Source organism: Ovis aries, chromosome 7, assembly GCF_016772045.2.
Source record: "Ovis aries strain OAR_USU_Benz2616 breed Rambouillet chromosome 7, ARS-UI_Ramb_v3.0, whole genome shotgun sequence".
Lineage (NCBI taxonomy): Eukaryota > Metazoa > Chordata > Mammalia > Artiodactyla > Bovidae > Ovis > Ovis aries.
The window spans coordinates 64,076,242-64,148,330 of NC_056060.1; the positions used below are offsets into that span (position 1 = coordinate 64,076,242).

Below are 72,089 nucleotides of genomic sequence, written 5' to 3' on the forward strand. Positions count from 1 at the left end.
AGTCGTGTCCGACTCTGTGCAATGCCACAGACTGTAGCCCACCAGGCTCCTCAGTCCATGGAATTCTCCAGGCAAGAATACTGGAGTGGGTTGCCATTCCCTTCTCCTGGTGATCTACTGGATAATAAAAAATAATCTACCAAAACAACCCCACAGAAAAGAAACATCACGTGACTTTTGACAAGTCAAGATTTTCCTCTTTCTAGTTTAAAAAACACAAGTTGGTTAAAGCCAATATTAATAAAAATAACCTTGTCTTTCAACTGGCACATAGAAAAGTAGAGAATACTGTTAAGGTTAGAATTGTTCTCCATTCTGCTTTGTGTCTTCTCCCCTCTTCCCTGGTGTGCTAGCAGCCCTAGGCGGAAGCCAGGAGGCCTTCAGTCTAGAGGTCCTAACATGGTCTGAGACCTGGGACAGAGGACTTAATTTCTCTGGGCTACTGTTCTTTATTACTGTTCTTTCTTTCTTTGTTTATTTATAGATGAAGCAATGTATAGGTAGTTGATGAGTGAATTTTTTAAGATTTCCTAACAGATTTAATATTCTGAGTCAATGAATTTCCTTTATTTGCTAATGTAAATCCTGTCAACCAGACAGTTATATCTGTTTGATTTTTATATTCTTACTTCATCTGTGTGTAAAGGAATTAGAAAAAATAAAAAAGTAAACATAATCTTACCACTCAATCATAACTCAATGATAATGATGTTTTTGGTATAATTTTTTCTGTACATTTTCCCCCAACACAACCTGTAGCATACTATCCACACTGTTTTATGATCTTCTTCTTATTTAATAACATACCAAAAATAGCTATAGTGATGACACACTTGCTGTGTATGTGCCCAGTCATGTCTGACTCTTTGCAACAGCATGGACTGTAGCCCTCCAGGTTCCTCTGTCCATGGGTTTCTCCAGGCAAGAATACTGGAGTGGGTTGGCATGCCCTCCTCCAGGGGGTCTCTGACCCAGGGACTGAACCTGAGTCTCCTGTGTCTCCTGCATTGCAGGTAATTCTTCACAACTGAGCCATTGGGAAGCCCCTATAGTGATGACACCTCACATTGTTTTGTACATAGAAATTGAAAAATAGAGAGGTTTTTAATTTTTATTTTCTCAATCTCCTGAAAGGAAACATGAAACCGAACACTCTTGCTTTATTACATTTTTTATTGAGTTATAACTTATAGACAGTAAAATTCACCTCTTTTAGTGCACAGTGCTATGAGTTTTGAAAAAAGCATACAGTCCTATAACAGCCACAGAAATCAAGACATGGAGCATTTCTATCAATTCTAAGACTTCTGCCATGCTCTGTTTTCATCAATTCATTCCTGACCTTCAGATCCTGGCAACCTCTGGTCTTTTTTCCTGTCCTACAGTTTCCCTTTTGCAGAATGTCATGGAATATGTAGTCTGGCTTCTTTCATTCAGCACAATGCATTCAGGACCCATGTATGTTGCTGTGGGTACCAATGATTTGCTGTTTTTGTTGCTGAGTGACGTTCCATTTTTTGGATGCAACACAATTTGGTCATCAATTTAACAGTTGTTGTTGTTCAGTCACTCAGTTGTGTTCCACTCTTTGCAGCCCCATGGATTGCAGCATGCCAGGCTTCCCTGTCCTTCACCATCTCCCGGAGCTTGCTCAAACTCATGTCCATTAAGTCAGTGATGCCATCCAACCATCTCATCTTCTGTCGTCCCCTTCTCCTCTTGTCTTCAATCTTTCCCATCGTCAGGGTCTTTTCTAATGAGTTAGCTCTTCCCATCAGCTGGCCAAAGTATTGGAGCTTCAGCTTCAGCATCAGTCCTTCCAATGAATATTCAGGGTTCATTTCCTTTAGGATGGACTGGTTTGATCTCCTTGCAGTCCAAGGGACTCTCAAGAGTCTTCTCCAACACCGCAGTTCAAAACTGTCAATTCTTTGGTGCTCAGCCTTCTTTATAGTTCAACTCTCACATCTATACATGACTACTGGAAAATCCATAGCTTTGACTACATGGACCTTTGTTGGCAAACCTAAATGTCCATCAAAGATGAGTAGATAAAGAAGATGTGGTACATATATACAGTACACTACTCAGCCACAAGACAGAATGAAATAATGCTGTTGGCAGTAACATAGATGGACCTAGAGATTATCATACTGAATGCAGTAAGTAAAGAAGAAGACAGATACCATATGACATCACTTACGTGTAGGATCTAAAATGTGACAAAAATGAATTTATCTATGAAACAGAAACAGACTTACAGACACCGAGGACAGACTTTGTGGTTGCTGGGAGTGGGTAGGGGGGAAGTATTGGGAGTCTGCAATTAGCAGATGCAGACTATTTATATATAGGATGAGTAAATAACAAGGTCCTCCTTATACTACAGGGAACTATATTCAATTTGTTGTTAATTTTTAGTTGCCAAGTCATGCCCAACTCTTTTGCAACCCCACAGACTGTAGCCTGTCGGGTTCCTTCTGTCCAAGGAATTTTCCAAGCAAGAATACTGTAGTGGGTTGTTATTTCCTTCTCCAGGGGATCTTCCTCACCCAGGGATCAGATCCTCATCTCCTGCATTGGCAGGTGAGTTCTTTACCCTTCAGCCACCAGGGAAGTCCAACTACATTCAATGTCTTATGATAAATCATAATGGAAAAGAATACGCAAAAAGTGTGCACATATATGTAACTGAATCAGTGTGCTATACAGAAGAACTTAACACATCATGAATCAACTATACTTGAATAAAATAAATTTTAAAAATGTACCAATTAAATGATATGATTTTTTCATTTTCTTTTGATGAGCAGCAGTTTTCAATTTTGATAAAGTTTAATTTATCAGCTTTTTCTCTGTGTATAATGCTCTTTATATCATGTTTAAGAAATCATTACCTAACCCAAGGTCACAAGATTTTCTCATATATTTTCTTCCAGAGAATTATAATTTTAGTTTTACATTTATGTCATAGTTCATTTTAGATTAATTTTTATGCTTGTTATGAAGTATGGGATCAAGTTTTACCCTTTTGCATTTAGATGTCCAATTAATCCATTAGTGGAAAATATTTTTTCTTTCTCCATTGAATTTCCTTTGCAACATTACATTTTGGTAAATAATACAAGCCAGTCCTTTACATATATTGCCAACTGGTAGTTCACAGGCTCCTGTGGCTAAATCTGTTTTAGGTGTCACATGTGTGACTGATATGACAAATTTATGCTTAAAGACAGTGCTTTCAGAGCAGGTAGAATTTTAACATTTTTCTGCAGTGTACCAGCAAACAGATTCCATTCTGTTTTGTGAGAAGAGCCACTAAGTCCTGGTCTCCATTTGAACAAAAAATGAAATAAACTTTTTTCATTTACTGTAAAGCTTTTTCATAATTTTAAACCCAAAACTTGAAGAAATTTCTGATTTATAGTTCTTTAACATTTAGCATGCATTTTTGAATAGAAATAGTGCTGGTAAAGGTAGGTTACACACTCAGGCCATCCACAAATATTTGATTTATCCATCACACTGAAGAAATACATTACTAACAAAAAGAAAAACCAGCAAGTAGGTGGAGGCTTGTGCAAATTTTGATGGAAACTTAAATGTTTTGGTATGTTACATGTCAATTATATCTCAAAAAAGTTATTTTTAATTTGAGCTTATTATATTTTAATAACATTGCAAGAAATGTCAGAATAGTACAAAACGAGAAGCTTTACAAGTGCTTATTTTGTTATGAAGACAGTTTGTGCAGAGCTTTGGAAGAGATTTCACCTAGAGAATTTAGGTATTATAAACACTCGTTTTTTAGCTTAAATAGTACAACTTTCCTTTTTTTTAAAAAATCATACAATGGTATGATTATTTTATGCATTACTGATGATGGCATAGGGAATGAGTGATATTCATTAAATACCCACTATGGGCAGAGAGGTATTAGTGCTTTTCTGTAGTTTATTTTAATTACTCTTATTCCTAGAACACCTCTTTAAAGTAGGTAATTCCTCTCCATTTTATAGATTTGAAATCTGAGATATAGAGAGGTTATGTAATTTGCTCAAGATCTCAGCATTAATAAGTGATGGACCTGAAATTCAAGCCCAGTTCTGTTTCACTCCAAAGCCCACTATTCACTGGTGATTAGGCTGACTTTTCAGCTGGTAAAATAAATGATGAGTTGGGGAGAGATCTTCCTTCAGAGACAGAAAGGAAGAGAAGAAAGGAAGTTAAAGCGGGCGAATGTATAGGAGTGAAAACGATCATTTAAGGTAGAGTTGGATGGCCTGTGAATGATGACTTAAAAGAGGTGATTATGTTCTGCCAAAAAATCCTAGAAGAGGAAAGTAAAAAAGGGTGCAGAAAAGGGACCTTAAATAAACGAGTTCCTTTTTATGACCACTAGGTGACACCATTGACAGAAAACACCTAGGTTGCTGTCAGGAGATGGTGTGGTGGTGATGGTGGCTGTGGTGGGGAGGTAGGGGAGTCGGGGGAGAAAGATGCTGAGGAAGGTTATAGGAGGAGGTGGCAGCTCCTCTTCAAAATGAACGTGTGAAGCAGTCAGAAGTCATGTCAATTACGTGCCTTTTTGAGAAAGGAGTACAGCATATGGCCTGTTCATGTGTCACTTTTGATCTAATTGAGAATCATTGATGTTTTTCGGCAAACACCGAGTAGGGAGGTAGTGTTTAAGTACTGGGATTAAGAGCACAGACTCTGGACCTTGGCTTTATAGGTCTGAGCCCCACTCTGCCTCCGCTAGCTGTGTTCTATCAGGTAAGTCACTTAACTTTTCTGATGCCCTGAAAGTTTCCTTCTCTGTCAAATGAGTATACTAATATCTATCTCTAAGATATGCTGTGAAGATTAAATGAGATAATAGAGGTTAAGTTCTTTGAATAGTATTTTCCTTCAAGTTCTTATTAAATGCTATTGTTGTTGTAATTAATTGCTTTTAGGTAGACTCTCTAAAAGTATGACAACTATATTAAAATCAAAAGTGAATGAGATAACACAACTCCAAAACAGTAAGAAAGGGGTGTTTAATAATGGATAAAATGGACAATAGATAATAGACTTTCTTTTCCTTCTGTTCAATGTAAATAAAACATAAACTTAAACGAACACTGATGTCTAACCTCCTATATACCTTTTAATTTCTAAATAGAAGAACGATCATTCCTTGTGTATCTTGCTAAGAAGCCATGTAAATATTGTAATATTCATGCTCCACTTGAGGCAAAATTTTAAGATAATGAAATTCATCTTTGATGCCTCCCAGCTCTCACTTCATATTGGTGCCCTTCATTCTGTTTTCGCCTCAGCTCTTTCATCCTGATCGCCTCCCACCCCCAAGTTTCCAGTGATCTAATTCTGCTCCTCAGCTTTCCAGCACTCTACAAAACACCCAGAAGGCTTTTCTTCTCATGTCTTCCCAATCGAGAAGTTGCAAAATTTCTTCTTCCTTGTTCTCCTTATTTCCCCCCAAATTTCAATTTAAAATTCTTTTTTCTTTGGAAATCAGAAATTGGATTTGACTAATTCATAATAAATTGAGAATGAGTAGATATTCTACATTCCCAGGAATGTTTAAATTTTGTAAAGATCTTGTTAACAGTAACAAGTCTGTTGATGGCATTTTGAGCCATGTGAGAAAGTTAAATGAAGATTTCTGAGCACTGTGAAAGAGAGTTGAGGAGAGGAGAGATCTTCCTTAAATCATAGTACTTGGTGGCCACCAAGAAAATACAGATCACTGAAAATCACCAAAAGCATAGAGATTTTTATTTATTCAATACTTACTCCACCCCCCCCCCCCAACTTTTACCAATATTACTTGCACTTAGGGAAGTTGATTCTCTTGAGTCTCCTTTTATGTCTCCATTTTACCATTTTTCAACACTTATTAGCATGGCAGAGGGTTCCTGGTTACTTTCCAATAGTCATTCTCTTTTTCTCCCATAGTAATAATATCCTTAATTTTATGGCCACAAAAATAAAGACCACATTCCTCAGCTTCACTCATAGCCAGACATGGCAATGTATTTACGTTTTAGACAATAGGATGCAAGCAAAAATGTTTTTGATTTAATGAAATATCTTTCAAGTTTTTGACTTAGTGAAATATCTTTTCAATGATATCCATCTCCTTCCCTTTTCTCCTTCGAGTTGGTTGGAAGACAGATATCAAGCTCTAGACACCACTGAGACCTGGCCACTGAGTCCATTTCTTGTGGGGGACAAACAACGTGAAGGAGAAAGGAACTGGGGTCCCTACTGAATTAATTGAATTGCTGTACCAGCTTTGGACTGCTGATCTCTGGACTTGGACATAAGAGAACTTCATATGCTTTCTGAAGCGAAAGTGAAAGTTGCTCAGACTTGTCTGACTCTTTACGATCCCAGGGACTGTAGTCCAGCAGGCTCCTCTGTCCATGGAATTCTCCAGGCTAGAAAACTGGAGTGGGTATTCTCCAGGGGATCTTCCCAACCAATCCAATCCAGGTCTCCCGCATTGCAGGCGGATTCTTTACCGTCTGAGCCACCAGGGAAGCCCTTGTGTGTTTAAGTTACTGTTAATTTATGCTTTTGTCACACACAGCTGAACTTAATTCTGGTACACGCAGCTTGTAGAGAGTTATACTTGAGCTAAAGGACTAGCTCATGGCTAATTGTGAATCGATGAAAGTAGAATTCAAGGTAACTCAGACAAGTAGGAAGTATATTTTGCAGTTAATATCTGTAATACACAGCCTTAATCTCTAGCTGGGGAATCTCTTAGCCTGGTGATCTAGACTAGAGATCAGCACTGCTCAACATCACCGTCTGTGACGATGGAATATTCTGTATCTGGATTATCTCTATGGAAGCCACTAGTCACAGATGGGTATTGAGCACTTGAAATTGGGCTTTTGTGACTGAAAAGCTGAATTTTCAATTTTGTTTTTAATTAATTTAAACTTGAGTAGCTACATGTGGCTTGTGGCTACTGAGTTGAATAGGACAGCTCTGACTCAGAGTTTGACACATACTCAAACAATGAATTCACACAGTTTCTGGATTTGAGTTACATTTTAAGTCAAGAAACCTAATGCTGAAAGTGGTCAATGGGTTGGTGAAGCCAGTTATAGCTAATTGAAGCTACTTTTCAGATAGAGTGAGAATTGAAGGAAGGTTAAAACACCCCTCCCCCATAATAAGAATATGCCCAAATACATGTACCACACTAGACTTCTAGGCTTTTACAATAATGGAAGTTTGAAATACAGATGTTTCTTTTGGCAGCAGCGTTCAAACGCCATGGTGGTGTGCGGTAGACCCGCTCCTCCTCCACCCCCTACAAGGGTGACCCTTGACCTTGTGCTCTTGTCTCAGTGGCCCCACTCAATTCCAGGCTTATTCCCTCGTTTCTGGTGAGTAAGAGGCCTTTTTCTGTATCTCAGGTGTTCATGGAGATTACCGGGTTCTGCCTACAGGTGGCGCAGTGTGAGCATGGCTGTGGATTTTGGAGTCCTTTCCTAGCCTCCTTGCATTCGATTGTACAACTGTAAATGGCAAAAACAAACACCCTTTGCTGGTGGCTTCAGCGTTATGTGTTCTATCGACAGCCCTCAGTGCTGGGGCTGTTATTAGCAAGGCGGACTCTGCTTTTTTTCTAACTCTGCACTACAAGCAGGGGATTGGCAACAGCTGGTGAGAAGAGGCCGGGTATCTTGGCTTTTTATATGTATATCAAGGAACCTGCCTTTAAAGACTGCTTTCAGATTTAGAAAAAAATGCTAGAATTCAAAAAATGCCCAAGATCTTTGCTGAGATCACATCTATTATATGTGTGTGTGTTACACTGGATGCTGTAATTTTCTAAGCAAGTAGAATTTCTGGTTTATGAATTTTTCAGTGAAAGGGTCTTCCTGACTCTCTGCTTGGCTACTAGAGATTAATACTTAATGGGTAATAGGAAAGAGTTTGAGCAGCTCTGATTATTTCCAAAAGGTGAAAAAAATGAAGCTCTGCATTGACTTTTTTTCCTTTTAATACATATTCTTTCCCATCCAATCTGAGATAGATTGTGTAGCTCTGGGAAGCTTACCTTTGTGACTCCTGGTAAGGTACCACTGCCTAGAAAATTTCTGTTATGTGTTTTCAGATGCCATGCAGACTTAGGCTCAAGTCTTGGCTGCACCACTTACTAGCTGTGTGATCTTTGACAATCGCTTAAGTTCTTGGTTTATTCATCTATAAAATGTGGATAATAATAGCTCTTGCTTCATAGGGTCATTACATGATTTAAGTGTGATGATATAATTTAATGTGGTTAATATGGTTCCTGCAACATAGTAAGTGTTCAATAAATGGCATAGGTATCCTTGTTGTACTGTTTCAAATTAGCAAATAAATACATCACCATGCTTTTGATTAAAAAGCGTTGAAGTGCCCACTTATGCACAGTTTTGTTCCAAGCCTATGTATTTACTGACATAGACCCCAAAAGATATTAAAAAATGAACTATGTTGTGTTATAATTCAAATCAAGTTTTGACTGAAGTAGAGAATGTTGGAGGATGCGCAGTTAGAAAATAATTTCACAGAATAAAGTCAAGGCTGATGCGGCAAAGGGGAGTTTGCTGTTTTGAAGGAAACAAAACCAGGTCAAATGTGTTGCTACACAATAATTCACTCTCCCCTGGATTATTAAAGAAAATCAAGCTTAACTGAATAAGGACATGCAGAAATCTAATCTTATCCAGCTAAGCTGGCTGGATAGGTTGGGTGACAGAAAAAGCTGCCCCAAAGAGGAGTTCCTGTCACACTGGGCCCTGGAAAGTGGGGGACAGTTGAGAGAGCACTCTTAACTGAGACTCAGAGAGCTATGGAAAAGAATCAGCATAAAGTGTCAGAGAAGGCTGAAGGTCAGTCTGATGTAGAATGGGTGAAAGGATCTGAAGAGTGAGGAATCTACAATCTAACAAGAGGAGAATAAGTCTGAGAGCAGAGTCCTGATCACACCATATCTGAAGCCCACATTACTGCAGGCCTTTCACTTAATTAACCAATATGTTCTTTTTATTGTTTGACAGTTTGAGTTCGTTAATTGGATACTTGCAGCCTAAACTGATACGTAAATGGGTGGAGAAATGAACTAGTTATTACACAGAAGCTTAAGGTTGCTATCAGGGACTCAAACCAGATACGAGGTCCAGAGTATGAAAATGGTTTCAGTGCTCTTTCAATAAGAAGCTCGACTTCAAACAGGACTCTTTTATGTAGCAGAATCAAAAGATAGTCTCCCCAGGGTTTGGTTAGCAAAAGTCTGAAAGCTGAATGTGTGGTGTGAGCCATCTACCCCTGGGTCAGTGGGAAGCGGAGATTTTTGACAGGAAAGTCTGGCATTTAGGTTCATTCTCATGCTGTGGATACTTAGCTGCTGCTCAATAGCCTTCATACAAGATGTAAGTGAATAAAGAAAGAGTGAAAAAAGAGATGATCAATGAAGAGAAACCTCATAAATCCTCAGTAAAGAAGTAGTAAGGGCTTTACCAGGTGGCGCTAGTGGTAAAGAACCGCCTGCTAATACAAGAAATGTGACAAGTGGGTTTGATCCCTGGGTTAGGGAGATCCCCTGAAGGAGGAAATGGCTAACCACTCCAGTATTCTTGCCTGGAGAATCCAATGGACAGAGGAGCCTGGTGGGCTACAGTCCACTGAGTCGCCAAGAGTTGAACATTACTGAAGCGACTTAGTACGCATGCATGCAAAAAAGTAGTAAGACATTATGGTTGAGAGAATGGACTTGGTGGCCAGACCTGGTTTTAAATGCTTCATCTAGCACTTGCTAGTAAGTTATCCAACATGCTGAGCTTTATTTCCTTATTCATAAAATGAGAGACGAATACTAACAAATTCTTTGAAAGTGATGGCAAAAACTAAAAGTGATATATAAAGCCTGGGACATGGAAAAAAAGGTAATTAGTGACAAATAGTCATTTTTTGTTATTTATAGAACTAGGATTGTACATGGTAGAAATTCTCATAGGCTAATTTAAAAGATAGGATGGAAAAAGAATAAAAAATAAAAGATAGGATGGGCTGCAGGAGGGCGGTCCTGGTGTATAATAATCATGTCATTCACTTTGGGGCTTCTCTTGGTGATTTTCATATCCCTCTTGCCAAACTCTCGATGGGAGAGAAGTCAAGCTTAGTTTCTAATTTCCACTTGTCCCTAAAGTTGCAATTGCTATTTTCTTGGAGCCACGTTTGAGTTCTCTGGAAAGGAGAGGGGAGCCAACACTGAAATCACAGTGCCTGGCACACGTGTTGTGTTGTGTGTGCTCAGTTGTTCAGTTGTGTCTGACTCTTTGCGACCCCGTGGACTGTAGCCTGCCAGGCTCCTCTGTCCATGAGATTTTCCAGGCAAGAATACTGGAGTGAGGTGCCATTCCCTTCTCTAGGGGATCGTCCCCACCAAGGGATCGAATTCATGTCTCCTGCATTGGCAGGCAGATTCTCTACCACTGAGCCACCTGGGAAGCCCGCCTGGCATGCAGTAGGCGCTCAGTAGATGTTATCTGCACTTTGGCAGCAGCAAGTCAATTGTTTCCTGTCAGATGTGATGATTAGAGGATACTTTAAAAAGGGCATTTTCAGATTCTTGGGCACAGAATACATTTATGATCTGGAATGGGGTCTAAACTTACTGTGAAAATGATAAATACGGTTGGCTATAGCCTACCTCTGCTAGAAATAGTTCTGCAGAGGGGGCTGATCTCAAAGTTTTGTCAGGAGGGAGGAGGGTTAGTGGAAAGTTCTGCCGTTGTTCTTAGCTCACTCTGTGGCCTCAGGCAAGCCAGTTAACCTCTTGGTGTCTGGATTTCCTCATCTGTGAGCCAGGGATAATAATACTTTCCTACCTCACAGGTGTGTTGGGGGCATTAATTAATGTTTGTCTAGTGCTTGGGGATCTGTGATGAAAGGCAAGCATCATTATTGTCGGTTTGCTGCAGGCAAGACTAGATTATAGCCCTCCAGATGGGTTGCATATGGGAAGCGGTTTTAGCAAAAGATTTTCCCAAATGAAATGCAGGCTTGAAGGTTTGGGGTCGCTTCAAAAGAAAAGGTGCGGGTGGAACTTCATACTCTCTGTCTTGCCTTAGTTGGCTCAGGTTTTACTATCAGGCAAAGTCAGGAATCAGCATCCTAGCACTATATATTAATTTATTCAATGAGTAACATTTAGCTGATTTGTTTCAGTGGTCTTTGCTCTGTACAGATTTTCAAAGATGCTGGTTAAGTAGGTGAGGTTATTGTTGCAGGAAACCCTTGATTCCTTGTGAAGAGTGGGGGTTATTTAGAGTGTCTGTCCAGAGATAAGTGGGTTAGACAAAACCATTGTGTTTTAACAGCACCAAGTGGACAAGTCAAACAGGCAAAAAGTTTCCATCTTTTCATTTTGTTTTAATTCCCTCCTCCCCACCCCCCACTCTTTTAAAAATAGCCTTTACACTAAAGAGCACTGGTATGTCCTTGAAAGCTTTTAAAGAGGAACATTTTGAGAAAGGACTTCTGAGCAAAAGACAACAGAAGGTCTAGATACATTAAGGCTGGGAAGGAAGGGAAAAAAAAAATCTCTCCTTGAGTACTAGACAAATTTTTGTTTTCCCAAAATTGGAAATATTGATTCAATTAGCACACTTGTCCAATTAGAGGGCAAAGATAATATTTCTTTCCCCATGAGCAGAAGTGTATTTTCTCTTATAAATACATAAGAAAGCCAAATGAAATATTTTATTAATATTCCCGACCCAGGCAATAGGAAAGCAAATAGGAAGAATCTTATTCTAGGTGAATTCATGCTGCTGACAATCTTCTGGAACTAAAATATAAGGCAGAAATGCAAGTTATGATATAGTTATAAAGTAAGAAGCATATTCATTCATTTATTCATTCATTCAACAAATATTTATCAAGTGTATTTAAAAAATCATTTTAATTAATTAATTAATTTGGCTGCACTGGGTCTTAGCTGTGGCTTGAGGGAACCTCTGCCCCCTGCATTGGGAGTGTGAAGTCTTAGCCACTGGACCACCAGAGAAGTCCCTATCAAGTGTATTTTATGTGTTGGAAAATGGTTGACGAGCAACATAGACGGGAACCCTGCTCCTAAGGAGCCTGTGTTTTGGTGGAAGACAGGCATATATAGAAAAACAATTGTCAACACAGGAAATGAAGATGAGGTGATGGCAACTGAGCATTGGTGGTGATTTGGATGGCTAGCCAGCCTTCTCCAGGAGGTGGCTTTAAGCTGGTCAGGCCCATGGTGGGAGCAAAGTATAAGACTTGGGGTTAGAAAATAACTGATGTAATAAAGGAGGCTTCAAGAGGCATAGGATGCAGTTTGGCATCTAACATCTCCTTCCAGGGGGGTACCCATTGTATCTTCTCTAATTTGGGGTCTCTGTCATTTAATGCACATGAAGGAAAGCTGATTTTGTTTGAAACAATCAAATTAGAATAGCTGGTTGGTGTTCTAGAAAGTACAAGGACCAAGTAAGGAGACCTGGTTGATCCTGGTTTTTTCAGTACTTTGTTGAGTTAGTTATACCCTCACTTTTTTTTACCCATTTCCTTCCCTTAAAAAAAAAAAAGGTGTTGGCACTGCTATATTTAAAATGGATAACCAACAAGGACATGGAACTCTGCTCAGTGTTATGTGGCAGCCTCGATGGGAGAGTTGTTTAGGCGAGAATGGATACATGTTTGTGTGTGATAGCTGTGAAACTATCACAACATTATTTGCTAATCTATACCCCAATATGGAATAAAGAAGTTTTCAAAGAAAGGTTTTGGTAAGGTCTTTTTCAGTTTTATGTTTAGGAATAAGATAGACCCAGGAATCAATAACTGTAAATTGTTAGAAATCCACAAAGATAATAAAAGAAAATAACAACAAATCTGAAGAGATTGCACATCAGTAGCTCAAAATTTTGAGATCACTAGGCAGATAGCAAGATGCCAAAGTTAGACACTATGAGTACTTTTAGCTTTTCTTTTAGAAAAGAGGATTTAAAAAAAAATCTGCAGTAGAGTTTTCAAAATATTAGAAAAGTAAATAAAAATTACTACTATAATGTTTGTGCTTTCATTACATTTTAATTTTCCCTGCTTTCACATATTGCCAGAAATGAGTAGATGTGAAATGTCCAACTTTTGCCACTAAGAATCCCACTTGCAACAAAAATTAGACATTTAAATGCAGTAAATAAATTTAGAAGAATGATTTATGCTGTAATAGCCCAAACACTTCCTTAATTATTAAAGTAATAAAAGTTTTCCTCAATAACAATGCTAAATACAGTTTTATGAGCAAATAAAATTATGCTTTATTTTTTGTCTATGAACTAATAAAATGATACTGAAAGTATGACCTTCTATGGTGCTCAACATTTTGCAAAAACAGTTTTATGTTTCTTGTTCCATTTGAGCCTCATAACTGTTTCAGAAGTGAATTGAATGGAATTTATTATTCTGACTTCACATGAGGTAAAAGAGGTGCAGGGATTGAGCTTTTTCTGGAATTACATAGCTAGAAATTGAAGCAGAATCCGGGATCCTGCATCCTGTCTAAAGCTTTGAGCATCCAAAAATGGGTACATATATAACCTGTTTCTCTTCTGTGTTTTGCTGTTTGTTTGCTTCATGCAGGACCCCGAGTACTTGCAAGAATTTCTAGAAGACTTTAAAATTGTTGTTAGCACATGAGCTTATAAACAAATCAGGGCAGCAACAGTGGATCGATCAGTATTTTTCTTCAGCTCTGACCCTGCTCCTTTCTGTCCTGTTTTCCTGTCAGGCATGGCTATCACTTTTGTTGGGCCACTCTTATCTAATGCAATGGTGAGATCTTGGTTGTGTTGGGGGAGATTCCCCTTACTTTAGACAAAATCTGGGCAAAAATGGAACAACTCATTCTGAATTCATTAAGAAAAAAATTTATTGATTTATGTGGCTGTGTCAGGTCTTAGCTGTGGCATGCAGGATCTTCGGACACTACACGAGATCTTTCCATGCAGCGCCCAGGCCCTTTGTTGTGGTGAGCGGGCTTCTCTCTGCTCGTGGCTCAGGGACCCAGTAGTTGCGGCACATGGGCTTAGTTGCCCTGTGGCATGTGGGATCTTAGTTCCCCAACCAGGGATCCAACCCGGGTCCCCTGACTTGGAAGGTGGATTCCAAACTGCAGGACTACCAGCGAAGTCCCCTGAATTCATTTTAGCATATCATGGTGTTGCAAAACTGAGACAAATTTCTTTTAAACAATTCTTTTTTTTTTTTCATGGAGTATAGAATTTTAAAAATCTAATTTTAAGTATTGAATTATGTCAGACCTGACATCAGTCAGTAAATACTAAGTTTGATATGACAAGGAACAAAGAATTTAAGACTTTGTGCTACTCCCCAGACCTTAAATTCTACTGGGGACACAAAATATTAAGCCTTTCAATAACACAGCTCAATGATTAAGTGAAATATTTTGCAGTGTGATTTTGAGACACCCTTTAAGATCTGCTAAGTCCATCTATAGGTCAGGGAGATTGAGGGAGGCAAAGTGATCTATTTGAAGGCTGTGGAGCAAAGATGGAAGAAACACAAGGGAATAAGAGAGTTGAGTTTAGAGAGAAGAACTGGGCATAATTTTGTTCAAAATTTCATTCTTTATTAGCAATAAATTAAAATAAGGTGGTGTTTTTTGATGACTCATAAGATAGATGTTGCATGAAAGGGTACTGGAATCAACAGGCACAAATAAGACAGCCAAACATGGAAAAATGATCATAGGTAGAGCATTTGTTCCACTTGCCTTTTATCTTTTACACCTGTGTTTGAATTCATCCAAACTTACATAAATCCTTTACACAGCTGTCGAGATCGCACCTGAAAAAAGGCTGAAGTAGTCTCAGACGGGCTAACATTTCATCATTCTGAATACTTAAACCCAAACAGGTTTAAACACTTTGCCAAACCCACGGATAACGGGCTTCGCATTGATCTTTGCTCTGTTCAAATGTTCAGCCGTGTGCCAAAGTGTACACTGCAGATTGCCTTGTATAGACTCCCACAATTTTTAGCCACAGAAAAGCTCAAAAATAATGTTTTAGGGATGTCAGGTCTCCTTTGAAATCTACTCAGTAATAATACACTTTGATACATGTCAGTAGATAAAGAGCAGTTGGCTGCTTGTACAAACTGATCTACTGAATTTAATTTTTCATTTTTTTTTGTAAACAAGCAGTTAAATGCAGCATACTTCTGAAAAGAGCTTATCGAGTTTCCAGTATTTCCACTAGACTGTTTCCGATGTCTATTCTGACCTCCACAATTGGATCACTTGTAACTTGGAGTCTGTCGTTAAAATGTTTTAAAATTATAAATATGTACATTGGCATTATAAAAAATGCACACAGTACAGAAAGATATAGTATGAAAAATGCAAGTCCTCCTATACTATCTTTCCTTCCAACTCCCCTCCCTAGAAAAACCTCTTTAAGAGTTTGATGTATATCCTTCCAGATCTTTTGTAAAGTGAATTACTTTGTGTGTGTGTGTGTGTGTAAATATGCGTGCATGTTCAGTCGCTAGTGGTGTCCAACTCTTTATGACCTCATGGACTGTGGCCTGCCAGGCTTCTCTGTCCTGGGATTTCCCAGGCAAGAATACTGGAGTAGATTGCCATTTCCTTCTCCAATGTAAATAAAAATGCTATCATAACATAAACATTGTTATGCCACTATCTTTTCCTTAAAATAGTATAAAGTTTTACCAATTTAAAAAAATGTTGCCAGACTAAGGAGAGACTGTTGCTATCTCTGGGTATAGGATTTGCTCTAGGTGAGGACAAGTGTGCATTTAAACCATTCTATTCAAATTTAACCCCACACTTTAATCCTTCCTTATGTACACTACCAAAAATTAAGAGGCTTGCTTTCTTGGTAAAAATGAAGCAGTAAGTCTGAAAGCTAACCTTTAAGGAAATTTAGGGCTTACTTTCCTGGATAGTAGGGGGAAGACAATGGAAATTTCAAGAAGGGGGGTGTTTTGAATTTGAGCAAAATTGGAGTTCTGGTTTGTTTTCTTGGTCTAATCCATCCGTGGGTGTGATAGAGCAAAGCTCGGGCCTCCTGTCTTGATGGACATCTCTCCATGGGGCTCTCAGGAGGACTGTATTCAGTTTTATATATTGATGGAGCTCTCATTCCGCGTGTTTCTACGCCTCGCTCCAGTGTGCACCGCTCTTCCTCTATTGGCAAGGTAAGTGTGTGCTTTGCAGCCCCATGGACTGTAGCCTGCCAGGCTCCTGTGTCCACAGAATTTTTCAGGCAAGAATACTGGAGTGGGCTGCCATTTCCAACTCCAGGGGATCTTCCCGACCCAGGAATTGAATCCGTGTCTCCTGCATTGGCAGACTGATTCTTAACCACCGTGCCGCTTGGAAAGCCCTCCTTTAAAGGATCTTCTTTCTAAGGGAAGAGATGGATTTCCCTCAATATGGCAGAGGAAATCCCGCAGTGAGCCCAGGCTTGAACTTCATGAAGGGATGTGAAAATGGCTACAGAGTTTTGACTGCTGGCTGAACTTGACTGTAAACTAGTTGGCAAGATAATTTAAGCAGTTGAAAATGGCACTGGTAAAAAGTTGAGGGTGGGTGGATCAGATAGAGTCAAGAGACAAATTGATCCAAGCAGAATATCTGTTGAGTATAAGGTTGGAAATATGAAGAAGGAACAGAAGATATAGTTAGTTCTAGGGTTTGGCACTTGGACCTGAGACAGAAGAAGTTAAGATGATGAGAGTCGTGATGAAATGGCCTTCATTCGTTACATCATCATGTGCCATTTCTTGTCTTCCAGCTTATTTTCCTTCAGTGATCTCAGGACAGGGACTCCATGCATGACTTGGCTTTGCCAGCTGCCTCTGTGAGGCTCTGCCATTTGTGGGTGCTGATGGAGAATGAGAGACTTGCTCCTTCCTCTTAGCTTCCTGTTTGCTTTCTGTATCCCTGGGAGCATCACTCCAGCCTTGTTTCTTTACAAACCCTGGTAGTAGTAGTTGGTTCCAGAAATAGTCATTGAATCCATAGAGAAGTTTTTCCAACATTTGCAGAACCTGCTTTCTCACAACCCACTGCCTACAACACCAGCTGCAGCTACAGAGCACCCTCCAATCAGAGGTCTGGTGTCCCAGCCCCACAGAGTCCTTCTGCAGCTCAGAGATGCCAAGCCCAGCTGAACAGCACCCCTCCTCCGAGGTCTGAGTTCTTCAGCTCTGTGCAGACCCTCTCGCTAAGTTTTAACAATTACAGCTTCTTCTGTTTGTTCTCATAGCCTTAGGAGTGGTCACTGCTACTTATAATGGTTACCTCTGTGATACCTTAACGTTGTTGCCCTGTTCTTTACTATCAAGTCATTTATTTATTTAATTTTACTTCTGTCTCTTTACCAGACCCTGACTGACACAGGCTCTCCCCAGATGGAGTATAAATAGGAGAGCTCAAGGGTTCCTTTATCATTCAGGACGGGTGTTAGCCTGTGTTATGTGGGGACAAAGAGACTAGAGGGGAAGAGGTACGTGCGGCAACTTTTAAGTGGCAAGGAAGCAACAGGATTGATGAGGGAGTGAGGACGGAAAGCGTAGCCTATACACGGCTTCTATCCTGGTAGTGGAGAGAATGTGACGCCGTGGAAAACTGAGAAAGCTGAGAAAGGAATGAGTCCAGATATAGGGGTATGAAATTGGAGATATTTTAAAGGCATCTGAGAAAATGGAGCTGGAATTCAAGAGAGAACTAGAGTGAGACTGTGACAGAATTCCCTGAGGACGTAGGATAGGATGGAGGAACAGGAGTCCAGCATGGGATGTGCCATAACAGAGAAGGATGGCTTCTTTTTAAAAATCCTGTTAAGGGCTTCTTTTGATATCCTGTAAAGGGCTTTTTAAATATCCTGTAGAGGGCTTCTGTGTCACCCTGCTTATTTAGCTTATATGCAGGGTACATCATGGGAAATGCCAGGCTAGATGAAGCACAAACTGGAATCAAGATTACACAAACTGGAATCAAGATTGGGAGAAATATCGATAACCTCAGATACAGAGATGATACTACCCTCATGGCAAAATGTGAAGGAGGACTAAAGAGCCTCTTGATGAAAGTGAAAGAGGAGAGTGAAAAAGCTGGCTTAAAGCTCAACATTCAGCTTGGCATCTGGTCCTATCACTTCATGGCAAATAGATGGGAAAACAATGGAAAACAGTGAGAGACTTTATTTTCTTGTGCTCCAAAATCCCTGCGGATGGTGACTGCAGCCATGAAATTAAAAGATGCTTGCTCCTTGGAAGAAAAGTTATGACAAAGCTAGACAGCATATTAACAGGCAGAGACATTACTTTGCTGACAAAGGTCCATCTAGTCAAAGCTATGGTTTTTCCAGTAGTCATTTATGGATGTGAGAGTTGGACTATAAAGAAAGCTGAATGGTGAAAAATTGATGTTTTTGAACTGCAGTATTGGAGAAGACTCTTGAGAGTCCCTTGGACTGCAAGGATATCAAACGAATTCTCAAGGAAATCAGCCCTGAATATTCATTGGAATGACTGATGCTGAAGCTGAAACTCCAATACTTTGGCCATCTGATGCAAAGAACTGACTCATTGGAAAAGACCCTGATGCTGGGAAAGATTGAAGGCAGGAGAAGAAGGGGATGACAGAGGATGATGTGGTTGGATGGCATCATTGACTCAATGGACATGGGTTTGAGCAGGTTCCGGTAGTTGGTAATGAACAGGGAAGCCTGGCGTGCTGTAGTCCATAGGGTTACAAAGAGTCGGACATGACTGAGCCACTGAACTGAAAGGGCATCTTTGGTGGCTCAGTAGTAAAAAATCCACCTGCAAATGCAGGAGAGACAGGTTTGATTCCTGGGTTGGGAAGATGCCCTGGAGAAGGAAATGGCAACCCACTCTAGTATTCTTGCCTGGAAATTTTCTTGGATATGTAGCCTGGTGGGCAATAATCCATGGGGTTGCAAAGAGTCAAACATGACTTAAGGACTAAACAACGGTAGGTTAAGAACTATAGGTCCATTACAACCAGAAGAAGATATTAGTGATGATTTGAGATTCTGTTATTGCTCACAGAAGCAAGCAAACTTCAACTTTGATTAAGTAAATCAATGCAGTAGAACATCAGTGAAAAATGTTACCATAAAAATTTTTTAAGATGGAAGCATCTGAACAGACCCCAGAAACACTTTACATGAGCAGCAAACTGTGAACTTGGTCATCAAAGAAAACACACAGCAAAGGTAGTCTGACACAGATTTAATAACATTCATGATCATTATTGTGCTCTACTCTAATTAGGTACAAGTGGTAAGAAGCTCTTGTAAAATATAGTAATTCATATGGATGGAAGTAAAATCAATGTTCTTTTTGTTTTCTTAGATCTTTATGGAATTGGATCTGCCAGCAGTTTTCACTGATACCATGTATCATTAATTAAATTCTGTTTAGCAAATATTTATTGATTTAAAAAAAAATTACGTTCCAGGTATTGTCATGGCCTCTGGAGTATGAACAGTCTTGGCCTTAAAGTTGAGAAGTGTGTGTGCACTTTGCATAGAGTGATGGATACATGTTTCTGCCTAATGGTTCTACATCCCATACTCTGTGATCTCCCTAATTAAACATATAACTCCCTCAAAGAACCTTTCCTTCCCCAGTGGACAGCCTCACTCACCTGCTGCCTGCCTTTTTCCTGCCCTTTGTTGGCCACTGTGGTTTTCTGCCAGCATATCCCATTCTCTTTTTTAAAAAAATATTTATTTATTTGGCCGTGCCACGTCTTAGTTGTAGCACATGAAATCTTTAGTTGCAGCCTGCGGAATGTTTAGCTGTGATGTGTGGGATCTAGTTCCCTGTCCGGGGATTGAACCTGGGCCTACTGCATTGGGAGCACGGAGTCTTAGTCACCAGGCCACCAGAGAAGTCTCCAGCATTTCTGATTCTAGGTTTTGAGAGGTAAAGATCTGGACACCAGGGGACTCTGGTTCATGGGCCTGGGGCTATCTTGCTCCTAGGAATAATAGACACACAGTGACGTGGATGGCACAGGGGGCAGAGAAACATAGGGTGGGGAGTGCTTTATCTCTGTATAAACTGGAACTCTTAGAAAATGGGAGGTAAAGTCAGGAGGAGAACCTATATCCTGCCTGGGAAAAGAGGGGGAAGGCTCTTGCTGGGGAAGGGGACAGGCTTGAGTGGGATGGTTTCGTCAGAGGGAAATTCTTCATCCAGCAGCTCTGGGTAATGGGCCTCAAGTAACAGAAGCTAGTTTAGTCTTTTACCTGTTTTGTTGAGGGAGACAGAAGACAAATTTAGGAGAGAGAGTGGAGGATGCTGCCCCCTTATTCTGGCCCCTGGTGAATCATTGAGGGCAGAGTAAATGATGTTGCTGTAGAAAACAGCCTCTAGGTATCTCAGTGGTGTGACACTGGAGAGATTTATCTCTTCCTTACTCCGTGTATCCACTGTGGGTTGGCTGGGCACTTTTCTGTGTGTCATCTTCACTTGGTGTGCAAGCTGACACCAGGGCTGACACAGGGCCCCTACTCTCAGGGGCAGCCGCGATTTCTAGACAAAAGGGAAGAGAAAGGCCAATCATACTGGCTCTCTTTTTTTTTTTAAGAGTATAGTTGATTTGCAGTGTTGTGTTAATTTCAGGTGTACAGAAAAGTGACTCAGTTATACCGATACATATATCCACTCTTTTTTAGATTCTTTTCCCATACAGGCCATTGCGGAGTACTGAGTAGAGTTCCCTGTACTGTATAGCATGTCCTTATTAGTTATCTATTTCATATATAGTCGTGTGTTTATGTCAATCCCAATCTCCTAATTTAGTCCTCTCCCCTTCCCCCCTGGTAACGATAAGTTTGTTTTCTACCTCTGTATCTCTATTCCTGTTTTGTAGAAAAATTCATTTGTACCCTTTTTTGTCTCTTAAATTCCACATATGAGTGATATCACGTGATATTTGTCTTTGTCTGATTTACTTCACTCAATATAACAATCTTGAGGTCCATCCACGTTGCTGCAAATGGCATTATTTCATTCTTTTTATGGCTGAATAATATTCCATGGCTCAGACGGTAAAGAATCTGCCTGCAATGCAGGAGACCCAGGTTCGATCCCTGGGTCAGGAAGATCCCCTGGAGAAGGAAATGGCAACCCACTCCAGTATTCTTGTCTGGAAATCCCACGGACAGAGGAGTCTGGAGGGTTACAGTCCATGGGGTCACAAAGAGTCGGACATGACTGAAGCAACTTAGCCTTAGCTTAATATTCCATTGTATATATGTACCACATTCTCTTTATCCATTCCTCTATTAATGGACATTTAGGTTGATTCCATGTCTTAGCTATCATAAATAGCCAATCACACTGGCTCTTAAGGGCTCTGCCCAGAAATGACATGTCACTTCATTCATATGCCATTGGCCAAAGCAATGACACACCATGTCTTTCTTCCACGTGGCAAAGAAAGCAGAGAGAGAACTTGAACACTCTGCCTATAACACTGAGGTGCTATGCAGGAAGTTATTGGTGACTCTAAGAAGCATCTGTACACACAGGAATAGTGTGATAAGCCAGGGTTATTGGAGTGAGAAGCCTTCATTATACCTGAATTATCTGTTGTACTCATTGACACTTGAAAGTCCTTCAATAGCACATAAAATTGTGTGTAATTAAGAAAGGCTTGAAAAAAAAATAAAAATAAAAAAATAAAAAAAATAAAGGCTTGTACTTCCCAGGTGGCATTAGTGGTAAAGAACCTGACTGCCAATGCAAGAGACATAAGAGATGTGGGTTTGATCCCTGAGTTGGAAAGATCTCCGGGAGGAGAGCCTGGCAACCCACTCCAGTGTTCTTGCCTGGAGAATCCCATGGGCAGAGGAGCCTGGTCGGCTACAGTCCATAGGGTTGCAAAGAGTTGGACACCGCTCTGGCAACTTGGCATGCACACATGCAAGAAAGGCTTAAATAAATCCAATAGAAACCTCCAGTGGTCCAGTGGTCAACACTCCATGTTTCCAATGCAGACGACATGGGTTCTATTTCTGCATAAGATCCCACAGGCTGCAAGGTGTGGCCAAAAGATTTTTAAAAATCCAGTAAACTCACAAACTCTTTTTTTTTTTTTGTAATCAGATAACAAATCTGGTCTTTTGTGTTTTGATAACTGGGAAGGGTCTTTCAAGAACAAGAAAGGGAGATGCTGTAATGCATACTGGGCATCTGAAATAAACCAATATGCCTGCTATAGGCTGTCTGCTTCACCCCTTGTAGTAACTCAATGAAGTGGAGCAGTTAAGAACATGGACTCTGGAGCCATATTGGCTGGGTTGGAATCTTGGCTCTACCATTCAGCACTTCTGTGACCTTGGATAATTCCTTAATTCCTCTGTGCCTCAGTTTCCTCAGCCATAAAACGAAGATCGTGATACTGTCTACCTCAGAGTGTTGGAAGGAGGATTTAATGTTTGTAAAGTGCTAAGAATGGTGGTGACTGGCAAAAGGCATGCTCTCTCTATAAGCATTTGTCAAAAATACAAAATATGTTCTATGAGGTAGCCCCATTTACCAACAGGAAGCCAGGGCTCCTAGAAGTTAAATATCTTGCTTGGGGGAAAGGAAAGAGCCAGTTTTTCACCACTACTCTCTAAAGTCCAAGTATTTCCTTTCACAATATATTGGGAACCAGATAACAATATTTAAAGGAGAAAAGGGTATATGGAGATAGGAGGTATGAAAGGCAAGCTTTCTACCTCTCAGCATTGCTTTCACTTGAGTCATGAGGTTTTTATGTTCTGAATGACTCTTTGATAGAAACTTGTCAGTGAGCAATAATGATTGTCCTACACAAGTGAAAGTGAAAGTCACTCAGCCATGTCTGACTCTTTTTGACCCCATGGACTGTAGCCTGCCAGGCTCCTCTGTCCATGGAATTCTCCAGGCCAGAATACTGGAGTAGGTAGCTGTTCCCTTCTCCAGGGGATCTTCCCGACCCAGGAATCGAACCCAGGTCTCCCATATTGCAGGCGGATTCTTTACCAACTGAGCCACCAGGGAAGCCCTGTCCTACATAAGGCAGATACCATTTAGCGCCATGGGAGAAAGGCATTGTCACTGACATTATGTACCAATGACCTGTCAAGGGTGTAGCAGCCTGGAACACATATCAGTTATTGCTCAAGTACTGAGGACTTTATATACTCATGTGGATATGCATAATTATTCCCAATATGAAATTTTTTGTTGAAATATGAGTGATAAAATTTCCCCTTGAAAGATAAGTCCTTGTAAAAGAACAAGATAAACTCAGTGTGAGGCTAAAAATGAGTCGCTGCTGCTGCTGCTCCTGCTAAGTCGCTTCAGTTGTGTCCGACTCTGTGCAACCCCATAGATGGCAGCCCACCAGGATCCCCCGTCCCTGAGATTCTCCAGGCAAGAACACTGGAGTGGGTTGCAATTTCCTTCTCCAATGCATGAAAGTGAAAAGTGAAAGTGAAGTCGCTCAGTCATGTCTGACTCTTCGCGACCCCATGGGCTGCAGCCTACCAGGTTCCTCACTCCATGGGATTTTCCAGGCGAGAGTACTGGAGTGGGTTGCCATTGCCTTCAGTTAGGTGTTAAAAATGAATGAACAGGAGCAAGTGATGACCTTCTCATGTCAGCTGCAAAGAATTGAGAGATGTACCTTTTGAATTCTCACCTCCCTATTTTGAAGAACACAGCTCTTTATAGGGAGGAACTACTGCCTAGGAGTTAAAAACAAATCCTGAAGTCAGAGTGACCCAAAGTTTAACCTAAACTTTACTGTTCACTCCCTGACTTTGTGATAGTCAGTTTTCTCATGTGAAAAATAGAGACCATGACATTATAGTTCTCCCTCAATTGTCATCCCATTTCTCTTCCTTTGTGTAAAGTGTGCTTTGAGTGAAACTGACCCTCCCACTCCCTGCTTTGGGAGTGGGCCCTGATTAGAAGCAGCCTAGCATTATATTCCCACTCCTTTTCCCAGTGGTGATGTCAGGGATATAGTGCGAGTAACTCGTGCATCAGTATGAAGCTCAGTAGAAAGAGTGGTGTTTGTTCATTGATTCTCTGATAATTCCCACTCTGTTGAGTGTGAATGAGGAGGCAAGTAGGCCCAATGATTGCTGACAGAGTTCTTTTTTTTAATTATCACTGGGAATGAACCTGATGCTAGATCCAACACGTGGAAGATGGCAGATATGAGGAAACTGCAGAGAAATGGATCCAGAGCACTGATCAAGCCATGCCTGAAGCCCACACTACCACTGGAGTTTGCAGTTATATGAGCAGTAAGTCTTCCTTATTTGTTAAGCCAATTTCTGTTGAATTGTTTCCCCTGTAAAAAAATTTATATAGGAATTGTTGAATTGTTTCCCTTATAAAACAATTTCCCAATTTATATGCTAACTTCTAGAGTGGCTGCATATGAATAAATAGCAGAATGCCTGCTGATTTCTAAGGCAGCATCTATCATGACAGTACAGTTATTGTCTCAATGTGGGGGAGAGGTGGGAGTGCTACAGATAATGACATGGAAGCAAGCCCCAAGGACATGGTGGTGGTGGATTTTCGGTGCAGAGAATAGGAATTAAGAATAGAAACAATCACTTAAAACTTCTGTTTCATCAATCTCCCAGGCTAATTACTAATTAATTTACTATTTAATTGGTAACTACAGCTATTAATTATGTTGGGAAATAAAAAGGTTTATAAATATACACTCTCATATATTCTATAATTTAGTCATGAATCAGAAGGAGGTACATGATAGACTGCTCAATTCAGAGGGGCCCAGGATTTCAAGATGTATTAAGGAATGGAATGCAGTGGGAATCTGAAATATTTGTCAACAGTTTGGTGAAGACAAAAGTAGAACTGAAAAAAAAAACCCCAAAACTGAAGCAAAATCAATTGAGATCACAATGTTCTTTCAAAGTCTCTTCCTGAGAGTCTGAGCCAAGCTGGTGAGCACAGTGTTTAGCCCTTCTGGAATGTGGGGGGCTGCGATCTGCCTTCAGATCTGCAATCTGAAGCGTGGGGGTGACGGGGCTGCCCTGTGCCCATCTGGGATCCCCAGGTTGCAGCCTAAGGGAAGGGTGCTATTGACAGCCCTGGAGAAGCAGGGAGAGAACCAAGCGGGGCGTGGAGAGATAATGAGTTCCGTTTCTGACATGTTTAGTTTTAGGAGGTGGTGGGACACCCAAGTAGAGATATTCTGCAGACAGAAAGAAATATGGCACTGAAGAAAGGGTGAGAGGTCAAGGCTGGGGCTGGAGATTTGGGAGTCATCTGCGTTCAGGTGGTAATTAAAGCCATCTGCCGGGAACTTCTAAGAGGAACGTGCTGGGCGGGAAGAAAGCCCACGGCCCCAACCTGAGCCTTGCTTAGGGGAAGAAGGAAAAGCAGGGAAAGGCACATGCAGGAGGTTCGGGAAAGAAACAGTGAGAAAGGAAGGAAGAAATCTACAGAACAGTGTCCTTACAGCCAAGGGCAAAGAGGAAATGGATGGAGACCCATTAAAAAGGCCATAGAAGCTGAAAAAGCTGTAAAGAGCGATTAGGCAATGGGATGTTTCCCTCATTTTACAAACGCCATTCAGAAGGAAGCAAAGGTCATTTACCCTTCAGAGAACTAGGGAATCATTGGTATAAGATGAATGATTTGAGGGAGGCTGAATTCTCAGCGCTTTCCTTTTCTACCTAAAAAGGACATGATATTTATCAGTCTGGGGGTGGTTTAAAAGGAAGCTAGTCAGCACTCTCAGTGGGAAAAAAAAATGAGAAGTCCTCATTTATAATACTCTGAAGATTATTATCATAATGTAGATAAAATAGATTTAGTTGTTTTCTCTCTTTTTGGGGGGAAGCTAGCCCTTGAAAGTTATAGGACAAGGGAGCCTGGCTTACCAAGATAAACAGGACCCTAGGAATCTGAGTATTAAAAAAATAAAATAAAACCAATTGGGAAATACTCTATGTGTAAATATCCAGTGACATAACACACTGCCATGTTGTTGCTGAAACTGGCTAAGTGAACTGAACTACAGGAAAGGCGATGGGGTTATGGGCTAGAAAACAAACATATCAACATTGATTTTTCCTTTTCTGCATGACAGATGTCAGTGAGGAGTTGAATTTTTGTACCCTGACCTATATTAGCAATGCCAAGTGAGATCATCCTGTGATTCACTCAATTCGTAGTCCCAAAGAAATTGTATAGTGACAAGGTGTTTCAAATCACCTCCCTTTAATAGCTTGGCAAATTCCTTTAGGCAAGATGTACATTAATGAAGGAGTGATGATAACATGGTTTCCTCAGGCTCTCCAGAGCTGGTGTGTTAATTAAGGTGGTGCAGGGTGGTTGAGGGCTCCCCTGATAGCTCTGTTGGTAAAAAATTCGTCTGCAGTACAGGAGACCTGGGTTCGATCCCTGGGTTGGGAAGATCGCCTGGAGAAGGGAAAGGCTGCCCACTTCAGTATTCTGGCCTGGAGAACTCCATGGACTATATAGTCCATGGGGTCTCAAAGAGTTGGACACGGCTGAATGACTTTCACTTTCAGGATGGCTGAGACCCTTGCAATTGCAACTTTTACCCAACCCCTCAAGCAGAACACTCTGGGTCAGAGCGCTGCTCAGTCATGTTTGGTCCTTACCCCCAGTGATCACCCATAGCTGTGCTTTGGGTGGAAGCCGACCATAGTTCCCTAGGGAATCCCAATGGTCAGGTAAGGCCGAGTACAGGTGCTTAGACGGAGGGCTGGGCTGTGATCAAGAATGAATGCCTTCCTCCACATGTGAGAAGCATAGAATTTTGTCTGAGGCGTGAAGTTTGTTGTGTTCTCATTTTTGTGTGTAAAATTTAATAGAGCAGTGATTTTCCAGGTCTCTTTAAAATCCCATTAATTGAATTTGAGTTGTTATAAAATGTAGACTGGCCTCACAGAGGCCAAAGGAATGACATGAAACAGTGAGACTAGCAGGAGCAGAAAAACGGAGAAGCTGGGAGAGGAGGGTAGGGTGGTGGATGGAAGGAAAAGTCTCTGCCCACTTTTGAAGGTCATAATCATCTTTGTTGTCTTTCAGAAAGAATAGGGAAAGCAAGGAGGGAGATGAATCTGTTAATAATATTTACTGAGCATTTTTATAATTGAGGAATAGCATATGCTAATCTACATAGTTCTCACACTAACCCTTTATGATATGCATTATTGTTCTATTTCCCCTAAATGAATGGAGGCTCAGGTGAGTTTAGTAACTTGTCCAAGGTAGTGGCAGAGTCAGGATCTAAACAAATCCCTTCCCTTCCTTCCTTGGTCCCTCCTTCCCTTCTTTTCCATATGTCAACACTTTTTTCTTTTCTTCTGTGCTTTGGTCTATTTATAAGGAACTCACAGGAAAGAGCTGGAATTTCCTCGTCTCTTTGCCTGCAGCAGACCCCCCACTTGCACATGTGTGCTAACTCACACCTCCCACCTGGCTTCTCTCTGGACCTGCAGAACAGCAGGGCATGCAGGTGGCAGTGGAGAAGCCTGGAGATGCCCAGACATCTTTGTGGTTGCAACTGACTAGCACACACCAGGCTGCTCCCATATCAGCATGTGTGTGTGTTATGGGAGAATAATATGCCCCTGTACCTGACTGTTACCAGGCAGAGCATCAGGGCCCACATTAGGAAGCTGTGACTGAACTCTCGACCTTGGAAGAGTGTCTAACATACCAGGCAGAAACTGGTCGGCATTCAGAAGGAGGATGAGACCAAAATCCAGTTTCTCAATTAGGCCAGTCGAGGAGCGGGTGTTGAAGAGGGAGAACTATGCCTGGGGCCCACCCCTAGCCTACTAAATCCCAGTTCTGGTTATAGCAAATGTCAGGGCTTGGGCACCTGACACAGGGACCCAGGAACAAGGCTAGTCTGGTGGTCCCAGGGAGTGGGAGAGAAATGGAAAGATACAAAGACATGGGGGTCAGGAGAAGAAAGAATTGGAATTCTTTTTCTAAGAAAAAACCCTAAAATATAAGGCAAATTAGATGGAGAGTGAGGAATCAGGAGACCCGTGCTCATTAGCACCAAGAAGGAAGTCTGAGGAGGTTTTCATGTCCTTGAGGGAAGACTCCCAAAGCTTGGAACAGAGGATGAGAAATACATAGCCTGTGCTGAACAAGGGGTATGTGTGGTGGGAGGGGGAGATGAGCTAGGTTGATTCTGACACTTCCTCAGTTGGCTGTCAGAGAAGCCCTCTCCTTTTCTCTCTGGCTGTCTGGCTCAAGCAGTATGGAGTTCAACACAGAGAAAGGGAAAAAATTTGCCCCTCCTACCTACTGCCTTAGCAGAACTTGAAAGGTTGAAGGTTTGTACAATGTGTTTGGTCTCTGTTGCACATTCTCTTCCTGCTCTTTGTCTTCCTCATCTTCTCTTTTAAAGCAACACCTTGAAAAGTGAATATTGGGACTTCTCTGGCAGTCCGGTGGTTTAGACTTTGACTTCCAGTGTAGGAGATATGGGTTAAATCCTTGATCGGGGGCTAAGATCCCACATGCCTCAGGGCCAAAAAACCAAAATCATAAGACATAAGCAATATTGTAACAAATTCAATAAAGGCTTTAAAAATGGTCCCCATCATAAAACCCTTTAAAAATGAACAACAACAAAAAAAGATTAAAAGATAACAGAGGTTTATTTAAAAAAAAATGTAAAATTCATCCTTAGCTGTGGGGTGTGCTAAAACAAGCCAGGGACTAGATTTGACTAGTGAATCCCTACTCTGATACCAGAAGAACATTGGGGTGATAGGTGGGGCTCTGATGTGGTACATTTAATTATAGTTATTAACTTTATAATTTATTTTGGAAAGGAAACTAGCATCTGACTTTAAAAGTATTTATTTAGCATTTTCCATAAGCAAGGCACTGTTTTTTACAGGTTTCAGCTTATTTAAACTGATTAACTCATTTAAACCGAGACACAGACTTTGAGTCATGACCCAAGGTCAAACTGGTAGTAAGTGGTGGAGCTGGGACTTGAACTCAGGCAGCCTAGTTCTAGAATCCACAGTCTTAACTTTGGTAGTATGTTGTCTTTTATGAGGATAGTGCTTCTTAAAAATGTATAATGTTCTTGTCCTCATTTCATTTCATCTTCTAAGCAGCTTAATATCTAAGATTTCATACAAACTGAAATGATCAAAGAAGGCATACTCCTTTTTTTACTTTATCTGCCATTTGGACCTTAAGAAATTTTCAGACTGATTGAAGAAAATCAAATCAGATAGTTGTAACTGTGGGTAAGGCTCACAGACTCTCCTGGCACAAGCAATGCAAGTATCCAGATTTCGAGCACTGAGGACTGTAACTGTGGAGCCTGGGACTCACTAGACAAGGGAGAAATTTCTGTGGTTTAGGAAGCCTTAGAATTGAGGGTTTAGTAGGATTTCCTAGAAGCAGGAAAGGTTTAGTGTATAAAAGAAAAGGGAATAACTATAGGCAACCTGTTGCCCACCAAAACAGTATTATTTGAGGGGATTGAGATAATGATGCTTTATGAATATTCTCTCACTTTGGCCTCTGATGAACATGAGAATATTAACCAGACTGAATGGGGCCATTTTCTTATTTTCCACTAACCATATTTTGCAAGAACTCTTGGAAACAGTATAGTAAGATGCTTTAAAAGTAGAAAACAATCAATAAAAGCATTGCTAGCTGAACTATGAACATGACCAGCCCTTCTTTCCCCAAGCTTCCCAGATTCTGGGTGTTCTTCCTTTTATTCATATTTTCTGGAGATGTGGAATCTCTTCTGATCTGGAGTCCACCTCTTCCTTTTCTTTCTGTCAAACATGCAGGATACTGACTTGCTGATTCAGAGGATTTGCAATTCAGCACCTCGTGCCTTTCTGGGATCCACAGGCCATTTCCCAGGGTCTGGCAGATCCTCAGCTGTGTGCTGGCTTTCCTTGGTTTGAGCCAAGGGTCACATTGCAGATAGGACCCCTATGAAGGGTGAAGAGTCAACACCTTAATCTCATTCCCTTAATAATTTCATTTTATTCTCTTTCCTTGATGAGATAATTCTTTATTTTCTGGATCACCCAGTTTAGTCTGTGGACCACATTTTCTATTGTTTCCTCTCGACACTGGGTTACCAACAGTAGAAATCCTAGATAAATAATCAGCTTGCTATAATAGATTTTGGACATTTTTACTGAATAAAACATAAATGCAGAAAAGTACATCATGTTGATTTTAAGGTGTGCTAAATTCATCATGAAATAATGTAATTATCCTGTTCCTCAAAAGAGGCTCTTTCAGTTTTATTTTTAATCCCTCTCTCCTCCAGGACAAATGTTGTGAACTCATAGAATTTTAGAGCTGGTCTTTGGAGATTTTTTTTTAGTCCAATTTCTCTTCCAGTGATAGAATACAGTTTGAAGACTACGTTTTGACTGAAGAAATGTATGATTTATTTTGTGGGTCACTTGAGTATTTAACTGCATATTTATTATTGTCTAATGATGTCATAGTCTTTTGGAAGTGCTGGAAACTGTGTGTCTATAGGGTGATTATTTTCCCCTGGGTCTGTCCTGTAAGTAAAACCTTCTCCATTTATTCTGTTTTTCCTGTAACAAAGGAGTGTTTAACCTTCAGCCTCTGAATCCTTTGAGTGTGGGGGCGTGTGTGTGTGTGCATGCCTGCCTGTGTGTTGGAGAGAGTGTTGGTCGGGCTGGAGTGGCTCTTCATGAACTTTTATTTGCCACTGGAAACAAATTGCATGGAAATAAAGGCAACATTAGCACCCACAGATGTTCTACTTGGTACAGCAAACTTTCATGGAATTGAGAAACTGTTACAAGTCAAACAGTTTCAGTAGAATTCTGTTAACAATTTTGGACAAGGGAATTAAAGTATTATGATTCTAAAATAATTTACTTAAATATAGAAGAGTTTCTTTTAGGAGGGTTAACTTATCAAAATGTTTTTATTTATTTTGTTGCTCCCATCTACATCATATATTTACTTTGGTTTCAAGTAAATAAATCAGCTGATATGCACTATAATGCTTTCCTTCATAAACTCTGAAAGAAAAGCTCAAGCTTATACTACTGTTTTCAAATAGAGCCACTTGGGTACAGTGCTGTGCAAATAGTGAGCACTCAATATGTACAATATATGTTGATTTGATTTGTAAGGGAAAGTTCAGATAATATTTTCCAGAATAGATGCAAAGTGGATACTTGGCCCTCAGCCTGCAGTGTTTGTCCAGATAAGACAGAGCTGTGGAGTTAGGACCGCAGGAAGTGATTAATTTTCTTAGGTATTTTAACATGGTCCTTTGAAGGGGATCAGCTTTTGAATCTTTAAGATTATATTTATTGCCCTGGTGCTTCCCTTCTATGTTTAGACATGAAAGTGAATGTCATTGTTGAATAGTAAACAGAGGAGAATGACTTTGTGACAGAAGTATGTAAAGTATCTTGTAATTCAGTAGGAGAATCAAAGTCTGCTTCAGTTCTTTGCATTCTCAGGGATTCAGAAAGGATTAAGGTAACAATAAGTAGAACCTATGCAAGAGAGTAACTGAAGGATAGCATTCCTTGAACCTCAGAAACCTGGGTGAAAGGAATTGGGCAATTAAGGTCTTTAGGAAATCTAATGGGGTCATTTGTGAATGCCGGGCTTCATGGAACTTGGCACACTGTCATCTCAGAGATCAAGGGAGGTCACTGGCTTAAGAGATGGGGGGATGAAAGTGGAGTGACTGTTTCCTGCAAAGTATGTTTAAAGACTCTTAACTCTTGTTTGACGGTAGCTACAGGGATTGTGGGTAAGTTTTGGGGTTTTTTACATGATATAAGGGAGCTAAAGATATAATGCCTCTGTAAAGTGTGTTTTCTTGGCTTTCTGACTAAGTCATATCATATCCAAGGAACTGAGATTTGTTTTCTCCCCATGCATCTACTCAACAAGTATTCACATCTAACTGGTTAGCCAGCTGAATAGTTATTAAAGCAAATGATGTGCCATGCTAAAGACAAAAGTATAAAATAATAATTTTTCTTACATTAGCTTAAATTCTCAAGTGTATTCATGTTACTACCAATTAATAAAAAATCTTTATTACCAACTTATGAGGGGTTTCCTATTACTCCAGGTAGGTATAAAATCTTGCCAAAAATGATTGCCCCAAATCATAGTGACATATTAGAAGCACACTCATTCATACATACATCTGCCTTGTTTCCTCTCCTTCAAAAATACCCTTGATGTGTCTTCCTCCTGTCTTTGCTGACTTTATCAGCGGTATCAACAACCTCCGAGGGTTCGAAACACAGAAGAAATTGTCATGAGGGGGGTCACCTGGCAGCTATTGTTGTAATGGCTGTGGAGTGATGAGCGCTCTCCTAGGACGGTGGAGGTGGGAAGGAAGAGGAAGCTTGGGTCTGAAAGACATTGTTCATGGAACATTACCAGAACTTGTGAAATATTAGGTACAGGGAATGAATGAAGCGGAAGGAGGTGTCTAATACAACTCAAGACCATCATCTGGGTGACTGGGAGGTTGTCCATACCATTGACAAGTCAGGAAAGCCATAGTGGGCGGTGATGGGGTAAACACATCAGGGGTATTTTTGCGGGAGTGGGGAAGTGAAGAGGAGGCAAGAGAGGTGAATGCATGAATGAATTTGTTTTTAAGGTAAGTCAGTTTGAATTTTCGTACTTATCCAGGAGGAAAGACTTAGAGATTGGAATTGGTTCAGGTGTGGTCCTAGAAAAGTGCTCCTAGTAGAAGTTCCTGCAAGGGAGGTGGGAACGGAGGGCTGAGGACTGAGCACTTTAAACCCCATCATGGTGGTGCTTAGTGTAGCTGGTAGTTGGTAGAAGTTTTGGTAACTGGTAGAAGTTTCTGTGTGTGGTGGTGGGTGGATAGAAGGCTGCAGCGGGTTCTTATTTTAAGATTATACTATAGCATCTAGCAGATTCCTTTTTTGTTTCAGACAAAGGCTAAAAATAGCGACCTCTAAAGCCCCAATTTGCTAATTACAATATTCCAAGGAGCTATTTTATTTCTTCTAGAGTACATCTGAAGCATCATCTCTATTAATACACTTACAGTAATTCTTGCTTTTTACTCTTAACAACTCCTAAGGGGAAAACATAACTTCAAGAAATTTTTACCCTGAAAGACATCTAGAAACAACTATTTCTGCTGGATTATCTGCCCCATGCAAAAGATAGGCACGTGCTTCTGTAGAGAATCCTCACAATTTCTCAAGAATAAAGGAGTGACAGTTAAACAAAGGGTAGCCTTTATCAGTGTTGTTTCTATCCATGGAAATTTGAGTACATTCTTTTTCGAGTGACTGACAAGTGGTGCAAATGGAAGCACATTAAGTGTGGGGAGGCTATAATACAGAGATGTTCGGTTGATCCCAGCTCGTATGGCACTTGGCTATCTGTTGGTCCAAAGAACTTTGAGGATCAAAACAAACTTATCTGTAAAATGCCATCTCTCCTTTTATTAGGATGACTTAGAGTATGTCCACACTGGTTCTTTACATCTTAATGGAAGTCACAGTCTCAGGATTGGAGCAGAAGTGTTGACTAAGTGTTGAGCAATTGAGAGCCATTGTTTATAGCATAGTTTTACCTTGGGGACTGAAAAGTTCTGGTTTTCATGTTTCTGAATAATCATCAGGTGATTAGCGAAGCTAAACACCTTCCAATGAGTTGATTTACTCATGAGCTGGACATACACAGGCTATGCTGGTTGGTTTAATGATGGATTCAGAACAACAGGCACCTTCCTGGCAATTTAGTAAAAACGCTAATTTCAAAAGCTCCTGTTCTATCCACAGAAAGTGTAAACATAGAATTCTGTGGTGGCAAGGTTTCTCAAAAGTCTACTTCAGTTACTCAAAATATTTATAAATGTGTACAGCCAACCTTAAACTTGTTTGGAAATATAATTCTTATAAGTTATCGTAAACAGAAGTCTTTCGTTCAAGCATCATGCACTTTCAGATGATCGTAAACCAAACTGCGGCTGTTTAAAAGGAAGAGCTTTATGTTTGCAGTACAGGTATTTTTGTTTTCATCACAAAACCCATTTCCAGTTCTTAAGGAATAAGTAACAATTATAAACCTCTGGGGCCCAGGTGGCTAAACTGTAAAGATAGGGGATGATGATTTTTTTCCCTTATCGTCAAAAATACCCAGGAATGGACTTGTTAGAGGCCAAGTAAGAACCGTTTGAATGGTAACATTCTTCTACACAACTGGCCATGTCATGATTCATGTCTGTAACCACATGCAAGGATGAATGCAGAGGTGGCCCCACGTGGTGTGTTTGATGTAAGCAGGAAGCCAGCTGCACTCTGTTCTAATATTAGCAAAGAGGACCTGCTTTTGCAAATGGAGGATGATTTAAGGGTCTATTTTTGTGGTTCAGCAAATGCCGTTAGGAGTAGCAGAAGGTTACCCTTTTCCCATCACCTTAATTCCAGAGATATTCACAGACCTGACATTAGGCTGTTGGCTACTCGTCATAAGACTTCGCTGTCAAAGTGAATTCAGCTGATGAACTATGAACACGCTTACAGTCAGATAATAGATGAAAGAGTCTCAAGATAAACGAGGTGCTTATAGAAAACCTGGCCACAGTTGTTTAAAAGAGGATGGCAAAGGCCGTTAATTCTCGTCAGGCATTTTCAAAAGGCAGTGGGTACTTGACTTCTTACTTTGAGAGCACATTATCTTACCTTTTTGCAAGAGTGGGGCCTCCGATGTATGTTGAAAGGGGGAGTGTGCTTTTCTAAACTGACACTAAACACAGCGTCCTTCTGGAGGGAGAAGGGAAATTTTTTCCCCTCAAGTATGATAAAGGACTTTGTAGCCTCCCTTCAGGCTAACGTTTTGACCATGTTATATCACATCAAATATTCTTGTTTCTCTACACTCTCTTCCTCTTTCTTTCTCGCCCAGAATGTTCAAATTATGTCTGTGGAGGATATTAATGTGAACATTGACAATCTTTTCTCTTCAGGAACTGATCATATTAAAATTCACACTGAATTGTTCTTGGTGATCTCTTACTTCTAGCTTCACACTTTAGAATGAAGATTTCAAAAAGGTGGCTGAAACATAGAGTGTCCATACCTTTTTCCACTGAAATAGCCAGTATGCCTCCATTTATAAGTAAGTTGCATTGGGGGTTGTATCTGTTAGCATGACTAATAGCACCAAATATTTACCATTTTAAAAATTTTAGAAACTGACTGTATTTGGGTACTCTCTCTTATCTCACAAATGTAAGAGTATAAATTTGCCAAAGGAAAGATTTCATAGCGGGTTTTTTGTTTTTTTTTGATGCTAGGTTTAAAGCTCAGAACAATGTAGTCAGAATCAAATTTGAAAGAAGTGTGAGAACATTCTTCTCCAAAAAGGAGGCCAGAAACCTGTATATAGGGATCCTAGATAATTCAGAATGTCTCCCACAAGGGAGTTCCCTGCATAGTCATCTGCCCCATCCTGTTCCAGTGCTTCTCATCCCTTCATTCAGCAGACATTGACTGAGGGCTTTCTGCTGGCAGCTGCCATGCTCCATAGTTTCAAAGAAGGCTCAGGTACAGTTCTCAAAGAGGGTACCACCACCCAGCAGGGCCATCTAGATTCTCAGGGAATCTCAGCAAGGTTTAGCCAGTCCAGGCTGGGGGAATCAGGGCGTGTGTCCTGGGTAAGGCAGACCTATACTCAAGTCTTACAGGCCAAGTACATGAACAAGTGAGTTGTGGAGCTGAGTGGGATGGGGCATCATTTAGGTGGAGTCTGCTAAGGAGCTAAGGCAGGGAAAAGAATGAGAGAGAGAAGATGCGCCATCAGGGAAATATAGCCCTGGTGTGAGGCAAGGGCTGGCAGGGTGGATGGGGACAGCCCTAGATGCCCTTCTGAGGTGCAGTCAGACAAGTACATGGCTGTGGGAAACTCTCAAGTGGCATCCCACGTCACTAGACAGCAACCTAAGAGGCCTTCTGCAGTTGGCTCCCTGCCACCTCTCTGATCTCTCTCATTCCACTCCAGCCTCTGTTGGCTCTTTGTCATTCGTCCCTCAAGCCCACCAGGGTGGAAGCACTCAGCTTGTCCTTCTCTTCAGGACACTCCTCTACTGGTGGTCTAGCTCACTTCTTCACCTCCCCCAGGCCTTTGCTCCAATGCTGCCTCCTCGGTCAGGCTTTCTATGAGCGCCCTCTTGACAGCTAAAGTCCTCTCCCCCTTCTACCCTGCCCTCCACGTCTTTCTGGAGCCCTTTCTGTCTTAACTCTCTTCTGTAGCACTTTGCTACTTATTAGACTTTCTGCGTATCTGGCTTTGTTTATTGAATGTAAGCTCTTAGAGCCTAGAGGTTTTAGTCTTTGTTCCAGAATGGTTTCTGGTATATAATATTACTGGACCAGGCTCCTTTTACCTCACAAGCAGCAACCCAAATGCTGAGATGCTGAGGTTTGCAGCAAAGAGAGGGTATACTCGCAAAGCAGCCAAGCGAGGAGACTGGAAAACAAATCTCTGACCTGCCTCCCCAAAGCCAAGGGCTGGGGATTGTTTGGGAAATAAGGAACAGAAGCAGCAGGGAAGTCTGAGGCATGGGGTGCAGGGGGAGAGTGGAGAAAGGTGATTGGGACAAAGTGCAGTAATAGTAATCGTTGTTCTGTTCAGGTGTAACTAACTATAGGCCTCTGCATGTGCCAACATGGAGGCACTTAGCATGATCTGAGGGTGGAGTGTTCAGCTCTCTGATGTCAAAATGTCACCGAGAGGACACTCGCGCATACCCCATGAGAAGCAATCCAGTTGGAGAGTTGGTGGTCTTATCCAGTCTTAACTAGCTCAGCTCCAGCTAGACATAGCTGACTCTAAGTCCTTGGAAAATAACTCCTGGAAAGTTTATACTGTTTAGGCTACAGGCTGCTTGGAGGGCATGCAAGTCTTACAACGACCTTGATTAGTAAAGGCAGGTGAAATGTATTTGACTAATGATCACCCAGGGTTTTAATTCCTCCATTTTTTCTCCCCCCACACTTTGATCATTCCTTAATCTTGAGGGAAGAGGGGTGGTGGCCATTCTGCTACTTCCTGCATATAAGGGGCATTGACCTAACAAGGACTATAGAAATGAAACTGCTTAACATGCATTTGAAAGTATTCTCTTTTTCCCAACTTCAAGTTAATTTTGAACTCAGGGAACAAATACTACTTATGTACCAGCTGTCAAGGCATTTTTCATAGGCCCAAGATTGGTGATCAAAACTACAGACAAAGATGTACCCTGAGGGGCCACACAGAATGCCAGACACATTGTTAACATTCAGGCTCTTATTTTCAAGGCTTTTATTTAGGGCATAGTCAAGCCAGGGATCGGTGTTCTATCTTTTTACATACTGGAGTGTCTCGATCATTATGAGTTTGGGTCAGTTTGGCTGAAGAACTTAAAGTGTGGAAGGAACATAAGCTGAGAAAAATAAGTATAGTTTCTACAATATCCTCACCAAACAGAATCTTAACAGGGGCAGATGCCAGGGTCATCTAAAAATTTTTGTATCTGAGGACGCAAGGAGAGGACCACATTTCAGCTTAGTCAAGGAAAAACAGGGGATGGGAAATTCTCTGTTGATTAGCCTAAGCCAATATGTTATAAAGAGACAGTCACAGTGAAGTTAGGGATGGCTGAAAAATTGATGACAGGCAGAACCAAGGGGTCAGCTTGATCAAACACAGAAAAATGTTTTGGATGGCATTCACAGCTAGAGAGAGAAAATGGCAGTGGGGAAGGAAAGAAGTAGATGGATTAGACATACAGAGAGATAAAATTTACAGACAGTGGTGAACTCGTGAATTACAGCCTGTTCACGAGTCACCAAGCTGGGAAAGGGGTCCTGAAACATTATGTGCAAAATTGTGCTTATCTACAAATAGTTTATGGTTACATAAACACAGATGTTGGATAAGACTAAAACTAAACAGTTTTGGATGGAGAGTGAAGGCAAGAAAACAGAGTTAAGATTGAGACAATGTTGGGATCTAATTAGAACACAAATTTTAATGAAAATAAAGATGCTCCAGTCAACTTAAGCCTGTAGTAAATCATCTGTTCCAAATAAGGTTATGCTTCCAAAAATCATTTTGGGTTTATTGTTTGGATGTTGGGATATATTTCCTAAATATATGATGTTCTCAGATGTGGTTAGGTTTATCCCAATCTATTTAAGTCAAAATATTTCTTAAGAAAGCTATGCATTACCATAAACAAATACCAGAAAGACTACTGTTGTAAAAACACTATTAAATAATACAAAAAGTATGAACTTCCAACAAGATATTTGATGATACTAATTTTTAATGTTGGTGCTTGAAGTCTAGCAGATTTGATTAGATAAAAATAAGGAGATAAATGAAGATTGGAGTTTATGAAGTGAATTTATGGGTTCTTTCAAAGAGTAAAGCACTGGATTCTTACCTTATATAATTGAAAAGATTAGGAATTGTAGTTTTGCAAGATATGTCAGCAAAGTGGTATCACTGTCCACAAGTTTAATGTCTTTTTAGACTGTACTAGTGAATGTGTGTGCCTTGTTTGTGGGGGGGGGGGGGGGGGAATGACAATACTGTTCCATTTTGCTGTGGTCAGACTGTACTTCAGTGCCATTGCTCAGCTGTGTCTGACTCTTTGTGAGCCCATGGACTGCAGCATGCCAGGCGTCCCTGTCCATAACCAACTCCCAGAGTCAACTCATGTCCATTGAGTTGGTGATGCCATCCAACTGTCTCATCCTCTGTTATCCCCTTCTCCTCCTGCCTTCCATATTTCCCAGCATCAGAGTCTTTTCAAATAAGTCAGTTTTTGGCATCAGGTGGCCAAAGTATTGGAGTTTCAGCTTCAGCATCAGTCCTTCCAGTGAATATTCAGGACTGATTTCCTTTAAGATGGACTGGTTGGATCTCCTTTGCTGTCCAAGGGACTCTCAAGAGAACACTGTGATTGGTTTTGAACACTACACTGTCAGAGGGAAAAGGACTGAAGTATGTCGAAAGTTTATTAACTGAGATGCTGAAGTTATTGGACAACCAGGAAATGTTTAGCTTGAATGAAAGGGAACTAAAAAGTTTAAAAGCTATTTTTGCACAAGAGGAATTAGAGGGTTCTACAAATCCCCCAAAGATAAAACTGAGATGAATAGAAATTATAGGGGAAAAAACAGAGTAAGGGAAGAGGACAGTACATAACTGTATCACCCTGAGGGCAAAGAAAGCTGGTAATGTGATGGAGAAACTATATTGCGTGATCCTGACTCTCATGCCAACCACTGGACAGGACCATTAGTTCAGGGCAGTGTGGTTCTCTTCAGAGTAAGGTTAATGGCTTCAGGGTGGTGAGGGAGCTGCAACTATACACCAGTGAATGAAATGCTAATGAGCCAGCTGTTTGCCAGTATAGTGATCCTACATTCTTCTTCCTGTGGATATTGCTGCACCCAAACCATCTGAGAAAGTTAGGAACATGGCATATTCTTAAAAGTCTTTCAAAAACAAAATCCAAACTTTTTGGCACATATGTGAGCATCAGACAAATTTCCCAGTTGGGAAGTTTCCCATTAAGTTTAGCCTGATTGTTTCTTTTATCCCTGTTGAGGTATCTAGGAAATCTCATGGAATCATCCTTGAATACAATTTTCTTACAGGTTGTTCTCAGTGTGAGAGAAAAATTACTGATCATTTTCAATTAAAGGGATGATGTAGGTGAAAGATCTTTGTAAAGTATTAAGTGTAATAAAAGTACAACCTATCATTATCATTGTTTAGATTATATGACTATTATGTTAATTTGTTCTTTAGAGTTTACTCTATAATTTCTTAGATCTTGTTATTTTTCTGTATTGCATCTGTTCCTCTTCAAAATGCATTACAATGTCTCAGGCTGAATATATTAATGTGAACTAAAAATTAGATCATGGAAACACTACATGGTCCCCTTACCATCTAGCTCTGGTCTTTCAGAGTAAAACCTAAAATAAAACCTAACAAATATAACTTGATTTTTTAGTGAGTGTTGATTTTGTTCTCAGATATATGGTAGTAACATGGAAACACTCTTGTGACCCTTGAGTTCTAAGATAATATCTACATAAATACACAACAAACAAAATATAGTGTAAAACTTAGTGAATGAAAAAAAACTCATCTGCTAAATCCCATTTTTCTCTTCATTAGCTTAGTTATGTGTCGGATGAGATGAGAGATAAAGTTGGGAAAAGTTAAGTTAAAACATAAATTTCTTTAACAGAGATTAATAGGGTATAAATAGGGGAGGAAATGACTACCAGAAAGATTTGAGGAAGTGCATGAATAATACTGGAATATATTTATCCATTATTGCCTCTAAGAGCAACTCTTTTCTTTATGTTCCCTCTTTACTTTAAGGTACATCAGAAACCAACATAACATTGTAAAGCAATTTTCCTCCAATTAAAAAATAAATTTAAAAATTAAAAATACTTATTTTTTAAATTCTGTTTATCATTCAATTTCCAGCAATCAAAGGAAACTGTTTTTGATGAAATCAGATGATTACGGGTCTTTGATTAAAAATGGAACGGTCAACAGGGCATGCTGACGTTATAGTTGCATTCTTTTCTACACAAGTTGTAACTTTTAAATGGTTTAATAACAGATTTATTTTAAAATACAGTAAGAGAAAACACTTGATCTTCATTATTGAGCAAACATTGAATTTATTTTCTTGATGTTAATTCATCTGATGGACAGCTGGCTCTCCTGCCACATGGTGTTTATTTCCCAGACAGTATATCCTCATGCTTTAGGAGAAGGATGCCATCTTGACCCTCAGGCCTTGGAAGGAGTTCTTACTCTCTGAAAGTTCTTAGTATTGGGATTGATTCAGCAATCTCTGATCCTGGAAATGAGGAAAAATTAATCCCCTGACCTCATTAAGTCAAGTAATACTTTGTCCTGATTGCTCTCAATTACTTTGGATTTGAAAGTGAATTTTTGACGTTCCATGCTGGGCTTAACTTGTATAACAGAGGCCTCTTTAGATTTAGTTCTTAGAAGTGCTTGTATTATGTCTTTGCAGAGATGGATTTTCTTGTGTGTGTTAGAAAGGTAAGCAAAAATATAAAGGCTCAGGAAAATTCCCTCCATGTCAATCTCCCTCTTTATTTGCTTCAACTTCCTGCACAGAAACAGTTTGACACTGTTCTTCAGAATGTTCTTTCCTGAAGAGGTGCTCTTGATTGAGTAACACTTGCCCTTTCATTCCAGTGAGTCCTGTCTGCTTGGAATCATCTGGGCCTGCACCAGTTTGAAGCAAATTACTTGCCCTGAACATAAGAGAATCTGAAAGATGTGATATTTGTTTGATAAATCTTTTTAAAATTTTATTTTTATGTTTTACTGGGCCTTGGGAGTATGATAAGAAAATAGAAGATTCAGGGGCAAAAAGTTGGAAGGAAAGAAAATGAGTTTATTTGTAAAAGAAAACTAGAATTCTGAAGGATTGGCTTCTCAGAGGCTACAGGGCTATTAAGGGATAAAACTCAAAATTGTCCAGGTTAGAGATTGTAGGCACATGGTAGAAGGAAAAAGAACTCGTCTTTTGCTTTTTTGTGTGCAAAGTACCTTTTCTCTAACAATGGGCTATGGTGTGATTTGCATGCTTCATTAAAATATGGCAAGTTTACTCTCAACGGAAAACTAAGTCTTTGCCTGGGAGGCAGCAAAGCCTAATTCCTTTGAATCACTAACTTCCACTGAAACCAGAGAGGAAGGTGTTTCCTTTCACAGTTCCTCCATTTGCCTTAAGAACAGAAGATACTGTTTTTATTGAGATACTGTGTTTATTGAGACACAACTTACCACCCTATCATAACTCACCACTTCTATCCACTGGCTTTAGTTGTCTTTCCTCTTTACTGTGATTCTTCAGAAATAGAATAGCACTGGTGCTGCCTAAGGTTTTGTCCACCACACCAGAGAACAGGCTCATTTCATTCAACACTGATAATACACTAGGTAGTTTTAAAATTGATTTGTGAGAGAAACTTATTTCTTCAGTAGGATGGTTAAGTATCTCCCGTACAAAAGTAAATAGCACTATTTATTTCCTACTAAGAGAAATTAAATGAAGAGGTGAGGTGTCTATAGCTAGCTGGCATTGGATTAGTCATTGTTAATAGTGCCTCTTGTCAATCTGGAAAATGAGTGGTTTGAAAAAGGTTTATGTCAACCACTGAGAATGTGTCACCATTGGCTGGAACACAAAGGATACACTAGGCTGGTTTCACCAAGGCTGGTGTGTTGTTCCAGGAGGCCTCTCCAATGCCTGCAGTTTAAAAATTATAAAGACGGTAAATTCTGACCCACAATGCAAAACAGCACTGATAATAAGGTTAATAGGATAAATCTGTTGCTCAGCCATTTAGAATATACTTATTTCCTATCTAATTAGATGAATGATTAACTTTTGAATGGAAGGATTAAAAATATAGTCCCATGACATCAGGAAATAGAATCTGAATAACAGTCATTATTCGGAAACTGCCATTACTTTATCTTACTCAAGTTTTAAAAAATTAAGCTTCTCAGCTGTGAAACCCAGGCATCTGAAATATTTAGCTCACTTCCTGAGTGTCCTTAGCCATCAGTACTAGTGTGGGAAATACAACGAGCCCTTTGGCAAGTTACCCAGCAGCGTGTGTAGGAGTTGCTCTTAAAAATGCAATTGATCATCTGTTCCCATAAAATTTCTTTCACAGACACTTGCCTCTGTAAAAATGCATTTAACATTAAGAGTCTGACTTTAATCTGGATTTTTGGTTTTAAACTCTTCTGAAAGAAGAAAAGGTGGGTGGGAAGAGAAAAAGAGTCAGGTTTGGTTGTAGGTGTGTTACGTGTCTGCTACTTACTTATAAAAGGATTAGTTCTCCTTTCTCTCACTTGTAATAAGACACAAAGAGCAATAGAAAAGATAATTAATAGATTTCACAGCTCATAAAAATCAGGCATAATCAGTGTGATTTAGGAGGGACTTACCAGAGTGAAACCACCACGATTGAATGGTGGGATGATTGATTTTGAACACAGGGACTTTGTGGATTTTAGTTGCCATAAAAACTGAATATTACACATTTCTTAGTGACTGGAAGGAGGAAAAGTCAGAAAAAACAATAACTAATGTTTGCAAATGCAGAATTTTGTGGTAGAATCAGCCTTTTCTTTTATGGTTCAAAAGTTCTGTGGTAATCAGCAACAGTCATTTATAGAATAAGGTCTTATGTCCCCCTTACCTAATGAGTTTATCCATTAATATATTAATATTTATTAAGCAAGTACTATGTGCAACACCACTGCTGAGTACTGAAATTTAAAATATGGTATCATCAGCCATGAGAGTAGGTTTAGTGCAAAAGCTAAGCAATTATGTGCCATCCAGTGTGATCCACATCGCTTCTTAGATGAGATCTAATGGAGGATATAGACATACCTTGCTGTAAGCATGTGCCAGCTGGAAATGAGACTGTTCAACCAGGTATCATAAAGAAGGGAGAGGCAGAGAGGAAAACTGAATACCCAGCACTTTCCAGGGCCTGGCCCATGAACATGAGTGTCTCATCCATATAGTATGTGAGCCCTGTAGTGGAGAAGGATGCCACAGCCTGGCATGATAGAATGTGGTGAACCAAGGGAACTGCCTGGCCACTGGCCTCTATCATATGGTCACAGGAACCCTCAACATCTTGGAGCTCTAGGTAGTAACTCCTTTCTTCCTAACTCCAAAGTGTCCTAATGGTTGAGGGCCCTCTGGCCATTGATGTACATTCCTTAGAGCTTGACTTGTTTGCAAGCACTTGATCTTTTTCTGGGCTTCCTAGGTGGCGCTAGTGGTAAAGAACCTGCCTGCTGATGTAAGACATGCTGGTTTGATATCTGAGTCGGGAATATCTCCTGGAGAAGAAAATGGCAACCCACTTCAGTTTTCATGCCTGGAGAATCCCATGCACAGAGGAGCCTGGAGGGCTACAGTCCCTGGGGTCACAAAGAGTAGGACACACTTAGTGGCTAAACAACAATAACAACAATATATTAAATATAAAATCAAACTTCTCTACTTTTATAACATCTTCCATACTCCCTGGAGATGTGCATGGTTAACTGTTGGACCTCTTCATGGTCCTACAGAAGACATATTTTTACATATAAGCACCCATCTGCTCTCAGTGAATTGAAAAATAGAGTCTAGTTTAACTCTGTGAAGCAATAGTTAGAACTGGACATGGAACAACAGACTGGTTCCAAATAGGAAAAGGAGTACATCAAGGCTGTATATTGTCACCCTGCTTATTTAACTTCTATGCAGAGTACATCATGAGAAACGCTGGACTGGAAGAAACATAAGCTGGAATCAAGATTGCCAGGAGAAATATCAATCACCTCAGATATGCAGATGATACCACCCTTATGGCAGAAAGTGAAGAGGGACTAAAAAGCCTCTTGATGAAAGTGAAAGAGGAGAGTGAAAAAGTTGGCTTAAAGCTCAACATTCAGAAAATGAAGATCATGACATCACTCCATGGGAAATAGATGGGGAAACAGTGGAAACAGTGTCAGACTTTATTTTGGAGGGCTCCCAAATCACTGCAGAGGGTGATTGCAGCCATGAAATTAAAAGATGCTTACTCCTTGGAAGAAAAGTTATGACCAACCTAGACAGCATATTCAAAAGCAGAGACATTACTTTGCTGACTAAGGTCCGTCTAGTCAAGGCTATGGTTTTTCCTGTGGTCATGTATGGATGTGAGAGTTGGACTGTGAAGTAAGCTGAGTGCTGAAGAATTGGTGCTTTTGAACTGTGGTGTTGGGGAAGACTCTTGAGAGTCCCTTGGACTGCAAGGAGATCCAATCAGTCCATTCTGAAGGAGATCAACCCTGGGATTTCTTTGGAAGGAATGATGCTAAAGCTGAAACTCCAGTACTTTGGCCACCTCATGAGAAGAGTTGACTCATTGGAAAAGACTTCGATGCTGGGAGGGATTGGGGGCAGGAGGAGAAGGGGATGACAGAGGATGAGATGGCTGGATGGCATCACGGACTCGATGGACGTGAGTCTGAGTGAACTCCGGGGGTTGGTGATGGACAGGGAGGCCTGGCATGCTGCGATTCATGGGGTCTCAAAGAGTCGGACACGACTGAGCGACTGAACTGAACTGAACTGAAAATAAATTTAAATATTTCTCAATTTTTCATTATGACCCACAGCAAGAAACACATCTTACATTCCAATGCAGTACACAGATGTCTGTGTATGTATCTATGAAAGATGGAAACAATGCATTTATGAATCAGAACACTTGACCTTACTATGTTCAATTCACTCTGATGTTTTCTATTCTATTTTAGTCTATCATTTTAAATTAAAAGAAAATGTCAGAGCAACTCACTGGATTGATATTATGACCAATGAATGGATTGTAACCTATAGTTTGAAAATCACTAATTTAAATGGTCCACCTTGGAGATTGGATTTTCAGACAATTCCTTGGTTTCCCATTCCTTGGGTACTTCCTGCTTTTTTGGATGATGTCAAGTGTATGGGGGTGGCTCCCAGGACGTCAGAGTGGTGGTCCCACAACTCCTCACAGGACACCTCTGGACTTGTGTACTTGGCTGAGTGTCCACACAGGCTGTGTATCAGAAAAGGAGTAAATGCTGGACCAAAGTGTTTGTGCCATAGAAACTCTCGTTTGCATCATGGATTACTTTCTTATCTTCTGCTCATTGCTAGAATAAACAAGTGCATATGGGGCCTAGAGACGTCCAGGTAACACCAATAGAGCATTAAGGTGATACAGTCATTCATGATGTTCAACCAGTCCACAGAGAGTGTCAGTGTCTATAGTGTTGCTTATCAGCATTAAAGGACACATGTCTCCACTGCTTCAGGAGGCTGCACTCTAAGTGGCTTCTCTTGCCTGTGGACAAGGCCCTCTCTCCTCAGTCTGGATTAAAGACTCTTTCACACCTAGAATGCTGTTTGTCTAGGTTCCCACAGCAACCCTCCAAGACCAACCAATGCATGAGTTCTTTGTTTTACAGTTTCTGCAGCCTGGAATGTCCTTTTCATTGTTCTCTGCCTATTTATTTATTTATTTGCCACACTGCTGGGCATGTGGGACCTTAGTTCCTCAAAAGGGATTGAACCCATGACCCCTGCATTACAGTGAAAGTCGCTCAGTCGTGTCCCCATGGACTATACAGACCATGAAATTCTCCAGGCCAGAATACTGGAGTGGGTAGCGTTTCCCTTCTCCAGGGGATCTTCCCAACCCAGGGATCAAACCCAGGTCTCCTGCATTGCAGGCGAATTCTTTACCAGCTGAGCCACAAGGTAAGCCCCCTGCATTGGAAGCATGCAATCTTAACCACTGGACCACCAGGGAAGTCCCCTGCCCATTTACATTTTAACTCCTGCTCGTTCTCTAAGGGCCAGTACAAATCTACCTTTCCAGAAGCTTTCTGACCTGCTGCTAGGCATGCTGAATTAACAATCTTTGTCTGGGTTTTCACAGCACTTTGCTTTTATGTGCTTAGTTGCTCAGTTGTGTCTGACTCTTTGCGACCCTATGCACTGTAGCCAGCCGGGCTTCTCTGTCTGTGGGGATTCTCTAGGCAAGAATACTGGACTGGGTTGCCATGCCCTCCTCCAGGGGATCTTCCCAACCCAGGGAACCCAGGTCTCCTGCGTTGGGAGGCTGATTCTTTACTGTCTGAGCCTTATAGCACTTATTTAATACTTAGTATTATAATTGGCTGTTTACTTTCTCTGCTAAAATAGAATTCACATTGTTACTCTGGCTATTAGTCCTTCTACGATATGGACCTGCTTGCTCTTCTTCTTCACCTCATACCACTCTCCCCTCTGCCCATTCCACTGGCTCCCATGTACCTTCATAATGCTTTCTAGACACACCAGGTGCACTCCTGGAGTACGGGTAGTTCAGTTCAGTTCAGTTCAGTTCAGTCGCTCAGTCGTGTCAGACTCTTTGCGACCCCATGAATCGCAGCACGCCAGGCCTCCCTGTCCATCAACAACTCCTGGGGTCCACCCAAACCCATGTTCATTGATTCAGTGATGCCATCCAACCATCTCATCCTCTGTTGTCCCCTTGAAGAAGGAATTCGTAGGGCCTGGACTCCATCTTAGGCCTGTTCATGCTGATCATGCTCAGCCACCTTTCCAATGGACTCAACTCTGTATTTAGGGCCTGTGAAAACAACAACAGAAGGATAAGACCCCCTCCAGACCAGGGAACCTTGAAGATCATATCTAGGTTACTCATCACCTAAGAGAAAACATACACTAATCACCATGGCTCCCATGTACCTTCATAATGCTTTCTAGACACACCAGGTGCACTCCTGGAGTAGGGGTAGTTCAGTTCAGTTCAGTTCAGTCACTCAGTCATGTCCGACTCTTTGCGACCCCATGAATCGCAGCACGCCAGGCCTCCCTGTCCATCACCATCTCCCGGAGTTCACTCAGACTCACGTCCATCGAGCCCATGATGCCATCCAGCCATCTCATCCTCTGTCGTCCCCTTCTCCTCCTGCCCCAATCTCTCCCAGCATCAAAGTCTTTTCCAATGAGTCAACTCTTCTCATGAGGTGGCCAAAATACGGGAGCTTCAGCTTTAGCATCATTCCTTCCAAAGAAATCCCAGGGCTGATCTCCTTCAGAATGGACTGGTTGGATCTCCTTGCAGTCCAAGGGACTCTCAAGAGTCTTCTCCAACACCACAGTTCAAAAGCATCAATTCTTTGGCGCTCAGCCTTCTTCACAGTCCAACTCTCACATCCATACATGACCACAGGAAAAACCATAGCCTTGACTAGATGGACCTTAGTCGGTAAAGTAATGTCTCTGCTTTTGAATATACTATCTAGGTTGGTCATAACTTTTCTTCCAAGGAGTAAGAGTCTTTTAATTTCATGGCTGCAATCACCCTCTGCAGTGATTTTGGAGCCCAAAAAAGTAAAGTCTGACACTGTTTCTACTGTTTTCCCATCTATTTCCCATGAAATGATGGGACCAGATGCCATGATTTTCGTTTTCTGAATGTTGAGCTTTAAGCCAACTTTTTCACTCTCCTCTTTCACTGTCATCAAGAGGCTTTTTAGTTCCTCTTCACTTTCTGCCATAAGGGTGGTGTCATCTGCATATCTGAGGTGATTGATATTTCTCCTGGCAATCTTGATTCCAGCTTGTGTTTCTTCCAGTCCAGCATTTCTCATGATGTACTCTGCATAGAAGTTAAATAAGCAGGGTGACAATATACAGCCTTGACGTACTCCTTTTCCTATTTGAAACCAGTCTGTGGTTCCATGTCCAGTTCTAACTGTTGCTTCCTGACCTCCATATAGATTTCTCAAGAGGCAGGTCAGGTGGTCTGGTATTCCCATCTCTTTCAGAATTTTCCACAGTTTATTGTGAACCACACAGTCAAAGGCTTTGGCATAGTCCATAAAGCAGATATAGATGTTTTCTGGAACTCTCTTGCCTTTTCCATGATCCAGCGGATGTTGGCAATTTGATCTCTGGTTCCTCTGCCTTTTCTAAAACCAGCTTGAACATCAGGGAGTTCACGGTTCACATATTGCTGAAGTCTGGCTTGGAGAATTTTGAGCATTACTTTACTAGCATGTGAGATGAGTGCAATTGTGCGGTAGTTTGAGCATTCTTTGGCATTGCCTTTCTTTGGAATTGGAATGAAAACTGACCTTTTCCAGTCTTTTTCATTATAGGGGACTGGAATGCAAAAGTAGGAAGTCAAGAAACACCTGGAGTAACAGGCAAATTTGACTTTGGTATGCAGAATGAAGCAGGGCAAAGACTAATAGAGTTTTGCCAAGAAAATGCACTGATCATAGCAAACACCCTCTTCCAACAACACAAGAGAAGACTATACACATGGACATCACCAGATGGTCAACACCAAAATCAGATTGATTATATTCTTTGCACCCAAAGATGGAGAAGCTCTATACAGTCAGCAAAAACAAGACCAGGAGCTGATTGTGGCTCAGATCATGAACTCCTTATTGCCAAATTCAGACTGAAATTGAAGAAAGTGGAGAAAACCACTAGCCCATTCAGGTATGACCTAAATCAATTCCCTTATGATTATACAGTGGAAGTGAGAAATAGATTTAAGGGTCTAGATCTGATAGAGGGCCTGATGAACTATGGAATGAGGTTCGTGACATTGTACAGGAGACAGGGATCAAGACCATCCCCATGGAAAAGAAATGCAAAAAAGAAAAATGGCTGTCTGGGGAGGCCTTACAAATAGCTGTGAAAAGAAGAGAGGAGAAAAGCAAAGGAGAAATGGAAAGATATAAGTGTCTGAATGCAGAGTTCCAAAGAATAGCAAGGAGAGATAAGAAAGCCTTCCTCAGCGATCAATGCAAAGAAATAGAGGAAAAGAATGGGAAAGACTAGAGATCTCTTCAAGAAAACTAGAGATACCAAGGGAACATTTCATGCAAAGATGGGCTCGATAAAGGACAGAAATGGTCTGGACCTAACAGAAGCAGAAGATATTAAGAAGAGATGGCAAGAATACGCAGAAGAACTGTACAAAAAACATCTTCACGACCCAGATAATCATGATGATGTGATCACTAATCTAGAGCCAGACATCTTGGAATGTGAAGTCAAGTGGGCCTTAGAAAGCATCACTGCGAACAAAGCTAGTGGAGGTGATGGAATTCCAGTTGAGCTGTTTCAAATCCTGAAAGATGATGCTGTGAAAGCACTGCACTAAATATGCCAGCAAGTTTGGAAAACTCAGCGGTGGCCACAGGAGTAGGGGTAAGGGGAATCAAACTCTTCCCCCAGACTCTCTGTAGGAATAGCTTTCTTTTGTCTTTTTAAAAAATGTATTATTTATTATATTTTTATTTATTTATTTTTGGCTGTGCCAGGTCTTAGTTGGGCATGCAAGATCTTTGGCTGTAATATATGAACTCAGCTGTGGCATGTGAGATTAATTCCCTGACCAGGAATCGAACCAGAGACCCCTGTATTGTGAGCACAGAGTCTTCCCTTTGGACCAACAGAGAAGTCCCTCTTTTAAAAAAAAGTCCTTTCTTGGCTGATCACCTAATCTGCAATAGTTACCTTATTACTCTTCAGTATATAAACCCATTGTAGTTTTATAGCATTTATCACTACCTAATTTTCTTATTTGTTCATTATTTAACTAGGTCCACTATATTTTAAGCTTCATGAAAACTGAACTGGCTTTTGCCTTATTTAGTGATGTATCCTTGTTGTCTAGAACAGTGCTTGGTATGTAGTAGGTGTTTATTAAATGTTTGTTGGATAAATTAAAATGATTAAAATATATATTGTTTGATGAAAAAGTCTATGCTGTTCTTCTTTAGATCTTTATAATTCTGAACACATTGGCTTGAACATGATTTGAAGCTCAATAACCATTAATGACCGAAATAATCCACCTTATAAGATAGTAAAGAAATGAAAAATGAACAGTGGTAATCTCAGAATCCCTCATAAAATGTGTTGCTGTATTATATGATCAATGCATACATAATTACTATTGTCAAAAACAATATGCCAAATGTTAATTTAGCATCTACTATATGCAAGCCACTTTAAATTGCATTTTCTAATTTTATTTTTTGAGCAATCATATGTATTATTGTTTTCTTTGGTGCATTTGGTAACTGAGTTCAAAGAGGCAAAGTAATTTGTTATATAGTGACACAGTACACATAAAAATGAGGATATGGCCTAATTGGCCAGCCCATGCTATTTCAGTTGTTGTTGTTCAGTTGCCAAGTCGTGCCTGACTCTTTGAGACCCCATGGACTGCAGCATGCCAGGTTACCCTATCTCCTGGAGTTTGCTCAAACTCATGTCCATTGAGTTGGTTATGCCATCCAACCATCCCATCCTCTGTTGCCCCTTTCTCCTCCTGCCTTTAATCTTTCCTAGCATCAGGGTCTCTTCCAAAGACTCAGCTCTTCACATCAAATGGCCAAAGTATTGGAGTTTCAGCTTCAGCATCAGTCCTTCAGGATTGGTTTCCATTAGGATTGACAGGCCTGATCTTGCTGTCTAAAGGAGTCTCAAGAGTTTTCTCCAGCACCATAATTCAAAAGCATCAATTCTTTGGAGCTCAGCCTTCTTTCTGTCCAACTCTCACATCTGTATGTATACAAATAAATAATATTATAAAAGTCTTGGGAAATTAAAAACATATATTGCTGAAAACAGCTGTCTTACTTTGAATTGATTGGTGCCATTTTTACATTTTACCTATTAAAATTTTTTCTTTCTTTCTTTCTTTTTTTTTTTTTTGGCCATTTGGCATGCGATATCTTAGTTCCCCAACCAAGGATCAAACCAACATCTTCTGCATTGGAAGAACAGAGTAGTCTTAATGACTGGACCACTAAGGAAGTTCTCAAGTTTTTTTTTTTTTTTTTTGAGACTCTTCTTTTCATACTTATCTATTGATTTCAATAGTCACAGGAAAGAAGTAGTCATCTGCCCCTTTCATATTAGCACTCCCATTCTTAAGCTAGTCTGCATGGACACCCCTCATGGTATTGTGTGTTCCACTGATGTGTTCATTTTTAGAACAGAATGTCGTGATCTCACATCTCTCAAAATGACTTTAATGTGGTTTTAAAGTAAGTACTCATTTTCTTTTTTAATGGTAGTATGAGGCAATATTTTTAAGGGATAAATGACAGTTTGGAAAAATGTTTACTTTTGTTGCATGTCACATGTTCAGTGCCAAATTTGTTCATTTTTTGTCCTTGGTACAGGACTGACAACTCAGGCAGGAAGCTCAGGACACTGCAGTCACCACTGGGCGTACCCCTTGGTCCTATAGCTCTGGCACTTGAAACTAGGCCCTGGGTTGTGCATAGCAAAGGCCCCAGTCCACTTGGCAGGCATGCTTTTTTGTTTTTTCAACTTTCCTACATTTTTTGAACTATCATTAAAAGTCAGGAGTTCCTCTTTCTCTTTCTCTCCCCACTCCCACTTTCTCTCTCACATGCACACTTCTACCTGATTTCTCTCAAAAAATTAAAATACATACCAACACCGAGTGATAGTAATCGACAAGAGCTGAGTCATAGACACTCCCTTAGGTGGTGCCTTTACTTTCTCCTGTCCTCCACCTTGGGGAATGCTTATTGTTTTTTGTCTTGCCTTTCTTTTCATTCAGCCCCTCTAGATTTAAGTTTGAGACTCTTAGAGTCACTGAACTGGCAAGCCTTCATGGTCCCCCTTTCTGAATTGACTGCACTCTGAAGAGTGTTAAAAAATGAACTGATGATTTTTCTGCTGCTCTGCCATTTCTACAACATCTGGACAGGCTCTCCCTGCCTCTACGTCCTGGCTTTCCATCCTGGATTCATGTTCAAATCACTTGGCAACTTTTTGTGATGCTGGGACCCAACCACCTTAGGCTGATGGAGTCTAGGCATCAGTTTTATCTAAAAATCTCCTCTGTTGGGATCTGCAACCCAGGTTGGGAACTGCTTGTTTAGTTGGTGCTTTGTATAAATTTTATTTTATTGAGTAATTCTCTGAACCAAAACAATGAAAAATTCTAGTATGTAAGCAAATGAAACAAAAAGGGTGTAATTATCACCAGAAATAACTGGATCAAAAAAGAGACTGGTGAACAGATGGACTGTATGAAATGAGATGGGACTCTGCATCTCGCTGCCCTGCAGCAGCCTGGAAACCTGCATCAAGGCTTTCAGTTATATTTAGGTAACAGATTTTACTTATGAATTTTTAGCTCTTCATTACCACTGTCTACAGTGAAGACTCTGGGAAACTCTGTGCTTATGAATAGATGTTAATTTTCATGATTGATATTTATTGTTATGGATAAAAATTTAATTTCAAAATGATTTTTTTTTCAGGTTACTATATGAAGCTATCCCCTACATGGATCACAGCCTTGTTGTGACAAAGGGTCTTGCATAATTCAAAGACGCTATGAGCCATGCCTTGCAGGGCCATCTAAGACAGATGGGTCGTAGTAAAGAGTTCTGACAAGACGTAGTCCACTGGATGAAGAAATGGCAACCCGCTCCAGTATTATTGCCTGGAGAACCTCACAGATAGTATGAAAAGGCAGAAAGAGGTGACACTGGAAGATAAGCCCTCTGGGTTGGAAGGTGTCCAATATGCTACTAGGGAAGAGTGAAGGGCAATTAATAATAGCCCTAGAAAGAAAGAAGCAGCTGGGCCAAAGTGGAAACGGTGTTCAGTTGTGGATGTGTCTGGTGGTGAAAGTAAAGTCTGATGCTGTACAGAACAATATTGCATAGGAACCTGGAATGCTAGGTCCATTAATCAAGGTAAACTAGACGTGGTCAAGCAGGAGATGACAAGATTGAATGTCGACATCTTGGAATCAGTGAACTAAAATGGACAGCAATGACCAAATTTAATTCAGATGACCATTTTATCTGCTACTGTTGCCAAGAATCCCTTAGTTACATGGAGTAGCCCTCATTATCAACAAAAAAGTCCAAAATGCAGTTGCTACTGCTGCTAAGTTGCTTCAGTCGTGTCTGACTCTGTGCAACCCCATAGATGGCAGCCCACTAGGCTCCCCCGTCCCTGAGATTCTCCAGGCAAGAACACTGCAGTGGGTTGCCATTTCTTTCTCCAATGCATGAAAGTGAAAAGTCGAAGTGAAGTAGCTCAGTCGTGTCTGACTCTTTGTGACCCCCTGGTAGGAGGAGCCTACCTGGCTCCTCCGCCCATGGGATTTTCCAGGCAAAAGTACTGGAGTGGGGTGCCATTGCCTTCTCCGCCAAAATGCAGTACTTGGGTGCAATTTCAAAAATGACAGAATGGTTTCAGTTCATTTCCAAGGCAAACTATTCAACATCACAGTAATCCAAGCCTATGCCCCAGCCACTGATGGTGAAGGAGCTGAAACTGACTGGTTCTATGAAGACCTACAAGGCCTAAAACTAACACCAAAAAAATGTGTCCTATTTATCATAGGGGATTGAAATGCAAAAGTAGGAAGTCAAGAAATACCTGGAATTAAAGACAAGTTTGGTACTGGAATACAAAATGAAGCAGGGTGAAGGCTATCAGAATTCTGCTAAGAGAATGCACTGGTCATAGCAAACCCCCTTTTCCAACAACACAAGAGTTGACTTTACATACAGACATCACCAAACGCTCAATAGTGAAATCAGATTGATTATGTTCTTTGTAGCTGAAGATGGAGAAGCTTTATACAATCAGCAGTTCCTAAGACCTGGAGCTGATTGTGGCTCAGATCATCAATTCCTCATAGCTAAATTCAGGCTTAAACTAAAGAAAACAGGGAAAACCACTAGGCCAGTCGGGTACGACTAGGGGATTAAATCAAATCCCCTATGAATATATAGTAGAGGTGACAAATAGATTCAAGGGATTAGATCTGGTAGACAGAGTGCCTGAAGAACTATGGATAGAAGCTTGCAACATTGTACAGGAGGCAGTGACCAAAACCATTCCAAAGAAAAAGAAATGCAAGAAGGTAAAGTGGTCACTGAGGAGACTTTACAAATAGCTGAGGAAAGAAGAGAAGCAAAAGTCAAGAAAAAAAGAAAGATATACCCAACTGAATGCAGAGTTCCAGAGAATAGCAAGGAAATAAGGCCTTCTTCAATAAACAATGCAAAGAAATAGGGGAAAAATGATAGAATGGGAAAGACTAGAGATCTCTTCAAGAAAACTGGAGATATCTATTTGCAATTTTTTAGGGAATCTCCACACTGTTCTCCATAGTGGCTGTACTAGTTTGCATTCCCACCAACAGTGTAGGAGGGTTCCCTTTTCTCCACACCCTCTCCAGCATTTATTGCTTGCAGATTTTTGGATCGCAGCCATTCTGACTGGTGTGAAGTGGTACCTCATTGTGGTTTTGATTTGCATTTCTCTAATAATGAGTGATGTTGAGCATCTTTTCATGTGTTTGTTAGCCATCCGTATGTCTTCTTTGGAGAAATGTCTATTTAGTTCTTTGGCCCATTTTTTGATTGGGTCGTTTATTTTTCTGGAATTGAGCTGCATAAGTTGCTTGTATATTTTTGAGATTAGTTGTTTGTCAGTTGCTTCATTTGCTATTATTTTCTCCCATTCAGAAGGCTGTCTTTTCACCTTGCTTATATTTTCCTTTGTTGTGCAGAAGCTTTTAATTTTAATTAGATCCCATTTGTTTATTTTTGCTTTTATTTCCAGAATTCTGGGAGGTGGATCATAGAGGATCCTGCTGTGATTTATGTCTGAGAATGTTTTGCCTATGTTCTCCTTATGACCCAGCAATCCCACTGCTGGGCATACATACCAAGGAAACCAGAATTGAAAGAGACACATGTACCCCAATGTTCATTGCAGCACTGTTTATAATAGCCAGGACATGGAAACAACCTAGATGTCCATCAGCAGATGAATGGATAAGAAAGCTGTGGTACATATACACAATGGAGTATTACTCAGCCGTTAAAAAGAATTCATTTGAATCAGTTCTGATGAGATGGATGAAACTGGAGCCGATTATACAGAGTGAAGTAAGCCAGAAAGAAAAACACCAATACAGTATACTAACACATATATATGGAAATTAGGAAGATGGCAATGACGACCCTGTATGCAAGACAGGGAAAGAGACACAGATGTGTATAACGGACTTTTGGACTCAGAGGGAGCGGGAGAGGGTGGGATGATTTGGGAGAATGACATTCTAACATGTATACTATCATGTGAATTGAATCGCCAGTCTATGTCTGACGCAGGATGCAGCATGCTTGGGGCTGGTGCATGGGGATGACCCAGAAAGATGTTATGGGGAGGGGAGGTGGGAGGGGGGTTCATGTTTGGGAAAACATGTAAGAATTAAAGATTTTAAAATTTAAAAAATAAAAAACTAAAAAAAAAAAAGAAAGAAAACTGGAGATATCAAGGGAACATTTCATGCAGAGATGGACACAGTATAGGACAGAAATAGCAAAAATCTAACAGAAGCAGAAGAGATTAAGAAAAGGTGGCAAGAATACACAGAACTACCCAAAAATGTCTTAATGACCCGGATAACCATTCTGGTGTGGTTACTCATCTAAAGTCAGACATCCTGGAGTGTGAAGTCAAGTGGGCCTGCAAGCCTTACTACAAACAAAGCTAGTGGAGGTGATGGAATTCCAATTGAGCTATTTCAAATCCTAAAAGATGATGCTGTTAAAGTGCTGCACTCAATAGGTCAGCAAGTTTGGAAAACTTCAGCAGTGGCCACAGGACTGGAAAAGGTCAGTTTTCATTCCTATTGCAAAGAAGAGTAATGGCAAAGAATGTTCAAACTATCATTCAGTTGTGTTCATTTCACATGCTAGCAAATTTGTGCTAAAAATTCCTTCTAGCTAGGCTTCAGCAGTAGGTGAATTGAGCACTTTCAGATGTATAAGCTGGGTTTTGAAGAGGCAGAGGAACCAGAGATTAAATTGTCAACATTTGTTGGATCATGGAGAAAGCAAGGGAATTCCAGAAAAAATATCTACTTCTGCTTCATTGACCGTGCTAAAGCCTTTGACTATGTGGATCACAATCAACTGTGGAAAATTCTCAAAGAGATGGGAATACCAGACTACCTTACCTGTCTCCTGAGAAACGTGTATGCGAGTCTGGAAGCAACAGTTAGAACCGGACATGGAACAAACAACTGGTTCAATATTGGAAAGGAGTGTGACAAGGCTGTCTACTGTCACCCTGCTTATTTAACTTCTATGCAGAGTCCATCATACTAAATGCCAGGTTGGATGAATCACAAGCTAGAATCAAGATTTCCAGGAGAAATATCAACAACTTCATATATGCAAATGATAACACTCTAATGGCACAAAGTGAAGAGGAACTGAAGAGCCTCCTGATGAAGGTGAAAGAGGAAGGTAAGAAAACTGGCTTGAAACTCAATGTTCAAAAAACTAAGATCATGGCATCTGGTCCCAATCCTTCATGGCAAATAGAAGGTGAAAAATTGAAGGCAGTGATAGATTTTATTTTCTTGGGCTCCAAAATCACTATGGACAGTGACTGTAGCCATGAAATTAAAAGGCGCTTGCTCCTTGGAAGGATAATTATGACATACCTAGACAGCATATTAAAAAACAGAGGCATCACTTTGCTGACAAAGGTCCATATAGTCAAAGCTATGGTTTTTCCAGTAGTCATGTATGGATGTGAGAGTTGGACTCTAAAGTAAGCCCAGTGCTGAAGAATTGATTCTTTCAAATTGTGGTGCTGGAGAAGACTCTTGAGAGTCCCTTGGACTGCAATATGATCAAACAAGGCAGTCCTAATGGAAATCAACCCTGAATATTCATTGGAAGGACTGTTGCTGAAGGTGAAGGGCCAATACTTTGGCCTTATGATGTGAAAAGCTGACTCATTAGAAAAGACCCTGATGCTGGGAAGGATTGAAGGCAAAAGGAGAAGGGGGTGGCAGAGGATGAGATGGTTAGATAGCAACTCAATGGACATGAATTTGAGCAAACTGCAGAGGATAATGGAGGAAGAAGGAGCCTGGCATGTTGCAGTCTATGGGGTCGCAAAATGTTGGAACAACAACAGCAATATGAAGCTTTGTTAAATCAGTATATGCTAATAAACGGCTTACCATTAAATCCTATAATCCTTTTATAAAAAATTTTATATACTTGAGAACACACCTTAAATAAGTTTTATATTCTGAATATAACCTCTAGAAAATATGATATATCCCTTCAGATATGCAATAAATTTCTACTAATCGAATACCAAAATTCATTTTAATATTAGCAATATTTCCATCACAAATTATATTTTATTAATAAAGCATTCAAAATTAATTTCAACCTCAATTTTCTTTATCTAAGTAAATAGCTCAACCAACCCAGTTTCTGCATTTTTTCTCCATTTTTTATGTTAAATACATTTTATACTTGTATTACATTCTTTTATGAACTAGTCCTATTATAAATTTTAACTTTGCTTTTAAATCACACATTCATAATTTAGCTCTGTTTTTGACAGTAATATATATTAAAGAGTATTTGAAATTTATGCAATTTAAGGATTCTGAGATTCATATTTTCCCCTTAGACATGTCTAACCCAGTTTTTCCAATTTTCTGAGACTTTATTATATATTTATTAATTAATCAATCAAATCACTATTGGAGGAGGACTTTATACAGATACAAATAACATAGAGCAAGAAAACTGCAGAAAAAAGAAAGATATATAAGGAAGTGAACTTATAAAAATGTGATGATAGTTTCCTGGCTTGTGGAATGTCAGCTTTTTAAAATTTGTAATTTTTTTTGTGATTTCCTTTTTCATTCTAAATAAATATTCATACCCAATTTTGTGTGTGTATTTTTTTTTTTTGTATTTCATTTTCTCATGAGATCTCTCCTACCTTCCCTCTGCTCTCTGACATGTGTAAGCTTCAGGCCCACACAACCTAAATCCACAGAAACTATCTCACATTTATCACATACCTCTGTGAGCATCATTTAATCACTTGTACATTATGGGAGATACAGTCAAATACAGTATCACCTAATATATCATTACACTCTTTATAATTATTCTAATGTACAAAGCTGACACTACTAAGGAAAATAAAAATGAAGTTATTGCAGCATGGTCTGCAGTAATTATGCCATTCTTTTGAAGCTACTAGCAAACCACACATTATAGAACTTTGCCGAGATTTGATATCTGGGGTTCTTATCAAAGTTTAGAATCTGTAATCTATTTATTTAGAAAAAATATAACAAATCACAAATCTAAAAACACTACAATATAAAGGAAAATATGTAGCAATTCTTTCTATATGTAACTTTTGCACACATCTTCATAATGCCCTATTTTCCTTCATTTTCTGTTCTGCTTATTCTTTGACTGTTTTTTCATATGGGAATATTCTGTAATGCCTTTCTAGCAAGAGGACATGAAGATAGTTGTCTATAGCATGGTTAATTGAAATTTATTTTGGTAATGCTTTGCAATTTGTAGAACTGTCAAATTTATGAAAACTATACTTTTCTTTTATACATGAGCTGTTGGAAGGATTTTCCACAGATTAACTTTTGGCTCTCTAGATTTCATGTCTTGTTTTTCCTCCATTCCCACATGCTTTCTTTGCTGAGTGCCATAAGACACATGTGACAGAGGAGAAGATGGAACAGGAAGATAAAAAAACTGATGAAAGAAGTCAAAGATGACACAAACAGATAGAGAAATATACCATGTTTTTGGATTGGAACAACCAATATAGTAAAAATGACTGTATTACCCAAAGCAATCTATAGAATCAATGCAATCCCTGTTAAACTACCAATGGTATTTTTCACAGAACAAGAACAAATAGTTTCACAATGTATATGGAAACACAAAGACCCTAAATAGCCAAAGCAATCTTGAGAAGGAAGAATGGAGCTGGAGGAATCAATCTTCCTGACTTCAGACTATAATACAAAGCTACAGTCATTATGTATGGTATTGGCACAAAGACAGAAATATAGACCAATGGAACTAGAAAGCCCAGAGATAAATCCACGCACCTATGGGCACCTTATCTTTGACAAAGGAGGCAAAAATATACAATGGAGAAAAGACAATCTCTTCAACAAGTCGTGATGGGAAAACTGGTCAGCCATGTATAAAATAATGAAATTAGAACATTTCCTAATACCACACAAAAAATGAACTCAAAATGTATTAAAGACCTAAATTAAGACCGGAAAATATAAAAGTCTTAGAGGAAAACATAGGCAGAACATTCTCTGACATAAATCACAGCAAGATCCTCTATGATCCATCTCCTACAGTAATGGAAGTAGAAAAAATAAATGAACAGGACTTAATTAAACTTAAACGTTTTGCACAATGAAGGAAACTGTGACCAAGATGAAAACTGTTTCCCCCTTAGAAAGGGGGAAAATAATAGCAAATGAAACAACTGACAAAGAACTAATCTCCAAAATATACAAGCAGCTCATGTGGCTCAATACCAGGAAAACCAACAACCCAATCAAAAAAAGGGCAGAAGACTTAAACAGACATTTCTCCAAAGAAGACATACAGATGGCTAAAAAACATATGAAAAGAAGCTCAATGTTGCTTCTTATTAGAGAAATTCAAATCAAAACTACAATGAGGTATTCTTTCACACTGGTAAAAATGGCCATCATTAAAAAAAAAAAAAAAAAAAGCTTTGACAAACCCAGACATTGTATTAAAAAGCAGAGACATACTTTGCTGCCCAAGGTCTGTCTAGTCAAAACTATGGTTTTTCCACTAGTCATGTATGGATGTGAGAGTTGGACCATAAATAAGGCTGAGCACTAAAGATTGATGGTTTTGAACTGTGGTATTGGAGAAGACTCTTGTGAGTCCCTTGGACTGCAAGGAGATCAAACCAGTCAATTCTAAAGGAATCAACCCTGAATATTCATTGGAAGGACTGATGCTGAAGCTGAGCTCCAATACTTTGGCCACCTGATATGAAGAGCTGACTCATTAGAAAAGACTCTGATGTTGGGAAAGATTGAAGGCAGGAGGAGAAGGGGACAACAGAGGATAAGATGGTTGGATGGCATCACCGACTCGATGGACATGAGTTTGAGCAGACTCTGGGAGGTGGTGGAGGACAGGGAGGCCTGGTGTGCTGTAGTCCATGGGGTCGCAAAGAGTCGGACATGGCTAAGCTACTGAACAACAACAACAGATGACCATCAACAGATGAATGTATAAGGAAGTTGTGGTGCATATACACAATGGAATATTCAGTTCAGTTCAGTTCAGTTGCTCAGTCATGTCCGACTCTTTGCGACCCCATGAATCGCAGCATGCCAGGCCTTCCTGTCCATCACCATCTCCCGGAGTTCACTCAGATTCATGTCCATTGAGTCAGTGATGCCATCCAGCCATCTCATCCTCTGTCATCCCCTTCTCCACCTGCCCCCAATCCCTCCCAGCATCAGAGTCTTTTCCAATGAGTCAACTCTTCTCATGAGGTGGCCAAAGTACTGGAGTTTCAGCTTTAGCATCATTCCTTCCAAAGAAATCCCAGGGTTGATCTCCTTTAAGATGGACTGGTTGGATCTCCTTGCAGTCCAAGGGACTCTCAGGAGTCTTCTGCAACATGACAGTTCAAAAGCATCAATTCTTCGGCGCTCAGCCTTCTTCACAGTTCAACTCTCACATCCATACATGACCACTGGAAAAACCATAGCCTTGACTAGATGGACCTTAGTCGGCAAAGTAATGTCTCTGCTTTTGAATATACTATCTAGGTTGGTCATAACTTTTCTTCCAAGGAGTAAGAGTCTTTTAATTTCATGGCTGCAGTCACCATCCACAGTGATTTTGGAGCCCAGAAAAATGAAGTCTGACATTGTTTCCACTGTTTTATTATTCAGCTATAAAAGGGAACACAGTTGAGTCAGTTCTAATGAAGTGGATGAACCTAGAGCCTATTATACTGAGTGAAGTTAAGTTAGAAAGAGAAAGACAAATATCATATATTAATACATATATGTGGCATCTAGAAGGATAGAACAGATGATTCTACATGCAGGGCAGCAAAGGAGACACATACATAAAGGACAGAATTTTGGACTCAGTGGAGGAAGGAGAGGGTGGGATGATTTGAGAGACAGCATTGAAACATACACATCACCATATGTAAAACAGACAGTAGGGGTTTGCTACATGAAGTAGGACACACTGGTGCTCTGTGACAACCTAGAGGGGAGAGATAGTGAGGGAAGTGGGAGGGGGGTTCAAGAGGGAGGGGACATCTGTGTACCTGTGGCCTATTTATATTGATGTATGGAAGAAACAACCATCACAATATTGTTAAGTGATTATCCTCTAATGAAAAGAACTGATTAGAATTAAAATGTCTTACTTATGCTGATTCTACCAAAACCCTGACTACATGGTCACTTCACTAAGTGTCTTAGAAGGGATCTATGCAAGCGAAGGGCCCTGAAAGCTTAAAATTTACTCTCTCTACTGTAAAATCTACATCTAACAATAGAACTAAAATACAAAATAATCTAAAAATTCTAGTCTGAAACATGAAATTTAATTCAGTATAAGTAAAATCAAATAAGGTCAAAGTATTAATTTCATAAGCATAAGTTAAAAGGTGCATGGCACTAGTTCAGGGGTTTTAGTGGACCTTCATTTTATTAGGAACCAATGGTATGATGCAAGCATACAAAAAGCATAATAATAGACCACATTAACAGAAATTGTTTCCAGATCATAAGATCTAATAATCCCTTAAAAAGCTGCCTTGGTCAGAAAACAACTGCAATATTATATCCAATTCTGATGACATAATTTAGGAGGCATAGTGACTGATTAGACTGTATCCAGAATAAGCCATTCAAGCTGGTGAAGACAATTTGAATTCATGGCACAAAATGGAGTGGTTAATGAACCTGAGGATATCAGATGGGTACTTAATGGAACAAGATACTACCTCTAAATACTTGAGTTGCTGTCCTACAGAAGAGAGTTTTATACAAAAGTTGTCCTAAATTGTCAAAGTGGACAGGGATAAAACTAATTTGCATTTTATCTCACAGTAAGAAGTCATTTTCTGATAATACAGTTGTTTGCAATGGACTTGGTCATCCCTTGAATGTCTGCAGTAAGTGAAGTATGGAAAATGGAACAAGATACATGTGTTGAATAAGGGATTTATGTAATGATAACACTTAGGTGGCACTTATACCTTTCTAAACACTTGCAAAGGGTGACAAGTGGGAATAGATGGCTCCCTTGATTTTTCTCTTATATTTTGTTGTTCTGAGAAAGTCATTTTAAAAGATCATTCCTTTGGCTGACACACTAAGACATTGCTATATTTTTTCCCCTAGCAATTCCATTTTCATGCCTATCAACAAGCATTTCTGATTGGAATGAGCCACCTTAGTACTTTTAAAATGTTATACATTCAAGTTCTACTTTTAGGAAGAAGTGGGTCAGAGTTCCCATTACTTTTTATATCATCAGTCTTGGTTTAAGATTTTCATATAATGGGTAGAAGTATAGACTCTGAAGCCAGACTACCTGCTTCTCAACTCCCTCACTTGAGCCGTATGTCTTTCTGTGCTTCAGTTTCCTCAGCTATAAAATAGGGATAATAATGGGACCACCTAGATAGCATATTCAAAAGCAGAGACATTACTTTGCCAACTAAGGTCCGTCTAGTCAAGGCTATGGTTTTTCCTGTGGTCATGTATGGATGTGAGAGTTGGACTGTGAAGAAGGCTGAGCGCCGAAGAATTGATGCTTTTGAACTGTGGTGCTGGAGAAGACTCTTGAGAGTCCCTTGGACTGCAAGGAGATCCAACCAGTCCATTCTGAAGGAGATCAGCCCTGGGATTTCTTTGGAAGGAATGATGCTAAAGCTGAAACTCCAGTACTTTGGCCACCTCATGCGAAGAGTTGACTCATTGGAATAGACTTTGATGCTGGGAGGGATTGGGGGCAGGAGAAGAAGGGGACAACAGAGGATGAGATGCCTGGATGGCATCACTGACTCGATGGACATGAATCTGAGTGAACTCCGGGAGCTGGTGATGGACAGGGAGGCCTGGCGTGCTGCGATTCATGGGGTCGCAAAGGGTCGGACACAACTGAGCGACTGAACTGAACTGAACTGAATGGGACCACTTCATAAGACTATTTGGAAATGAAGTCATTTATTCCATGTCAGCCATTTACAATGGTGTTGGGCACATAGTAAGCATTTCACAATTTGTTTTAAGGTCTTTAAGTTCTGTTTGCTTCCAATGTCTGTCAATAACATCACTCATTTTTATTTTTCTCTGCATTCATTCATTTCACACATATTTGTAATGAGTGTCTAAAACAGATCAGCACTGTGCTAGGAACAGAGAATTTAGTTATGGACGTAGCAGACATGGTCTCTGACTTCATGAAATTTATAATCTAGCAGATTTTTATGCAGCCAATGTCAAAACGAAGGAAAGACATTTTCTAGTATCTTACCAATCATACTTAGTAAAGATAATAAATAGCATTCCCCAAACTTTAATTCTACTAAAATTATTGGCATGCATGTTTGTGTGTTTTCTTTCTTTACCAAATTTTAAAATCAGGACACAAATTAAAACACAGCAGAGATCAAATGGTGCTACCCAGGATTTCCCTAGAGGTCCATTGGTTTAGAATCTACTTGCCATGGCAGGAGGCATGGGTTCGATCCCTTGTCCAGAAGATTCCACTTGCCACAGGGCAACTGAGCCCATGCACCACAACAACTGAGCCTGCATGTAGCAGCTACTGAAGCCTGAGCACCCCAGTATGCTCTGCAATAAGAGAAGCCACCACAATAAGACCACATGCCACAACTAGAGAGTAGCCCCTGTTTACCAAAACTAAAAAAAAGCCCATGCACAGCGATGAAGACCCAGCACAGAGAAAAGGAGAAAAAAAAAAAAGAAGCCTTACTACCCAATCTCTCCATAATCATCAAGTCACTCCGGTTATTATCAGTGTTGTTGTTGTTGTTGTTTTACACTGTGCCTGTCGTTACAGTTATTATTATTATTATTTTCCTAGTAGATGAAAATTTCTGGAAAAGTGAGAATTGAAAGGATTGGGTTCTGTAACTTTCTCCTCGCTGGTGAAGTTCTACCAGAGGATACTGCTAATTTTAAGCAATCAAGTGAACCACTGTGATCTATCAACAGTGAAAGATATGTGAGTAATAGTGAGAACACTGGGGTTTATAGCTTCTTGGTTAACCAAAGTCTTTAGCAAGCTCTCCAAGGGCAATCTCCTTTTTGGTAGAGACCAAATCCTTTCCCAGACTTTAAAACACTGTGGAGTCTTTAAACTATTATTGGCAAGTTGAGGGATTCTGAGGTCTTCTCAAAAAATGTTACATGCTGCTAATTGAACTGTCCTCTGTTAACACTTTAAGTAGAATAAATAGACTTATGTTCCTGGGATTTGAGCTTGGAATTTCTTGGACTTGTGTAAATGTGAAAGCAGCTACTCAGATCTTAGAGTCATTTCCTTTGTATTTTGAGTTCAAATTGGAAGCTCAGTTTCTAACATGCCTTGGCAAGTTTTTCTTCTCCGAAATTAACACGTTCAGTTTAACACCAGTTAATCAAATGTCATATTATTTTTTATGCTATTAACTTTGTTTTGCTACATACCACGAACATGTGTGCTTAACATTAAATTTGAATTAAAGTGTTATTTCAGAAAGAGTTTTTTCCTCTTCTTTCCTCATTTCTTGAGTGAAACCATGGTTTTGTGGCAAAATTACTATGACAAACCTGTGATTTTCATTAAAAATTTTAGTGACATTCTTTCCTAATTATAAGTATAGAGTGAATGGGTCCAAGAATTTGTGTACCAATTTCAAAATGTCAGCTACACCCTTGTTTTTATCTGTTTGCTCAAGCCAGTTGGATTCTTTGAGGTCTTGAAAGAAACACATTTTCTTTTGATTACTAACAAAAGACTTGTTAAGTGCATCAATCAAAGAAGTCAATCCAATCCAGACCCCAACTTTAGACCACTAATGTACATAGAAAGGGTCTTTTAATTAAAAGTAATTATCATGGTAAAATACACATAACAATAAAAATTTACTATTTTAATCATTTTTTTAGAATGCACTTTAGTGGCTTTAAGTACATTCACTTTGTTGTGCAACTGCCACCACAGCTACCATCCATTTTTAGAACTTTTTCGTCTTCCCAAACTGAACCTCTATCCCCATTAAACAGTAGTTCCCTATTTCCCCTCCTCCCAGCTCCTGGCAACCACCATTCTACTTCCTAATTCATAGTATACTCAAAATCGTAAAGACAGGAAGTAGAATGTTCTTGCCTGGAGAATCCCAGGGACGAGGGAGCCTAGTGGGCTGCCATCTATGGGGTCACACAGATTCGGACACGACTGAAGCGACTTAGCAGCAGCAGGTAATTCATGTTAATGGAAGAATACCATGTTTATCATTTTGTGTCTGGATTGCTTCACTTTAGCATAATTTCTTCAAGGTTCACGCATGTTGTAGTCTGTGTCAGAAGTCTCTTCTTTTTTAAAGGCCGAGTAATATTCCATTGTATGCATGCCACATTTTGTTTATCTGTTCATCTGTCGATAGACGTGTGGCTGGCTTCACCTTTTGGTTATTTCTAATAATGCTGCTCTGAATATAGCTGTACAAATATTTGCCCAGGTCCTTGTTTTCAGTTCCTTCAGGTATATACCCAGAAGTGAAATTACTGGGTCATATAGCAATTCTATTTTTAATTTTTTGTGGATCCATAGCAGCCACACTATTTTTTACATTCCGACAGTGCACAGGGTTCCAATTTCTCCTCCCCCTCACCAACACTGGTATTTTCTGAACAGCCGTTTTAATAGATATAGAAGGTTTTAAAAATATATATTGGTATACTATTGTGGCTTTTTATATGTATAAAAGATTATAAAATTGAATATTTATTACCATATATAAGTGAAAATATCAAATTTCCTAATTATAGGTTCTTATTTTCAAGTTTTCTTCAAATACAGTATTCTAATAAATAACACATCTTAAGTGTAACAGAATAACAGACTCATTGAATTACAGTGTCTAAGAAGTTGAAGGAAGAAAAAATAAGACAGCTGAAGACCTGCAAATTGAGTTAGAAAACTCATTCCAAGTGGTATTTAAAATGTACCAGTTAATGGTTGAGTGTTTGGGTATTTTTCAAAACACACAGAATATGCTAATGATGATGATACTTTGTTAACTTACATTAAATAAAAGAGAAAAAACTTAATCACCCACTTTTTTTTGAAGTCAGAACGTGTTCAGCAATGTTTGATTTTTGAGTTATATAGTTAAAACTCTGTAGCTGTGGTTTTGCGAACATATTCGGCATATGACAACACATTCCTATGTTTATGCTCTTTTTTTTCCCCCTTGGGCTTTTCACCATTTTCAAGGTTCATTACCCTGACCCGAACTCCCAGTTTTGCCCTGGTAGAAAGTGGATTACTTCATTAGCAATCCAGAAGTGCCAGGTGAAAATCTATCTAACATCTACCTCTCTGGAACAAATATGTCCAGGTTACTGGTAATATACACATGTGGTATCGTTTTTCTATTATTTGGAACATACAGAACTAAATTAATAACAGTTCTTACAAGACCCTGGGGGTTTGTGTAAAAGAATTTTGATCTCCTTAGGAAGGGCTCACCAGTACTCTCAGGAGAGATGCACTTGACTTTTGACCTCTTTTCAAAGGCACCTGTGTGAGCTTTTAAAATCCACTACCACCAATTATCCACTTTCAACCTGAAGTGTTTAAACCTAGGGCCACATTAACTGAGCTTAGCACATAGCCATGTCATCGTAGACTTCCTGATGTGAGGCGATGTCTTGACATAGTTAAAAGGGAGTTTAGGGATGGGGCATGAGATTAATCAGGTCCTCCTACTGACAGCTTCAAACAAAGAAGCCTTTTAGCCACCTGGCTTGTGTCTCTCACACCTGCATTCAGATTGCTAGGACAAAGCTTTGTACCATCGCCTTGATCCCCATTCTTTTCAGGCACTTGTTTGTGGCTACGTTGCTTCGCTTAATGGCTCTTTCCAAAAGACAGTCTAGAAGATGCAAATAAACAGCTTCATCTTTCAGGAAAAGCAGTGCTGGGAGAACTGTAGCCATTTAGAAAATCAGTTCATAATGGGCATTTGAAATACCATGTATCTTTCTTGAAGATTTTGGAAAGGAGGCCACAGCTCACGGTATATTGGAGTGACGTACATCATTCTTTCTTCTGCTACCATTTTTTTGGAAATTTAAACCAGGGTGAATATAGATTTCTCTCTCCGTGCTTCACATCCCTGTTAGTTGACTTCTTTGGCAGTAAACGTGGCTTTAATTTCAGTCTCTGAGCTTATTAAATTTTTAAATTTTTTACTTATGGTGCAAAAGACTTAAGCATGGTAGTACTAAGTTATTCTAGCATACCAGGAGAGTAACTCTGTGAAAGTTAAGATTCCAGTTGTCTAGCACAGCCTGTTAGCCTTCATACACTGTGGAGTTTCAACAACAGCCTGTGTCTGCATTGTTCACTGTAACCAAGTAATGCAGAAATATTAGAGGCCTAGTTGACTTCATATTCTATGCCTGGTTTAAATCACTGATGTTGTAAGATCTGGCCATGGACTAAAAAAAATTCCAAATGTTTTCTGGTTCTAGTTTTTTATTTTTTTTTCATATGAAAAGTAAAACCATACAGGATTTCTTGATTGCACAATGAAGCACAGTTTCAGGGCCATGCTAATAATTTATCCCAGTTTAGCCTTAACGGAGTTATGCAATGGCTATTTCAGATACACTCATCCAAGCCATTTGATCTCAAGGTTCAAGAGTCATTTTGCTGAATAAAGAGTGGAGTCTATTCTTCAGCATACGTTTGGCAGGTAGGGCAACCTGCTGCTCTCACATGGAGAACTGAATTTCTTTAAATTTCTGTTTTCCACTGTTTCATCTGCTACATTTCCCCAATAGCTCTCTGGTGCTATATCAATAGTAACTCTGGTATTAATAATAATAACAAGAACAGCAACCAGACACAATAACAACAAAGAATAACACACAGAGTATGCATTGTGTGCCAGGTATTACGCTAAAGATTGCATGTGTTTCAGCTCAGGCACTTCTATAAGTAACCCTTTGAGAGAGATACAATATGCAGTTTAGTGGTGAGGAAACTAAGGCCCACAGAGGAAAGTGGCCCGAAGTCACACATCTCTTAAGAGGGAGAAGCAGTTTCTGAACCCTGCCTTCTGATTCTAGAATCTGTGCTCTTAATTAGAGTACTGTCAGAAAATTCCGACATCTCTGCTAACTAGCATATCCACATTTTATATTTAAGAAATTAGTAGAACAAGGGGCAACTGCTAGAGATTGTGTGGAAGAGTTTGGAGGATCCTTATTTTCTAGTCTTGATTTTGCATGAAGTGAGGAGAAAGGAATGTGATGCTCCCTCCTACCCCACATGCACCCTTGATGATAACAAAAGTTCCTTTCTAATATCGTGAACTTGAATTAATAGATGTGAAATAATCATTTCCTTTCCACTGATTTTGGAAACATTGGTTTCTCAAGTCTTCTATTGGAATGTAAGTGGTGTTATAAAAAGGTTGCTAGGGTGATGTTTGCAGATTAATGACAACTATTTATAGTTTTATAGTGTTTTTAAGTTGGTGATCTATCTTCTTTTGCAGTTAATGTCTCCCATCTCAGAAAGTGGGAGGAGTCCGCACCGCCTGGGGAAGGCTGCTGAGAAGAAAACAGGTTCCGCGCATGTGTGTTAATGTCAATCTGTTTTCAATTTTTAGGCCTGGGCTCAGCTCTTTCTACTTCTGTTTCACAAAGAAAATGTGGTGGGAGAGGCACTTCCAGTAACAAACAGGTGTACCATGTCTGAGGCAGATTTGCCCAGTGACACACTCTTTGTGGCGGAGTTTTTGTGCAGACACAAATGGGTATCAAATGGACACTATGCTGCTGCTGCTGCTGCTAAGTCGTTTCAGTCATGTCTGACTCTGTGTAACCCCATAGATGGCAGCCCATCAGGCTCCCCAGTCCCTAGGATTCTCCAGGCAACAACACTGGAGTGGGTTGTCATTTCCTTCTCCAGTGCATGAAAGTGAAAAGTGAAAGTGAAGTCGCTCAGTCGTGTCCAACTCTTAGCGGCCCCATGGACTGCAGCCTACCAGACTCCTCCTTCCATTGGATTTTCCAGGCAAGACTACTGGAGTGGGTTGCCATTGCCTTCTCTGATGGACACTATAGAGGCCACCAAAATGATGCTTCAGGAAGCCAGAGGGGAAGGGAGACAATTGCCGTTTCAGTCCTGCTGTAGATTGAAATCAGCATCAGATTTGTTCCCCAAATCTTCCTTTGCATGCCATTCTCCCCACTTCCCATTAGCAAATTAACAAGCCAAGAAAGGAGTTTAGAAACCAAACCTGGAAAGACCTCTAGGTCAAGTCCTCCATTCTCGGTCAAGCCAGGGTCAGCCTCCTCACCCCTTGAGCCCTTTCTAGTTCCTCCTCTACTTGACATTTCTCAAGCCTGCATTTTCCTTTCTTTACCTTTATCACATTACTTCTAGTTACAATCTTTTTTGTCATGCCAGCTAATTCACCTCTGTCCTTTGCAGATGACTATACCATCTTTAGTCTCTCCTTCAATTTCGTTCTTTTATCTTCCCTCCTAGTAAGTCTAGCCCTTTGGCTATCCAGTAATTCTTTTTGACTTGCTCCTAACTCTACACACTGTTCATCTTTCTCCCTGTGAGGTCCCCAAAGCTTGAATGGACCCTCCTGAGTGTGGTTTCCTCCTGGACTGTGTAAGGAAGCCAGTATTATCTCTTTCTTAATATGGACTAATTTTACCTGCATCTTCAAAAAGTGCTCTAAGAGTTTACTTTTGCTATGAGATTGCCTTTATAGAGAGGAATATTATTTAGTTATTTATAATCTTTCATCTGTGCCTGGAAGTATACTACTCTCTAAATCAGCACTGTCCTATAGAAACGGATAGTAGTTTTAAAAAATGAACACGTAATTTTAGATTTTTTAGTAGTCACATTAAGGAGAGTAAAAAGACAGGTGAAACTAATTTTAATAGTATTTAACTTGCTATAACTAATTTTTTCCGTATATAAGCAATAACAGAAATTTTTAATAGGATATTTAAATTCATTTTTCTACTAAATCCTGGCAATTTTGTATGTGTTTTACCCTCATAGCACATCTCAATTTAGACACTATATATTCCTTAGCAGTATAGTATTTGGTCTGTATTTAGAGTTCATAAAATTGACTATTGAAGAAGTGGATTTACATAGCAAGTTGTTTTGAATATACTTGAAAGTTCTCCAAGAACTGAATTATTAGCTTTTCAATTTAAATTGTAACTAATTAAAATGAAATGAAGTTGAAATTCAGTTCCTCATTTTGCAGTAGCCACATTTAAAGTGCTTGGATATGACTGCTGGCTGCCACTGTGGACAGCAGAGCTCTAAGTCTATAATAATCCTAAGAACTTCCATCTTAGAAGTAGTTCAGCTCTCATTTCCCTAAGGTAAATCTCACTTTTCGATTACTGATCACACGAACTTTTTGGAGGAAGGAGGTATTACTTTTGTTTCTCCCTCTGATTTCCTTGAGGCATCCATCCACTTCACTGGGGGTTTTGTAATATATATTCTCATATGTTAGAATGCAAGTGGTATGGTTTTTAAGTGCATTATGCTAAGATGCTATATATGCTATATGCTATATGATAATAACCGTCATTAAGAGATCTTAGAAATCAGGAAGGGAAAGACCTATAAGATATGTAGGTTTGAAAACAGTTGCCTGGTCATTGCTTTATACTGAGATACAAATATTCTTTCTATACTTTGTCATAGCAATGCCAATGAAACTTACAGAATAAATGAGGTGACCTCACAGGGTCCATCAACATCTGTGTAGCTTAGGCAAAGGACATTAAATCTTACTGCTTTGCTGACCTCTGCATCACACATTTATTAACCTAATAATTCAGATGATATTGTAGGACTGAAATCATGACAAGCAATATTCTTTCAAACCAATGCTTTGGAACAGAAATAATTTAAAGTTCTGGGGGTTCCTAGTGACCCCAAAGAGGTACCCTGAAATTTATATTATAAATAGAAGAGTCTGTGTAGCAAAAAGTGGG

General features: G+C 39.9%; 1 long non-coding RNA gene across 1 annotated transcript; it reads left to right on the top strand.

Moving 5' to 3' along the window:
• Window positions 1-4,496: 4,496 nt before the first annotated feature.
• LOC121819984 (uncharacterized) lies at window positions 4,497-58,655 on the top strand. The gene is made up of 3 exons (XR_006060395.2): window positions 4,497-4,776; window positions 24,317-24,431; window positions 53,179-58,655. It is a non-coding gene; the product is annotated as an uncharacterized LOC121819984 (long non-coding RNA).
• The last annotated feature ends 13,434 nt before the right edge of the window (window positions 58,656-72,089 follow it).